Source organism: Lactuca virosa, chromosome 8 (assembly GCF_052849685.1).
Source record: "Lactuca virosa cultivar CGN04683 chromosome 8, Lactuca_virosa_CGN04683_v6, whole genome shotgun sequence".
NCBI lineage: Eukaryota > Viridiplantae > Streptophyta > Magnoliopsida > Asterales > Asteraceae > Lactuca > Lactuca virosa.
In genome coordinates this window covers 220330461-220402549 of record NC_136433.1, presented here as the reverse complement: position 1 = coordinate 220402549, position 72089 = coordinate 220330461, and the positions used below count along the sequence as shown (strand labels likewise).

General features: G+C 38.6%; 1 protein-coding gene, 1 long non-coding RNA gene and 1 other non-coding gene across 5 annotated transcripts in view; 2 read left to right on the top strand and 1 right to left on the bottom strand.

Annotated features, from left to right (window-relative positions):
* The first annotated feature begins 7477 nt into the window (after positions 1-7477).
* On the top strand, positions 7478-8441 carry LOC145131265 (uncharacterized). Its single transcript, XM_079065980.1, has 2 exons — positions 7478-7795; positions 7866-8441. Exons 1-2 carry the CDS (start codon positions 7478-7480, stop codon positions 8439-8441), a joined length of 894 nt encoding a protein of 297 aa, XP_078922106.1.
* Positions 8442-41090: 32649 nt separating this feature from the next.
* On the bottom strand, positions 41091-41197 carry LOC145135231 (small nucleolar RNA R71). The gene has a single exon (XR_013719693.1). It is a non-coding gene; the product is annotated as a small nucleolar RNA R71 (small nucleolar RNA).
* A 28345-nt stretch (positions 41198-69542) lies between these two features.
* LOC145133550 (uncharacterized) overlaps positions 69543-72089 on the top strand; it is a 3819-nt gene continuing 1272 nt past the window's right edge. The window contains exons 1-6 of one of the 3 annotated variants that reach the window (XR_013718615.1): positions 69543-69739; positions 70095-70210; positions 70299-70358; positions 70438-70524; positions 70731-70768; positions 71376-71471. This is a non-coding gene — a long non-coding RNA (uncharacterized LOC145133550). Of the gene's footprint in view, positions 69740-70094; positions 70211-70298; positions 70525-70730; positions 70769-71375; positions 71472-71786; positions 71992-72089 lie in introns of those variants that run through there. The other 2 variants (XR_013718614.1, XR_013718613.1) reach the window with 2 other exon arrangements.

Sequence of the window (72089 nt, the reverse complement as noted above, 5' to 3'; positions counted from 1 at the left end):
ACCCATATTGACCTTCGTTAACCAATTCTTTCTCTGTCGAATCAGTAGACCAATAATAAATTGCGAATCAGTTGAGTATCAACTTGCGAGACCCAATCATTAACTCACAGTCTTCGTTTCGATCTAACAGCTAAGAACAACTTTCAAACCTTCGAACTGATTTTGACTTTTCCAAATTTGCCTTTGACTATTGAACCTAATTACAGTCGAAGCACCATCGAACCTTCAATGTCCTTCAAACCCATTCAACATCGATTGCATTAGAAACCTTTTGATTTTGACTTTCTCAGTTGACCAGTGATTCATAGCTTCCTAGACCTTCGTCAAAACCATTATCAATCCCAGTTCACTTCGATCTCAGCCTTCAATACTATCTCCAACAATCGTTATCCTTGCTTCGACAATCAAACAAAATATTCGACATAGGTTTGACTTTCTATTGCTTCCACATAATTTCGATTGCGATTGCACTAATTCGAACATTCATCCTTCAATCAAACACTGTGTTCAATCATAATTTCCAAATCAACTATTCTCTAAACAATTTTAGATCTAGCCCACTGATTCATCGATAATCATCCTCTTCTTCATCATGTTCTTCAACAAAGACTTTTTCAGATCAAAATTCACAGTCAACAAAATTCATCAATTTTCATCGTGTTCTTGACTATGCTTCATCAATTCTTCCACAGTGACAGGAGTAAATTGCTTATGATCAACAATCAGAATTTGAAACTTGATTGAATGGATTTCGATGAGAGAAAAACATGAATGAGCAGATAATCTCAAATCAATCCATGAACCGGTCACAAAAATTCTTCAAATCTTTGTGAATGATGAAAATGTGTAAACGAAATCATTCATTTAAATTAAAAGCTCAATCGAATGGAATTAGGTTCAAAGCAGAGCTTAACCAAATCGATTTTGACAAGGAAATAAATCGATTGATATCAGTGACGAAATTCTTATTCATATTGTGAATAGGAGGAACCGATAAACTAATTGTGATTAAATCATGAATCAACAAAATATTTTCAAAATAGAGTGTGATTTGATTAGAAATACGACGCACCAAATTATCTGAACAAAAGTCGATCCTCAAACAATACAAACGGTGAACATTAATGAATAGAAAAGTTAGCTAAGGAATTTGATCGATTTGGGCTTCCATGTGAATCCGATGAACATAAATGAATAAAGAAATGGATCATGGAATACATGAATAGATTAGGCTGGATCAAAAGATAATTGGGCTCAAATATGAATATTTTGACTAGATCAATGAAAGAAAATAATTGGATCAATAAGATTTGGAATGAAAAGAAAAATGATCGAATGGAGAGACTCACCAAATATTTCGAATTCTTTTGTCGATTACGCAAAAATGTTGTCATCTAGGATCGTTGATCTTGAAATAGTTGATTAAAACTTCAAGATTAAGCTTTGAGTCCACATGTAAGACCCATGGAGATGACAATTAAGGAATTAAGAATCATGCATAATAAAAAATACCCGATCTAATGTTTAAGCACAAGATGTATAGATAATGGAGTAGTACAAAATATAGAAGCATGTGCGTGCTTGACTACAATGCTATCTCTATCTCTATACTAATTTACTCATCGATACAATAGGATCTCTCTTAACCTAAAAAGTATACTATACAAGTGTATATAGGCAAGCTTAACCCATAAGACCTTCACAGAGAAGCGTCGTCCACCTTCTCTAAGACCTACACAGAGAAGCGCCTTCCACCTTCTCTAAGACCTTCACAGAGAAGTGCCTTCTCTAAGACCTTCACAAAGAAGCCTTCCATACCGAATAGGGAAGGAGCCTTCTAAGTCACCATCCAATAAAGGGCATTGCATCCCAATACAAGTCATGCAATAAAATAAATTATAGTAAAAAAGAGTGGATTCCATTAAGGATCAAAGGGTTGGGGTTTAAGGATCAAATGGTTGGGGTCAGATTTAACTTATCTATAATTGTCTGTACAACTAATAGAGAAAAAAAATAGAATCTTTAAAGTTCTAAACAAATCAATAACGAATGTGTAAAGATGTACCGATCGTGGGAGAGTACCCAGACGTATTCCCAGCGGATTTGCTAGGGATACCTCTGCAGAGACAGGTTGAGTTCAGGATTAACCTAGTCCCTGGTGCGGCTCCGATAGCCAAGGCACCATATCGGTTGACTCCTCCCGAGATGCAGGAGTTGTCTACATAGCTGCAAGAGCTGCTAGACAATGGATTTATCAGACCGAGTAGTTCGCCCTGGGGAGCCCCGATCCTATTTGTGAAGAAGAAGGAAGGGTCACATCGGATGTGCATAGACTACCGGGAGCTGAATAAGGTAATGGTGAAGAACCGTTATCCCCTCCCGAGGATTGATGATTTGTTTGACCAGCTACAGGGTGCATCTTGGTTCTCCAAGATCGATTTGCGATCAGGTTATCACCAGATGCGAGTTAGAGATGACGATGTGCAGAAGACAACTTTTAGGACTCGCTATGGTCACTATGAGTTCATGGTGATGCCGTTTGGGCTCACCAATGCTCCGACTACGTTCATAGACCTCATGAACTGTGTGTGCAGACCGATGTTGGACCGGTCTGTAATAGTCTTCATCGATGACATCTTGTTTTACTCTAATACTCAGGAGCAGCACGAGGAGCACCCGAGGGAGGTGCTGGAGACACTGAGGAGGGATACACTTTTTGCAAAGTTCTCCAAGTGTGTGTTCTAGTTGCGCGAGGGGCAGTTTCTGGGGCACCTTGTCAACCAGAAGGGTATTCTGTTCGATCCGTCCAAGATAGAGGTCGTGATACTGTGGGAGGTTCTGAGGTCTCCAACTGAGATTCGAAGTTTTCTTGGTCTAGCGGGTTATTACCGGAGATTCATCCAGGATTTCTCCAAGATCACTGTTTTTTTGTTCCAACTGACCAAGAAGTCGGTGACATTCTGTTGGGTGCCTGAGCAGCAGGCAGCCATCGAGACTCTTAGATAGCGGTTATGTGAGGCACCGATTCTGACATTGCCGGAGGGCGTCGATGATTTCGTGGTCGACAGTGACGCCTCGATCACAGGTATGGGTGCAGTGTTGATGCAGCGGGGTCACGTGACAGCTTACGCTTCGAGGCAGCTGAAGCCTCACGAGGCTAATCCGACGCATGATTTAGAGCTGGGGGCTGTGGTTTTCGCCCTCAAGATTTGGCGGCATTACCTCTATGGGGTTCGTTGTACCATTTACACAGACTACAAGAGTTTGAGGTACCTCATGGATCAGCCAAATCTGAACATGAGGCAGCGTCGGTGGTTAGATGTGGTGAGGATTACAATTGTGAGATCCTTTATCACCCAAGAAAGGCCAACGTGGTAGCCGATGCTCTGAGCCGTAAGGCAGTGGCGGCCCCGATTCGAGATATATGTCTGAGGATGATAGTGATTACTCCATTGCTGGAGCGGATTGGAGAGGCGCATGTTGAGGGCCTAAAGGAAGAGCACCAGAAGTGCGAGCAGATCGTAGGCTGGGTGGCCTCATTTGATTATGACAGTCGTGGGTTGTTGACCCTGCATAGGAGGGTCTGGGTTCCGTACTGGGGAGGGGTACGACAGGTTTTGATGGATGAGGCCCACAATTCGAGGTTCTCCATCCATCCCGGGGCGACGAAGATGTATCGGGATCTTCGTCCTGATTATTGGTGGCCCTACAAGAAGCGGGACGTACCATGGTATGTAGAGCGGTGCTTGATATGTAGGAAGGTTGTAACGCCCGTGTTTCAGGGCTAGGCATTAATGTTGATGTAATAGTCTAGGTTAACCTTTGTAACTCATTTTGAAATAATAAGAATGTATTATTTGAGTATTATGTGATTTATGCCTAATTGTTGTGACTTAATTGAATTAAGGGTAATTTAAGCGTTAAAAACAAAATGTTAGATAAACCTGATATCGATACATGAAGTTGTAGTGGTCGTGGCAAGGTTTCCGAATATATAAAGAATGCTGAAATCCGAGTTATAACGAAGAAGTTATGACCTGTCGAAGTTTCGCGACAGAACCGACACAACACTAATTGACGTAAAATACGAATTTAAGATAGAGCAATATTTAGCCTTAGTAATCTAAACGAAAGTCGTAGAATACATTAAACCAAGAGCGTGCATAAAAAGAACGCCAAAATCTGACTTCGTATGAGGAAGTTATGATTTTTCTAAATTTCGACTTAGCGGTATGCAGCCCAAATCTCGAAATTGAGATCGAGTGATAATTGGCCGAAACAATCTAAACGAGAATCGAAGATCTCGTCGATAGTAGTCCAACGGTGAAAAGACAGACGAAAACAGACGTCAGATGAAGAAGTTATGATTTTATAACTGAGTTTTCCTGTCCCGGCCTACTAAAAATAATATAATAAAAATAAAGTCAAAATTAGCCGACAGAGTATAAATGAAAGTTGTAGATCTTAGTCTCACCTACGCGTGGATATAAAAAACGTCGAAAACGGAGCTCGTATGAGGAAGATATGATTTTCTGAAGTTTTTAAATAATTAAAATATATAAATTTAATTATTTATTCGGATAATATCGGAATCCGTGACTCACCTGACCTGATCCGAAGGGTACGCCCAGCGTACTAGGTGTACGCCTCACGTACATGTCGACACCGAAGTACGCCCTGCGTACGAGGAAGTTACGCGCAACGTACTGCTGCATTGTGTGGTCCGAAGAAGAGCCATGTTCCACCACCGAGACTTCGCCACCTGGCACCTTATCCGAAGTACGCCCAGCGTAGGGCCTTGGTACGCCCAGCGTAGTCCGAGGTCTCGCTGCTATAAATAGAAGGCCGAGGCTGCCGATCTTTTTTGCTCAAAATCCTTCTCTCTCTCCCACATTTTCTCGTTTTACGTGCAAGAAATACCCCCGAAGCCCCGGTATCATTCCCGAGACCCGAAGCAAGTCCCGAAGCCCCAAAGATCCCGAGAAGTAAAGTTTCCGAGCCGAAACTCTGCCCGCGAGAAGCCCGGTTTTCAAGAAAAGCGTCCCGGTTTTATCGGAAAAGATTATTTTAAGAGACGGGGTGCTGTCCGATCATTTTCTTATCAAGTGAGTGTATATTCGTTTTCTTCTAACACATAGATATGAAGTATTCTTTATAAAATACGTGCTATGTGTTTATATATTATTTGTTTATTTGAACTAGTTGTTGAATGGATGTTTCGTACAGGTTTTAAGCTGTATATAAATGTATATATTTGATCTACTAATATGTTGGGTAGAACATGGGTAGACAGTTGGTGTGTGATAAAATAAAATGATGAGAGGCCTCGATGTTGTTGTTGATCTAGTCATCTAGCGGAGTATGGATGACGACCACGGACTCTTTCTAGACAGTCCAGTGGAACGCTAGCAGGCTCATAACCTGTAAGTGTTGTGAACGATGTGTTCACCGGTGTACTCTATCCCCCTCATGGTTGCCTTTAGGACATCTATTGTCAAGGAAACCCCTTTGCAGTAATGTTCGTCCCGATGAAAATCCTAGATTAGGTCCTTTGTAATAGTTGTTGTCATAGGGACGTAAAGTGAGGATAACGGGAATGGGTAATCGGTTTATTGTTGGTTGGTGAAATTAAATATAATTATTTATTGTGGGTTGAAAACCCTATATGCTCACCAGGCTCTCAAGCCTGACCCACTTAGTTTTTCTTTGTATTACAGGTAGTGGCACGAGAGCATAAGTTGGATGACATTGTCAAGATATTTTTGGATTATAGACTAGTAGTTATATGTAACTGTTGTAAGGTCTATTTTGTATTGTTTATGCTTTTGGTCTGTATCGGAACATGACATCCCGAGTTTTTTGTTTTATAATGAAAATACATTTCTTTAATGAAATGCTTTGATAAATTCTTATCATATTTTGTTTTGGGAACAAATTCCGCAACTCTTTTAATCAAAGGATTACTCTGATTTTATTTAAAAGCATAAATTAAATCGGTCTTTTCTGGCCGTGATTTTGGGGATGTCACAGTTGGTATCAGAGCATTAGTTTAAGCGAACTAGGAATTTGTAGGATTTCTAGACTTAGGGGTCGTTTGATAAGGTATCTAACTGGGTCCAAAGAGGGACTGGGTCCATAAAAAACCAATTGGCATGTTTGATTTTGATTATAGGTGGAAGGACTCGGTCCAACATTAGGATCCGGTCCAAAAAAAAGAGAGGACTCGGTCCTTGTTTCCTAATCGACGGACCGTGAAAAAAATAACAAAAACATACGCTTGCCCTACATTCTACCCGATCGGATTAGCGAACATCTCTCCCACGTTAACCTTCCAGCGACTACCACATCGGCCAACAGCAAGAACTTCGATTGCATGAACAGAATTGGTGAATCGGAACAATCGCAGGTTTAAATTCCATCAACGAATTCCATCAGCAACATACGCAGGAGGTTTGTTTTACTTGTGTTGTTCTAATTTTTTTTTGCATTCATATTCAGGGGCAAAATTGTCCACAAGTGATAATTTTTTCTGCATTATAAACAACAGCAGCAACAGAAATTGTTATTTTTGTTCCTTTAGAATTCAATTTTCATGTTCTTGATTCCTAAAATTTCCATGGGAGCATACGTGTTATTTCATGATGCAGAAAAAATTATGATGCAGAAAATTGAATATGTATATGTATACATGTACTTGTGTTTTTGAATTTTAAAGGAACAAAATTAACAAGGAAAAATTATGATGCAGAAAATTGTGTATTGATTAATTACTGTATATGTGTATAGGAATTAACAAGCTAAACATATGTATAGTAATTAACGAGCTAAACATGTGTATTGATTAATTACTATATATCCTCCAAATATGTTTATGTGTATATGTATATGTATACATGTACTTGTGTATATGTGTAGAAATATGTGTGTATACTTGCATAACGAGCTAAACATGTGTCTATTAAAAGGATCACAAAACCGGGTGTTTTTAACAAAATACGGATTTCTGAAGCATTTTTTATATAGTAACATAACCATATAGTAACAAAACATGTGTCTATTAAAAGGATCAGCACGACCCCAGCCAGGGGCTCTGCCCCTTGGACCCCGCCAGGGGCTGCCGCCCCTTGGACCCCGCTCCCAGGGGCGCTGCCCCCGGACCCCCGTCAGTTCAGGGGCTTCACCTCTAAATAGCTGCAATATACTTTCAACAATGACAAAATCAAACAAATGTGCACTCCGCACCATACTAATTTGTTCGATAATTGTCAAAGTGACATTGATCAACAAATTAACCCCATTAAACTTAAATAATATTAGTGATATAAAATCACCAACATATATGTGTGCAAATTTATGAGTATATTGGTGTATTTATTTGTGTTACATCTTTTTGTATATGTATATGTATTTGTGTTTTTGTGTGGAAATATGTGTATATACTTGCATAACAAGCTATACATTTATTTATTCCTTAGACATGGCTGAAAAGAGAAATAGAGCTAGTTGGTCTTCGGATTTTGTGAACAAAACTTTTCTTGATGCATGTATCGAAGAACTAACAAATAACAGTCGGGAGGGTAGTGGTCTTAAAAGTACCTCATGGAATACAATAGCTGAAAAACTAAAAAAAGAACACTACTTTGTTGTTGACAAAAAACAAATGAAATATCGTTATGACTACTTGAAAAGCAAGTATGCAGTTTGGTTGAAATTAAAAAACAAAACTGGGAATCTCTATAATCCTGTCACAAACACGTTTCAAATGACGGATGAAGAGTGGAAAGCGGAAGCAAAGGTAATCTTTTAATTCAAAACACATTATTATTTATTAAAAAGTTTAATAATAAAATTATTTTTTCAAACAGTTGAACAAGATGGTTGAGAGATTAAGAAATGCACCCCTCCTTTACCCTGATCTATGCACCAAGTTGTTTGATGGTGCGACCTCGACCGGTGCTGCTAGTTGGGGACCATCTTCGACACTCCCTCATCCTGCAGAAGCCTTTACCACACAAGATTATGAGGATATCGAGATGGTAGATACTCCGCCTCAAATGGATATCCCAGCCTCAGCTTCAACAGTACCCCCACCTACAAGTGCATCACATGCAAGTGGAGATTCGTCTGCCCGATCTAAAAATAAAAGAGGAAAAAGAAATGCACCCACGGAAACACTAGATGATGACATAAGAGAGGTTGGCAAGGAAATTATGAAGGCAGCTCATGCGTTCGCGCAAACTAATAATCTTGACAAGGAGATGGATGAATGTATTGAAAAATTGAAAGGCTTGGAGTGGGGAAATTCTGATCCTAAATACATCACCGCTCTTATGTTGTTCGCTGAAAATGCTGGTAACAGGAAAATTTGGTTACGCCTCGAGTCTTCGACTTGTGAGTTGTGGGTGAAAAGTGCGGGAAAGAATTATGGATTACTTGGTTGACTTTAGTATGACTTTAGGATGTTTTTTTCTTTATGCTTTATGGATTTATATTATGGTACATGTTATGGATTTTTATGTGTAGGGTTGTTTCGTGTTATGTTTAGGATTTTTAAGTTTAGGTTGTTTATGTGTTATGTTTAGGATTGTTAATTGGTATTGACTTTTTTGTTATGGATTTTTATGTTATGGATTTTTATTTTATGGAGTTATAAGCCATCCATTTTAATGTTATTGATTAATTTTATGGTTTATGTTATAAAACTTATGTGATTTGTATTAACATGTAATAGGTTACATATGGATAAGGAAGGAGAGTTTTTAGGTTTCCTTATACTCTCATGCTATTGGTTGATGTTGGTTCGGAAAAGAAAAAAAAGAATAGAAAGAATAAAAGCTAACGAATCGGAAGAAAATGGGCATGCATATACACAAGATTTGATACACGGAGATCCTATACAATGTTTTGATATGATACGTCTCTCACAAGATGCATTTGTTTTATTATGCAATCATTTTACTCAAAGAAATTGGTTGCAACATAGTAGGACAATAAGCGTTGAAGAGAAGATGGCTATATTTTTACATGTTGTAGGACATAATGAACGTTTTCGAGCTGTTAAAGAAAGATTTCACCACTCCATACAAACGATTCATCAATGTTTTCATGAAGTGCTAAAAGCAATGATGTGTTTTGAAAGAGAAATTATTGTACCAACATCTTCTAATACAACAAGAAATACCTCGGAACGTTATAGACGGCTAAAAAACATATTTCCTGGAGCATTAGGTGCACTAGATGGAACACTTGTACATGCAGTTGTGCCCGTTGATGAACAAACTCGCTATAGGGGAAGAGGAAAAGGTGAATGTTATCAAAATGTAATCGGAATTTGTGATTTTGATATGATATTCACCTTTGTATGGGCTGGATGGGAGGGCATAGCACACGATTCTAAAGTTTTGAAAGAAGTTGCATTTAATCCGACTTCTGGATTTCCATTCCCTCCACCAGGTTTGTCATTTTTCTATAAGTTTTATTATCTATATTATTTATATGATTAATTTGTCACCCATCTACAGATAAATATTACCTTTATGATGCCGCATACACCAACACCCGTGGATTTATGGCTCCTTACCGCAATACTAGGTATTGGTTAGCTGATTTTCGAAGAAACAGAGCTTTAACTAAGGAAGAAAGGTTCAATCATGCTCATGCACAACTTAGAAATTACATTGAACGTGCTTATGGTGTATTGAAGGCGAGATTTCCAATTTTAAAACGTATGGCTCCTTATCCTTTTCCAGTGCAAAGAGACATAGTCATTGCCTGTGTCGCGATCCATAATTTTATAAAGAAGTACGATATTGAAGATGACCTATTTACGAACTTTGAACAAAACAATATGGTTACTCCTAATGTGGGAGGTGGAGGAAGTGAGGGCCAAAACATACAAGGCATAGAATGGGGTTCGGAAGCCGTTGAGTATATGACTAATTTGCGTGACCAGATTGCTAATCAGTTACTTTCAAATGGTTCACGTTAAATGATATACTTTTTTATTATATATGACAATGTGTATTTGGATTTTGTATTACACTTCGTATTTGGATTTTTAATTATGTATGTTTAATTTGGATTTAATGTGATAATTTTTATTTGTATAATTATTTTATCGAGCACAAAAGGACAACATAAGGATAATATGGTCATTTTAATCATTCAGCACAATCAGTCAGATAAATAATCAAACAACATAAATTCAGTCAGATGTGGACTCAGTCAGCATTTCTAACCCAGTCAGCTCCTAACTCAGTCAGCTCTAACCCAATCAGCAACTATCAAACGACCCCTTAAACTTAGAATGCTAAGCGATGATTGTGAGATGTGAGCACCAGCTTATTTAGGAAAGTATGCCTAATATGCTTTATGTGCTAAATGATTTATGCCTTATATGTTGTTATTTGTTCGGATCTATGGTCTGTTGCCGACCGGATCTGGAAACCTTATGTGTTTAGGATTCTAAACGTACGACTACGATATTAGAACTAACATGTAAACGTTTCGGAGTGATAAGGATGATTTGATTTTCTATCGAAATTGAGGACCTAAATTCACCTTATTCGGTGTATAGATCAAGAATGGCAAGAACAAGAAGCGGAGTTGGAAACGCAAAACGAAAACAGGAATCGACCACCTGTAATCGAGCAAATACCTGTTGTAGCTGCTGCACCTGAGCCAATAACAATGGCTGGTGTACAATTGATGATTCAGACGATGTTGGATCGTCAGATGGAAGAAACTAGACGTCTGCTTCAACAAAATCGTGAAGAACTTTCAATTCAAGTTGAAGAGCCCGAAGTGAATGGAGGGCCGTCGGAAGGAGGTAACTTCAGTAGGACTGTTGGTCAAGCCAACCCACCGATTGTTAGACAAAACAATCGTGATGGAGGAAATGATGGAAGAGGATGTAAATACAAGGATTTTATGGCATCTAAGCCACCGTGTCTATCCGGAAGCCCGACGCCGGTGCAAGTTATGGACTGGATCTCCGAAATGGAGACAATGTTTGAAAGTTACGAATGCAGCAACAGGCAAAAGACCGCTCTTGCGATCCCTTTGTTAAAATCTGGCGTGTTGAGTTGGTGGAAGCTGTTATCTGACTCGATGCCCAAGGGAGAAGCGAGCAAGATGTCTTGGGAAGACTTTGTGGAACAACTGAAACTGCAATACTGCTCAGAGCAGGACCTTCTGGAAATCAATAATGAGTTTCAGAATTTGAAGAAGGGAAAAATGAGCGTTACTGAATACGCTGCAAGTTTCACAGAAAAGATGAAGCTTATTCCATATTTAGTTCCAACAGAACTCTCAAAGGTCAACAAGTTTGCCCTCGGACTACCAGCGGACTATGGTCCAATGGTTAAGCAAGCAACCACATTGAAAGCCGCCATCTGGGCTGCTAAGAATGTTGAGACTCAGATCAGGGAGAAGGGTCTGGAGAGATTAGAGGGTGGTGAGAAGAGTAAGTTTGATGGGCCTTCAGGGTCCAACAAGAAAAAGAAATTCTCGAAGTCTAGTTCGAGAGGAGGAGGAGGCGAAGTGAAGTGGTGCGACAAATGCAAGAAGAAGCATCATGGGAAATATGACGGGGAAGTCACATGCTTCAAATGTGGAAAGTCAGGCACTATGCCAACGAATGCACCCTCACCAAGAAAGTTTGTTATGGGTGTGGGGAGGAGGGGCACATCTCGAGGGATTGTCCAAAAAAGAAGGAGGCAGCAAGACCCAACATTCCACCAAAGCCGAAGGCGAGAGCCTTCCAGATGACACTGGAAGTTGCTAAAGAAGAAGCCGATGTCGCTTCAGGTACCTTTCTCGTAAACGGATTGCCTGCCCAAATTTTATTTGATTCTGGAGCCAACTACTCCTTTATTTCGCATGAATTTGGTAGAAAACTAGCTTTGCCTGTTGATAGACTAGATAATGCTTTATTAGTCGAAGTTGCTAGTGGCAAGTTTGTACCTGTTAGTCATCGTATGAAAAACATCTTAATCGACCTGAATGGGAATAAGTTCCACGAGGAATTATTGCCTATCGAACTTAACGGTTTCGACATCGTGTTGGGAATGGATTGGCTTAGCGCCAATGACGCCGAGATATTGTGCAGAAAGAAGATAGTCAAAGTAAACCCGCCAGGGAAGGAGTCATTTATGGTGTATGGGGACAAACGCAGGGTAAATTCTGGAATCATTTCTCTAATGAAAGCCAGAAAGTGTTTGGCCAAAGGATGTACATCATATTTGGCATTCGTGATTGACGCAAAGAAGGAGAAAAAGGAGATGCAGAGCATTCCTGTCGTGTGTGAGTATCCGGAAGTATTTCCCGAAGATCTTCCTGGATTACCGCCTGATCGACAAGTAGAATTCCTTATTGACTTGTTACCAGGAACGACGCCAAGAGCAAAAGCACCTTACTGATTAGCACCAACAGAGATGAAGGAGATGATGATGCAACTTCAGGAGTTATTGGACAAAGGTTTCATAAGACCTAGTTCATCACCCTAGGGAGCTCCGGTGTTATTCGTAAAGAAGAAAGATGGGAGTATGAGAATGTGCATTGATTACAGAGAGCTGAATAAGGCAACGATAAAGAATAAATATATGTTACCGAGGATTGATGACATGTTCGATCAACTACAAGGTTCAAGTTATTTTTCAAAGATCGACCTAAGGTCAGGATATCATCAGCTGAAGGTGAGAGAGCAGGACATCGAGAAGACTGCATTCAGAACACGATATGGACACTACGAGTTTTTGGTTATGTCGTTTGGACTAACCAATGCTCCAACAACATTCATGGATTTAATGAACAGGGTTTGTAATCCGTTCCTTGATAAATCTGTGATAGTGTTCATAGATGACATTCTGATTTACTCAAAAAGCCAAGAGGAGCATGGCCGACACTTGCGAGAAGTGTTGGAAGTCTTGAAAAGGAGAAGTTGTACGCTAAGTTCTCCAAATGTGATTTTTGGATTCGAGAAGTCTAATTCTTGGGTCACGTGGTCAACCAAGAAGGGATAATGGTTGATCCAGCTAAGATTGAAGCTGTGATGAAGTGGGAACAACCGAAAAGTCCCACGGAGATTCGAAGCTTTTTGGGATTAGCCGTATATTACCGAAGGTTTATCCAAGGCTTTTCTTCGATCGCTAGTCCATTAACAGCTTTGACCCACAAAGGAGCTGCTTATGCTTGGAGTGATAAGCATAGAGAAGCATTCGAGTTGTTAAAGAAGAAGCTATGTGAGGCACCGATTTTATCTCTACCCGATGGAGTTGAAGACTTCGCTTTCTATAGCGATGCGTCTGGGGTTGCATTGGGTTGTGTTTTGACCCAAAGAGAAAATGTGATAGCATATGCGTCTCGCCAACTGAAAGAGCACGAAAAGAACTACCCGACTCATGATTTGGAGTTGGCAGCAGTAGTTTTCGCTCTGAAAATATGGAGGCATTACCTCTATGGCTCGAAGTGAAAACTTTTCACTGATCATAAGAGTCTCCAATATCTCTTTAATCAGAAGGAATTAAATATGAGGCAACGATGCTGGCTAGAATTACTTAAGGACTACGACTGTGAGATACTTTACCACCCCGGTAAAGCCAATGTTGTTGCTGATGCTCTCAGTCGGAAAGTCAATCTTGAAAGAAAAAGGCCAAGAGCGTTGAGAATAGAAGTTGTCTCGACAATTGTGGAGAGCATAAAGAAAGCTCAAGAAGAAGCTTCAAAAAAGAATGACCGAAAGGAGGAACGTTTGGGCAAAACGTTAGTGTTTGGTACAAACGGTCATGGACTGAAGGTATTCCAAGATCGTATTTGGGTACCTAAGTCCGGAGGAATAAGAGATCTTCTGATGGAAGAAGCTCACAAAACCATGTACTCAATTTATCCCGGTAACACTAAAATGTATAGGGACCTAAAACCCTATTACTGGTGGCCGACGATGAAGCTTGACATTGCGAAGTATGTGGTGGAGTGTGTGACCTGTGCGAGAGTCAAGGCACAACATCAGAAACCATACGGGAGTTTAGAACCTTTACCTGTGCCTATGGGTAAGTGGGAAGACATCACTATGGATTTTGTCACTAAACTGCCCAGAACAAAAGAATGGTCATGACATGATTTGGGTGGTCGTTGATCGCTTCACTAAGAGTGCGCAATTCATAGCAGCCAATGAGAAATGGTCTATGGATAAGCTTGCGAATTCTTACGTGAAGGAAATTGTGAGGCTTCACGGTGTTCCGTTAATGATTGTATCAGATCATGACAGTCGTTTCACCTCAAGATTTTGGAAAAGTATACAAAAGGAATTGGGTACCAAGTTGTGTTTAAGCACAACTTACCATCCACGGACTGATGGTCAGAGCGAACGAACGATACAAACACTTGAAGATATGCTGAGAGCATGTACCCTGGAATTCCAAGGTAACTGGGATGAACACTTACCTTTGGTAGAATTTTCCTACAATAATAGTTTCCACTCGAGCATAAAGATGGCACCTTATCAAGCTTTGTACGGTCAGAAGTGTCGTAGGCCGTCTTGTTGGCTTGAGGCTGGGGAAAAGCAGTTTATGGGACCGAAGATAGTCCATCAAACTGCTGAAAAGCTGAAAATAATCAGGGAAAGAATTTTAGTAGCTCAGGATCGTCAAAAAAGCTATGCTGACAAGAAAAGACGACCGATGACTTTTGAAGTTGGAGATTCGGTTTTCCTTAAAGTCTCGCCGTGGAAGGGACTTATAAGGTTTGGTAAAAGGGGAAAGTTAAGTCCAAGGTTTATTGGACCGTTTAAAGTTCTTCATAGGATTGGGAACCAAGCTTACAAGCTCGAATTACCCGAAGAACTGAATGGAATTCATAACACTTTTCATGTGTGTTATTTGAGGAAGTTCACGGGAGAAGTTCCCGATATAATTCCAATTTCTGAGTTAAGAATTGATGAGAACAAAAGGTTAATTGAAGAACCGGAGGCAATCGTTGACCGAAAGACTAAGAAATTACGACACAAGATGGTCGAATTGGTGCTTGTCCGATGGAAACATGCGAATGGGCCAAATCTCACCTGGGAAACGGAGAGTGACATGATGAGTTGCTATCCGCATTTGTTTATTGATGTGTGATTCTGGGGACGGAATCATTCTAAGGTGGAGAGAATTGTAACGCCCGTGTTTCTAGGCTAGGCATTAATGTTGATTTAATAGTCTAGGTTAACCTTTGTAACTCATTTTGAAATAATAAGAATGTATTATTTGAGTATTATGTGATTTATGCCTAATTGTTGTGACTTAATTGAATTAAGGATAATTTAAGCGTTAAAAACAAAATGTTAGATAAACTCGATATCGATACATGAAGTTGTAGTGGTCGTGGCAAGGTTTCCGAATATATAAAGAATGCCGAAATCCGAGTTATAACGAAGAAGTTATGACCTGTCGAAGTTTCGCGACAGAATCGGCACGACACTGTATGACGTAAAATACGAATTTAAGATAGAGCGATATTTATCCTTAGTAATCTAAACGAAAGTCGTAGAATACATTAAACCGAGAGCGTGCATAAAAAGAACGCCTAAATCTGACTTCGTATGAGGAAGTTATAATTTTTCTAAGTTTCGACTTAGCGGTATGCAGCCCAAATCTCGAAATTGAGATCGAGTGATAATTGGCCGAAACAATCTAAACGAGAATCGAAGATCTCGTCGATAGTAGTCCAACGGTGAAAAGACAGACGAAACCGGACGTCAGATGAATAAGTTATGATTTTATAACTGAGTTTTCCTGTCCCGGCCTACTAAAAATAATATAATAAAAATAAAGTCAAAATTAGCTGACGGAGTACAGATGAAAGTTGTATATCTTAGTCTCACCTACGCGCGGATATAAAGAACGTCGAAAGCGGAGCTCGTATGAGGAAGATATGATAATCTGAAGTTTTTAAATAATTAAAATATATAAATTTAATTATTTATTCGGATAATATCGGAATCCGTGACTCACCTGACCTGATCCGAAGGGTACGCCCATCGTACTAGGTGTACGCCCCACGTACATGTCGACACCGAAGTACGCCTTGCGTACGAGGAAGTTACGCGTAGCGTACTGCTGCATTGTGCAGTCCGAAGAAGAGCCACGTTCTACCACCGAGACTTCGCCACCTGGCACCTTATCCGAAGTACGCCCAACGTAGGGCCTCGGTAGGCCCAGCGTAGTCCGAGGTCTCGCTGCTATAAATAGAAGGCCGAGGCTGCCGATCTTTTTTGCTCAAAATCCTTCTCTCTCTCCCATATTTTCTCGTTTTACGTGCAAGAAATACCCCCGAAGCCCCGGTATCATTCCCGAGACCCGAAGCAAGTCCCGAAGCCCCAAAGATCCCGAGAAGTAAAGTTTCCGAGCCGAAACTCTGCCCGCGAGAAGCCCGGTTTTCAAGAAAAGCATCCCGGTTTTATCGGAAAAGATTATTTTAAGAGACGGGGTGCTATCCGATCATTTTCTTATCAAGTGACTATATATTCGTTTTCTTCTAACACATAGATATAAAGTATTCTTTATAAAATACGTGCTATGTGTTTATATATTATTTGTTTATTTGAACTAGTTGTTGAATGGATGTTTCGTACAGGTTTTAAGCTGTATATAAATGTATATATTTTATCTACTAATATGTTGGGTAGAACATGGGTAGACAGTTGGTGTGTGATAAAATAAAATGATGAGAGGCCTCGGTGTTGTTGTTGATCTAGTCATCTAGCATAGTATGGATGACGACCACGGACTCTTTCTAGACAGTCCAGTGGAACGCTAGCAGGCTCATAACCTGTAGGTGTTGTGAACGATGTGTTCACCGGTGTACTCTATCCCCTTCATGGTTGCCTTTAGGACATCTATTGTCAAGGAAACCCCTTTGCAGTAATGTCCGTCCCGATGAAAATCCTAGATTAGGTCCCTTGTAATAGTTGTTGTCATAGGGACATAAAGTGAGGATAATGGGAATAGGTAATCGGGTTATTGTTGGTTGGTGAAATTAAATATAATTATTTATTGTGGGTTGAAAACCCTATATGCTCACCAGGCTCCCAAGCCTGACTCACTCAGTTTTTCTTTGTATTACAGGTAGTGGCACGAGAGCATAAGTTGGATGACATTGTCAAGATATTTTTGGATTATAGACCAGTAGTTATATGTAACTGGTGTAAGGTCTATTTTGTATTGTTTATGCTTTTGGTCTGTATCGGAACATGACATCCCGAGGTTTTTGTGATATAATGAAAATATATTTCTTTAATGAAATGCTTTGATAAATTCTTATCATATTTTGTTTTGGGAACAAATTCCGCAACTCTTTTAATCAAAGGATTACTCTGATTTTATTTAAAAGCATAAATTAAATCGGTCTTTTCTGGCCATGATTTTGGGGATGTCACAAAGGTCAAGACCGAGCACCAGAGATCACACGGCAAGATGCAACCGCTAGACATTCCCATGTGGAAATGGAAATATATCACTATGGACTTCATCACGAAGCTTCCCAGGACCGCATGTGGAGTAGATTCGATATGGGTCATCATGGATCGATTGACCAAAAGTGCTCACTTTATCCCGATCCAGGAGAGTATATCGGTTGAGAAGCTGGCCGAGATCTACGTGCATGAGATAGTGGCACGACGTGGAGTGCCTGTCTCGGTGGTGTCAGACCGGGATGTTCGTTTCACTTCCCGATTTTGGAAGTGTTTTCACGACGAGATGGGTACTCGTCTTCTCTTCAGCACCGCTTTCCACCCTCAGATGGATGCACAGAGCGAGAGGACGATTCAGACTCTCGAGGACATGCTACGCGCATCTGTATTGGATTTCGGTGGCAGTTGTGATACGTATATTTCGTTAGCGGAATTTTCGTATAACAACAGATAGCACTCTAGCATAGATCGACCTCCCTTCGAGATGCTCTATGGGAGGAAGTGTAGGACCCTAATATGTTGGGGTGAGGTCGGTCAGAGGGTCATGACGAGTACAAAGGTAGTACTCAAGACCACTTAGAGGATCCAATAGGGCCGGAACAGGCTCCAGACTGCTCAGAGTCGGCAAAAAAGCTATGCCGACAAGCGCCGTTCAGACTTGGAGTATCAGGTGGGCGACATGGTTCTCCTGAAGTTGTCACCTTGGAAAGGTGTCATCCGGTTTAGGAAGCGGGGCTAGCTTGGTCCCAGGTACATCGGTCCTTTCAGGGTTATAGCCCGGGTGGGCTAGGTGGCTTATCGATTGGACCTTCCAGCAGAGCTCAGCAAGATCCACAACACTTTTCATGTTTCCCAGTTGCGGAAGTGCTTAGTGGATGACTCCGCAGTGGTGCCTCTAGAGGATATACAAGTTGATGACAGCCTGAACTACATCAAGAGACCAGTAGCTATTCTCGACAAGAAGATGAAGGAGCTGAGGAACAAGAGGGTTGAGCTGGTGATGGTGCAGTAGCAGCACCGCAAGGGCTCAGAGTGAACTTAGGAGCCTGATGGGGAGATGAGTGAGCACTACCTGGAGTTGTTTCCCGACGCAGCAGACTTCGAGGACGAAGTCTAAGACAAGTGGGCGAGAATTGTAACGCCTGGTTCCTGCTTGTGAAGAAGAGGAGAAGCTAGAGGATTCAAGGAGAAGATAGTAGATCCAGAGACTTCCTTTCATCCTCATCATTTTCTGGTAATCAAGTCTCTAACTTGCTTAGTAGTTTCTTAGATCTCCTAAGTTTCATTTTATTGGGTTTTTGGTCCAAGAAGCTTGATCTTTGGGATATGGACGTCCCAAGTGATTATACCTTCAGATCTGGGATTATAGAGGGCTTTCATGGCATAAAGGTGCAAACTTTATGACCATGGAATCCCCATGCGAGCCATAAGGTGTCTTTTTGGCCTTTTAAGCTCCAAAAGACCATGCATGTAGAGAAAGGTGAAAGCTTTACGTGTCCATGTAGTGTTTAGGGTCTAGATCTCTGTTTGTAGGCTTTAGTTTAAAGTATGGATGGCTTGTGGACCAAGATCTAGGTCCTAAGGAGTTAGGGTTTGAGCTAAACCCATTAAGGAAAGGTATTAATGGGTAAAGTTGGAAACTTTACCCTTAAAAGGACATTTCCAACGTATATGAGAGGTATGAAACTTAGATCTGAAGAGTTGGGGCTTAATCTATTGAGATGGCCCAAACAGACTGCGGAACTCGGCGAGTCCAGAAAGGGACTCGACGAGTTGAGTCGATTTGTCCCGATTCTGTACAAGGTAGAACTCGATAAGTCTGTGAAGTGACTCGACGAGTTGGCTCGTGTTATCATGACTATGAGTAGCAAGGGAACTCGGCGAGTCAGGGGGATGACTCGACGACTTGAGTCAACTTGGATTATTGACTTTGACTTTGACTGAACGTTGACTTTGACTTGGTCATTGACTTTGACCAAGGTTGAATGTGAAGGGGTCTTGATGTAAGGAATGGTATCTAAGGGGTTGTTTTGTATAAGGCGTGAGTAGAGCCGGTTGTAGGAGAAAAGATGTTCAGCTACTTCACTCGACATTTGAGGTGAGTTTCCTCCTAGGAATGGGTCTAAGGCACCAATGACGGCCCGTTTATGTATGTTAGCGATGTCGGGGTTAGCCCGATGTAGTTTATATGTTTCCGGACTTCGGTCTGATGTCGGGGCAAGCCCGACGAATGTTTGTATGCTTGATGTCTTCGTGATTCTTTCATGTGTTTGTTTATGTGTTCTGGACTTCGGTCCGATGCTAGGGCAAGCCTGGGGAATGTTTAGCTTATATATTATATTTATGTGTTTCGGGATTCGGTCCGATGTCGGGGAAAGCCCGAGGAATGTTTAGCTTATATGTTATGTTTATGTGTTCCGGGCTTCAGTCCGATACTGGCGCAAGCCCGAGGAATGTTTAGCTTATATGTTTTGTTTATGTGTTTCGGGCTTCGGTCCGATGTCGGGGCAAGCACTAGGAATGATTATATGTTTATCTTATGTGTTTATTTTATATGCTTGTTGATATGTTATATGTATAACGGACATCGGTCCGTTGCCGGGAGGGGCCCGATGCCGGACTTCGGTCCGATGTCGGGCAGGGCCCGATGCCGAATTCATCCGATGCCGGGCGGGGCCCAATGTAGCGGGCAAGGCCCAATGTCTATTATTATGTGATTATATGTATGGTATGTGGTAGTTTGGGGAGATTCACTAAGCTTCGTGCTTACAGTTTTCAGTTTTGGATTCAGGTACTTCCGCTAGTAAGGGGAATAGCTCAGGATGACTGCATCGCACACACCACAAATTTTAGCCTGTGATGATTTACTCTGATATTTGGATATATGATTTTGATACAGAGACTGATATGATGTTTTGAAATATTTTCACTTATGTTTTTATGAGATGATTTGGATTACTATGGTTTTATTTACAAATTTAAACAAAATTTTTGGACCGTATTTTTGGGATGTTTCAAGTGTTGGATTAGATGTCTAAGCCCATAACTATTATTGGTAAGTACTTGACCCGAGAGTAGCATGGTCCATTTGGGTTGCATATCAACAGGACAATTTGTTAGGATGGACTTTTGAGAGAAGGTTATTTATGGTTTATTAATATATTATAAGTTATAATATATTAATATGAAATCATATGTTTTAATTAGTATCGATCAAGAATTAATTTGGAATTAATTTAGTGATCAAAAGAGACTAATTAAATCTATGGGGACTAATTATGATAATTAGTTATATTTATATGTGTTGGGCTTATGATCCATGTTGGACCAAGTTTATGTATGGATACATAAAGAGTTGGGCCACATGAACCATGTATCATAAAACCCATGGGTATGGATTATGGGTTATACCCATGACCCTTGGAATCCTACATATAAATAGGTTACTCCATAGCCAAAATCACCACTTCTTTTCTTAGAGAAATATGGAGGTGTTTTGGTGCATGGAATTCTCTCTCAAGAGCCACCTTTGTCCTAGGTGTGTTGTGATTCCATTTGAGGCATTTCATACTATTGGTGCTAAGCTCTTAAGGCCAAATACATCAAGACTTCAAGCCACATAAAAGGTATGTTTCCCTAACTAGTATATTATATGGTTTATGTCAAATGCATGCTGGTTATAGGTTTAATGCCTTGGAAACCATTTGCATGTATAATAGAGAAAACATAGATCCAAGGTATTTAGGGTTGTATGTGCACCATAGGATGTTGTAGTATACTAAAACCCAACAGTGGTATCAGAGCCATGGGTTGTTTTCTATTATATTTGATGCAAATGTATTTTTTTTTTCAAGTTGAAGGAAAAAAAAAGAAAAAAAAACATGAAGTTTGTCAAATTTTATGATAATTACTTGATTTTATGAAAACTAATTATTTATAAAATTTGAGTCACTTTACTACAAGAGTTGAATTAGGTCAATTTATTAAAAGATAGAATGATATGATTATTTTATTTGTTTTAAAAGTTTGATCTAAATGGTTTTAAGGAGTTACAAATTTTGTCATAAAATTTTGGAACTCAAAAGTTTTTTTTAAAGTTATGATCTTAAGAGTTTTGAAACTTCCATAAGTTATGGATGTGAAATGTCTCATTTATTAACTCTTTAGGTTATGAATTCCAAGAGTCTTCAAAGGATAATTGTCAAAGTTTCAAGATTTGTATTAGTTTATATGATTATCTGATTTCTTGAAAATTGTTGATGTGAATTATCTTTACTTATGAGTTTAATCTAGATCATAGAAAAATTATTTGATTATTGTGTTAATTGGAATATTTGATCTTAATGGTTTTTATGAACTCCATAACTTGTCCTCAAGTTATGGAAAGTGAAGAGTTTTTCTTTTTAAAGTGTCATTAAGTCTCATAGGTTATGAAAATAGAAGAGTCACTATTTTTAATGTCATCATTAAATGATTTAATGTCTTCCATAACTTGTCCTCAAGTTATGGAACTTGAATTTTTTTTTCATTAAGCCTTAATTAAACTCATAAGTTATGAAAAATCCAAGAGTTTTGAAAGGTTTCAAAACTTGTCCCAAAGTTTTGGAATTTGTAAAGTTACCCCCCATGTATACTTTAATTCCAAACTAGACCTTAGAATTTTAAAAGTTTAAAATTCAACCCTTATACTATTATTATAATTTTAATTATATAGATATGTATAAGATAAAGTCGTCTTACCATTAGTAGGCCTCATTCACGAAGCCGATCTATAAGGGGGGTATAAGGTTACTGCCTATAAAATGGCAGTTTAATGGGTGTCCACTCTCACTCACCGCTTCCTTGACCGGTGGAGGGTCGTTAGCCGAACAGGTAGGACAAGGACTATAATTCTCCCTTCATTATAAGTATAATGATAAATACTAAGTAACTAAACACTTATAAATTCCCAATCTTAGTTACTTAGGAAAATGTGAATAAGGTGCTAATCCATGAAATTACACTTTGCACTTTGTTTAAGCTGTTAGTGGAGCGTGTGTGGTTAACCGGCACACTAACCTGGACTTAACAAGGTAGGCAAAGGGTAACTTAATGTTTATCATAGTATCGTTGGAGCGTGTGTGGTTAACCGACACATCGATTGAGGGGTAAATATTAAGGGTACCAAGTATATTTGCATGGTTACTTCACACCTTGTTTTGTGATCCTCGGCATCCCAGTCACAAAACCTGAAGGGCACACTCGAGATTGAAACATGCCATTGAAAAGTTCAATGAATCTCAAAAGAATCTAAGAGTTTCAAAACCAATTAAAACCTAATAATACATTTCGTTTATCTTGGTGGAAATTGGTGAATCGTCATTCACCTACCTTCAAATATTTTATAGCTTGGATTACGGCATCCCTCTTCCAAGTTATAAAATAGTTTGTTGGGTCCTAGCCTTAATATATCATATTGGGTGTTATATTAAGGACTTAAATCAACTTTACGTGAATTTCTCCCATTGTTGATGTCTGGTTTAGACAACAATGATCTTCCCAAACCAAGCTTTCCTAATGAATATGACTTCCCGAGTTTGGCTCATGGAAGTCATACTTCTCTTCCTCCACCTCCTCCAATTATTCTCCCTAACCCACAAGTTCAAGGTCACTCAAGCCCTAATGGCAAGCAAGGTCTATGTGTGATCACATCTTAGAGATGAAGTCACATATTGACAAGCCGGGAGAGTTAGGTGTCAAAGTCTTGAGAAAGTTGGATGTTCAATCACTTTCTAAGTCACATAGTGAGTTCCTTTGGGACTACTATGAAACAGACTATGACATGAACCTTAATGATCATATCTATTTGCTTGGTGCTGCTGAATCAGCAATGATTTGGAACGATAGTAAAGCAAATTTGATTAGAAGATCAACTTCCAAAAAACTTTATAGACAGTGACAATGGTGACACTGGAAATCCAGAAAAAGCATTCTCTTCCCAATGGAAAGGGATTGGACATAGTTAACCCGGTTGACCAAATGGTAAAGAGAAAGGCTAAGTCTGAGATAGTCCCATTACCAAAGGGTCCATATGTTTATTTTGCCAAAGGAAGGGGCGTTGATTGCAAAGCTGCCAAATTTACCTAAGGATGTTAAAGTCAATAAGTTTGACTATACATCAGGTAGAGCCCATTATCTAACTCTGTTAAGTTCTATTCTGAGATCCTCATTACATGATGTGACTGGGTCACATGTTGATGTTTTAATAATCAAAGAATAGAGAGAAATCTTAAAGGAAGTATATGCTGATTCTGATCGCGAAGGTGGATTTCGATCGCATCAGAATTTTGAGCAGTTGCTTAAGAAGTTATGATATATTGCTAAGGAATAGATAACAACAATTTTCCATGTGGATTGTAAGGATAAGTTTTTCCGCAAAGTTTTAAAATAAAAGAAAATTGTTTAATTTTATTTATTTGAAGTATCCTTACAATGGCATTTGTGGAAAATTGTTGCTTATATGATTCCACTGACAGCAATATTGGAAAATGGATTTGATTCTTTCATTTGCGGTAGTGTCTAAATTTACCAAATCAGGAAAGTTCCTCATCACCCAAGTTTCAAATGGACCGAAACTTGGAATCATGCAAGTTGAATAGTATGATGAATGAGAACTTTCAAGCATTGGAAAATCAAGACTAATTACTTGTTCACATGGATGTGTGAGTCAAGTGAAGGACTAGAGGGATCGAGTACACATTCTTGTGCACTGGTCATGTCCACCACAAAGCTCGTTAAGACTATTTGATTTACTAAAGTTTAGTAAATATGGTTATACTTACAAGTTTAAGTATAATTCTGAAACATTGGAAAAGTCTCAATGTATGGCAGAACGAATGGGAAGAATCAAATTAGGCAGAAAGATAAAAGTTTCTCAAATCTGAAAAGATGGGAGAGTACTTTAGTATCATGTTTGTGATCATCTTAATGATTTAGAAATCATATCACAATTAGTCCTCTAAAGGTCATCTTAGTGCATTCTTATGACTAAAAAGAGGAGTCATGAATTGTTGAAATGGTTAGATCAGGAAGATGAGTCATACTTCGTTCCAAAACAATTCTTAGAGTCATACTCCAAGATTGTAACTTGAGTGACATATCTTAAAGAAAGGTTTAAAACACTTGTCAAATGTAAGAGTAAAAGTGTCCTACTCTTATACATTTGAAATTGGTAAGTTGTGATGTTTTGGATAAAACAAAGACCAACTAAGGCCAATTGTGTGAAGTGTTTGTCTTGATAAAGAATCCGCACTATCTCTTGAATATTTGGCAAGATAGTCTTATATGTCAAGAGGATAGTGGGAGTCTTAAAGATCCTAAAAAGAATTTCAAGAACTAATCAAGAATAAAACCTGAGGTTCTTCACTAGCACACGACTTGAGGTTTATAACCTATCGTGTTGACATATTCTGTGCCCATTCTAGTTAAAGTTGGCTTTGCATAGGAGTTCTGAAAGTTCTCAATTGGTTGCATAACAACTTGGAAGCAATGGCAGGCCCTGTACTGCCAGGTGGCAAGAAGTTAAGATTGCATAAGTTCAGTCCATATGAGTTTGGATTTGTCATTATCCTTGTCTTGTGACTATGGTTTTGACGATTCACAAGGATAAGAACACATACACCATAAAATCTAAGGGTCATAAGGTTTCTCTCCGATTCATGAAAATGATGGTGAGGAAACACTTCCACCAAGTAGATATGAAGCAGATGGCAAAAGGTCTAAACAATTGAGACTATGATTACGGCATCCCTTTTCATAGTTCTGAAATTGTTTAGACACACATGCATGCTATCTAAGGAAAGGTGTATGATTTTGATAAAGTTTTATCAAAGCATCTCGTATCAGAAATCTGAACTTTGGTAAGAAAGTCAATAAAGTATTGATTTCTAGAAGTCCAGCTGATTTCTGAGTACATGTCAAAGCTAGTGGGAGCATAAGTGTTATGCTAATAATAATCATGTTAGTGGGAGCATGATAATTATTGTTAGTGTTGCAAGTTAGCAATGTTAATTATAGAAAACAAAAGATTCAATTCGTGAGGCTGCAGGGATTGAAAAAGTTGTTTTGCTATAATTAAGGGAGAGGATATACTTCATTTTAGTTCTAAAGGCTTAGATTGAGACCTTAATCATCTTTAGTCAAGAATATATATATGAATTTCATGTTGGATTGGTTCAACTTAAGGAAATTCTATATATTGCGTTCTCAAAATTCGATTATGATTACGGTATCCCTCTTCATAGTCAAATTTTGAAAACATGGCAAATAAAAAATATTGTAGCAAAAGACTGGTCTAGAATCATGTCTTTATGTGAGACATCATGAATCGTGTACCATTTGCTTTGGGTACAGGATCGATTGCATGTGCTATAATATTTGTCATTTCTAAATTTTTCCAAATGCCCAGAGGCATTAAGAAGGGAAAAGGTCTAGAATTGGATATGACTAAAATGCTTAAGCAATTGTCGAGGACAATATGAGGTTTACCAAAGATTGGTTGCTCAGGGACAGTTGGAAGTATAGTGCTAATTTTGGAATGACCATATTGACATATTCTGAAAAGAGGCATCTCTTATTCAGAAGTGATAGTCAAAATGAGAATATGGAGTTGTCTCCATAGGTGGAAGTTATCTGTGTAAGATTAGAAAACTTAATGCAAGAAGCATGTCCAAAGCAATGTACTTTGAATATGAGACTTAGTTTCCATGGAGTTGATCTCCATTGGAATACCTTATAATGACTGTTGACAAGTCTTTGTGACTTTGTACATATTCATTACAGGAGGGTCAGTGCATATAAGTTTAAAATCTAAACAGATTTCGATAAATGATAGGAATTTGAAATTCTCACATTTTTCGATAAGGATTTGGGAGTGTGAAATTAGAATCATTGAAATTATGTTCAATTGGTTTATTTCACAAAGTAAGGATTGTAGACAAACATAGAGTGCATACTTGGTGTATGGCAAAGCTATTGTTTAAGAAAAACATAGTGTACATGCTTGGAGCATGGGACAACTAGTGTTTTTAGTTCAAGTATAAAGTTGATAAAACCGAAACAATGAATAATGAGTAATCAGTATGGTGATAAATAAAAGTGTTTATTTATATTCATAGGGTTTGATACCATATTTGATTCATTTATTCTTGTGTTTCACTTTGCATGTTTTGACTTCCAGAATAACTAAGTCGCTCTTCCTGAATGATTAAGTTATTCAAACCATCCACAGTCGGTCATATGTTGGAAGTAGATATGAATCAAGACTGTCATGGGTTGGTTTGTAGAGGTCCAAGTTGGTGGACAAAGTGGTGCTACAACACTCATGAGTGCTCATAAGTTCTGAGTATTGGATTCAACCCGCGCTCATTTGAATCACTTCATGGATTTTATCACGAGTGATCATGAGACGATAATATCTTATATTCTTAAAACCTAGAGATATGAGTTGTTACTATGAGTTGGTTATACATTGATTGTACGAAAACGCATTGGTAACTCGATGTTATAAAACGTGCCTTTGTGTATGATTCAACAAGTAGTAGAACAAGCCATATGAGTCGAAGTTTATCCATTCCTTTTACCTTCGGGATAAAAGCGATATCTGTGGGCCCTCGATGATTTAGCGATGACACATGTGAGTGCTTGGCCAAGCCAGGACTGATTTGATTTGTTCAATCAGTCAGTCATCGTAAATCGAAAATCGGGAAACAACAAATGGACAGAGAGAATGATTATAATCCATGTCTCAGTCCATATGATATCTAGAATGGAGGAATATATGATCCCTTATCTAATGGACGCGTCATTGATTTGTTCAGAGTTCGACAGCGGCTTTAAGAGCTACGATTGCTAGTCGGGTGATGAAGTCGTACTTGCAATAATAGTTTTAGACTTATCCAAGTGGGAGACTGTTGGATTAGATGTCTAAGCCCATAACTATTATTGGTATGTACTTGACCCGAGAGTAGCATGGTCCATTTGCGTTGCATATCATCAGGACAATTTGTTAGGATGGACTTTTGAGAGAAGGTTATTTATGGTTTACTAATATATTATAAGTTATAATATATTAATATGAAATCATATGTTTTAATTAGTATCGATCAAGAATTAATTTGGAATTAATTTAGTGATCAAAAGAGACTAATTAAATCTATGGGGACTAATTATGATAATTAGTTATATTTATATGTGTTGGGCTTATGATCCATGTTGGACCAAGTTTATGTATGGATACATAAAGAGTTGGGCCACATGAACCATGGATCATAAAACCCATGGGTATGGATTATGGGTTATACCCATGACCCTTGGAATCCTACATATAAATAGGTTACTCCATAGCCAAAATCACCACTTCTTTTCTTAGAGAAATATGGAGGTGTTTTGGTGCATGGAATTCTCTCTCAAGAGCCACCTTTGTCCTAGGTGTGTTGTGATTCCATTTGAGGCATTTCATACTATTGGAGCTAAGCTCTTAAGGCCAAATACATCAAGACTTCAAGCCACATAAAAGGTATGTTTCCCTAACTAGTATATTATATGGTTTATGTCAAATGCATGCTAGTTATAGGTTTAATGCCTTGGAAACCATTTGCATGTATAATAGAGAAAACATAGATCCAAGGTATTTAGGGTTGTATGTGCACCATAGGATGTTGTAGTATACTAAAACCCAACATAAAGTTGGTATCAAAGCCTTGGTTTGAGGGATTCGGGCACACTCTCAGGTATGTATGAACTCAAACTAAGGACTTGATATAAAATTTTTTAAAAGAAAATCATTTTTATAAAAAGAATTTTGAAAAGAGAAAAAACTTTGAAAAGAGAAAAGGGTGTGGTGCATGCAATCAGCCGAGCTCAAGTAAGTACTCCTAAATTACCCATACAAGTTTATGTTATGATATGTTTATGAGAACTGCATGCTAGATTAGGGATAAGGATCTTGGAAGGATGCCTTATGTGCCTATTATATGTGTATGAGCTTTATGAACTGCATGATTGTACTGATTAATGAGTAATATGATGGTCTGATTAGGATATGCCTGATTATGTTTACTCGATGCTCGAATGCTACTTGCTTTGTGCTTTTAGGAGTTCTAGTTATCTTTAACTAAATAGTAAACGAATATGTTAAGTTACATATTAGGAGGACTAAATAATTTCAGAAGGTTAGGTTTAGCCTTATTTCACAGGTCTCGTTTGAGTCTAACCGTTGTAGGGTAGGACCTATCATTCGAATAATTATCTAGTCTTAGTGATATGTAATGGTATTCACGAGCTAGTTAGGGAGAGATAGCAGGGACTTCTTATGCAGCTGATGGCAGAGAGTATGTTGGTGATTACCCTAGGGAAAGCCTAGGATGAGATTAGCATGAGATCAGAAGTAGTAGTAGAAGGGACTTGGTGGAGTCGAGGCAGTTCTTGAGGAAAGTACGGATATATGTGGAAGGTAGTATGGGCCCGTACTACTGAAAGCAGAGGATTCATACTCGAATCAAGGAAGGCTGAGATGAATCCAGGGAACTTGTAGTGTGTGTGATCCTTCAAGATATGATGAGTGTTATGATGTTTGTTATGGTGTATTTTCAAAATGGTGACGCTACGCACTAGACCAGTCGGCACTTCGGGAGCCGGAGAGGGATCAGTCTCGTGCTCTGGAGCCGGGCAGCTTGACGAGCAGATGAGAGAGTTCATATCGTCTGAGGTCACGCGTAGTATTTTAGACCAGACTCCTATGATCTTCGGTACGATCAAGGAGGGTATCTTGGAGCTTTTGGATGAGAGACTGAGTGCATTCCACACTGAGGTGTCGGCCATGATGGGGTCGCACACACTGACTTTCTGTGAATTCCGAGCTTGCGGAGCTCCAGACTACCATGGGGCTCGGGACCCCATTGCTAGCAGCAGATGGTTGGCTGATGTCGCCAACGCTTTCCGTACGAGTCGATGTCCCGAGGGGGACAAGGTCCGACTTGCTTCCTGTCTTCTGAAGGACAGGGCACGTGACTGGTGGGAGGAGGTCGGACGAGCCATTGGAGATGATGCAGTTCTAGATGCGATGACCTGGAGTGATTTTTCGGCCAGATTCAGGGCCGAGTTCGCACCTGTGATTGATGTGCAGCAGCTTGCTAGGGAGTTCCAGGATCTTCAGCAGATGACTGAGACGGTGACTGAGATCACCGCTATGTTCAGGGAGAGGGTCCTTCTTGTTCTGCAGTATGTGGCGTACGAGGAGATGAAAAAGGCCCGATATCATGAGATGCTACGAAGTGATATCCGCCAGTGTGTGAGTCGATCCAGCTGCAAGACGCTGGAGGATATGATTGCTAGGGCGAGAGAGAGAGAGAGAGAGAAAGAGAGAGAGAGAGAGAGAGAGAGAGAGAGAGAGAGAGAGAGAGTTGGATTTGGAGATGGAGAAGAAGAGGAAACCAGAGGAGTGTCAGACAGGGAGTTCGGCCAAGAAGCCCAAGGTGTCAGATCATAGACATAGGAACCAGCAGGGCCGCAACCGTTGTGGCAAATGTGACAAGTTGCACGAGGGAACATGCAAGGCAGGGAGTGCAGTGTAACAAACCGTTATTTCAAACCTTTGTAATAATGTAGGTCAATTTGTAGTTCTTTTTAAAATAATAAAGAGAAATTTTAGCATACTGTGTATATTTACATAATTGACCCTCAAAAATAAAGTATTAAACAATCTCGATTCGGATGAACAAAGTGGTAGAGATTGTAACAAGGTTTCCAAAAATATAAAGAACACAAAAATCCGAGTTATAACGAAGAAGATATGACCAATCGAAGATCCGCGACAAAACCGACAAAACACTGTTCAGTGTAAAAAGTGAATTTTCAATAAAAATCTTTTTAGCCATAACAATCTAAATGAAAGTTGTAGATTATGCTAAACCGATAACTTTCATAACAAGAACGTCAAAATCTGACTTCGTATGAAGAAGTTATGATTTTTCTAAGTTTCAGTATACCAGTATACAGCTAAAACCTCGAAATAAAGATCGAGTGATTTTTAGCCAACACAACCTAAACGAGAATTGAAGGTCTCGTCAATAGTAGTACAACGGTAAAAAGATAGACAAAAACGAACGTCGGATGAAGGAGTTATGAATTTTTAACGGATTTCCTGTCCCGGTCTGTTAAAAATAATAATATTAAAAATAGATTCAAAATTAGCCGACGAAGTCTAAACGAAAGTTGTAGAGTATAATTTTTACGCGTGGATATAAAGAACGTCGAAAACAGAGCTCGTATGCGAAAGTTATGAATTTCGCAAGTTTTGGGTACGAAAATCAAAAAATGTTGAAAACCGGGAAAAATCGCATGGTGCATACTCGGACACGTCCCCTCGCATCCGAGACTGACACGTGTCGACTTGTGGCACCTTCTGATTGGACCGAAGCTGCGGTCCAGTTCACAACCGACACGCCCTTCGCACGCTGGAGCATCCGAACTCGCACCGTGCCCTATTCCGATTCGACCGAAGCCCGGTCCACTCCGGATTCGACGCGCCTCGCCAGCGGTCCGAAGCGAACCCTCCCCCTCGCCACCTGTCCGAACACACGTCTGCTTCTCCTTGCTTCGGATCCGAGGCTTCGGCCTATATAAGCCATGCGAGACCCTCCGGATTTTTCACATTTTTCACACCATTTTCCATTTCTTTTCACTTCTTTCACCATTTTAAAATTTCCTACAACCCCTAAAGCCCCGATATCAAGTCAAAAACCCTAAGCGAGCCTCGAAGCCCCGAGATTCCCGAGAAAAACAACTTTCTCCAGTCGAAACTCTACCCGATTAAAGCTGGTTTTTCGTCAAATAAACTCATTTCCAGAAAACGAAACGCTGTCCAAATCACCACTTATCAAGTGAGTTCATACTCCCGTATTTTCATAATTTCTACTGTTTTAAGGGGGGGGGGGGGGGGGTATTGTATAACACAAGAACTTTGTGTTATAAAATCATGATTTCAAATCATGATAAAACGACATTAAATCATCAAAATATTCTCAAAACATTAAACTCTTTTGTAAACTTATATTTTTCCCCAAAATTCATTTTTGTATATATATATATATATATATATATATATATATATTTATATAAATAAGATGTAAAAGGCTTAGGACTAATAACTCATTCTGGGTCCTTTTCCTTGTATGGATGTGGGCTTATAGTACCGGTTATTTGTCCGAATGTCATTTAAATTTTACTTATATATAATTGTATATGTATATAAATATAGAAGTTATTTCATTCAGTTTAAATACCCTTTGTAACATGTTGAGCAAAAAGGGGTTTCTATCAAAAACAGTTACATACCAATTTACAAAGTACATATAAATTATAATAGGTATAATTTATGATACATATAACAATAATACATGATTCAAGTATACTAGAATACACAGTTTTACAAGAAACAAAGGTTTGGTTCAAAACAAATTAAGGGATATACAATTTTCATATACATGTTAAGAATACTAATTCAAGAACATACTGTCAATCATTTATTTCAGAATGATTGGGTTTTCATAAATAATATACATGTAACGTTTATATGATTTTTATGAGTCATTCAATTCAGGTTGTTTAATTCATTTAGACAACAAAGTTAAAGTCCTGATATTATAACCAGAGTCTCCAGTCAGGGGATCGAAACAAGTTGTGTGTAGATCTATTTTGGGATTGACAACCGCGCACTCAGGCTGCTAGCTACAGTCAGGCATACACGCCAATGAGTGACAATTGTTATCAACAGTTTAAACGCCTACAAAGCGTTTGTTTCAGGTCATCCAGTCTCAGTATGGTTATAATAACTCATTAAAAAGTATATTAACAATACGTTAGTGTATAATCAACTAAACGTAAGTTCACCTTCAAAGTACCAGTTTACAGAATACAAACTACAATAGTACAATACAGTTTTCAATAATAGCTGGTGAAACCAGGCACACTCTCAGTTACAAGTTTTACATAAAGGAATACAAATACAAAACAATGATTTACAAATAGAACAGTTTTATGGGAATAAAACTACTTTTCATATACAACAGAAAATATAGGATTTTCTGGAACAATTTACATATGCAAGATACAGAGACATCCTTTCAAACATAAACATTTATGCACTCACTCAACTTTATGTTGATACTCTCTTTTCAAATTACTTGTATTCTCAGGGAAATAATAAACAGGTACTCCCCGAGCTTTTTGAGAAGATGGAGCTATTTTGAGTCATATCTTCTTCTTTTGTATAACTATTTTGGTTTCAATATACAATGATTGAACACATGTAAATACTTATACTTTTTAAATACAATGGTTGTTTGTACTTTGATTACTATGATACATGTGTTGTGATACTACAAATTAAGTCCTCTACCCCGGGACGTTTCCGCCGTCTGGTTTGGGGGTGTGACAGATTGGTATCAGAGCATTGTTTATAGTGAACTCAGTATATCAATCCATAAAAGATATACAAATTATAAATACATCGGGGCTAAAGAGCTTTGGCTACAAGTATACTTTTTAAAATTCTAAGTATTTTTACAAGAAGTATACTAACACTCATACCTACAAGTACAGTATCACAGTCATAAGAACTTAAAAGTATTTGAATGTTGAACATTATAGTCAAACCTGGGCAGTTATGTAATCATATCTAGGATTAATATAGCCTGATAAACTATATTGATTTGAGATATGACCAACATGTGTTTGGAAGTGATAGTAGTGTTGTGACATGTCTAAAACTTACCATACATATTCGGAAGAACTATAGAACAAAACACAAAGATTAAAATAATATGGAGAGTATTTTACTAACCTTACTTCTAATACAGACAATATGGCTGAACACAATTTACCTGGGGACCCCTACAATCAACAAGGTGCATGTTGGAATTCAGAATTAGATGAAGAACCCTTTGAAGACAACGAATCAAGTGGTACGGATACAGAGCCACAAGTCTGCAACCCTGGGGAACGTCCCCTGAGACAAGGCGAAGTAGAACCCATAGCCGAGTGGGGCCAATATATAAACCACTGGAGTCAGCAAGACGGCCAACGCCCTCCTTACGGAATGGAAAGAGGTTTCTATAACGTCTCTAGAGGAGGAACAGCCGATAGTGATCTTCCGGTTATAGTAAATCGAATAGCCCGTCAAACCGATCAATCAAGGATTTCGATCAATCGAATCCTACAAGTAAATATGGTTGCACAGGCTAACACTGTAGATATCCTTCGTCTTGATGAAATACAGGATGACACCCAACATCATACAGAAGCCCTTCAGAGGCAAGTCTATGTTGCTCAATCAGAGATAAGAGAATTGAGAGAGCATCAAGCTGCCCAAGAAAGGCGCTGGAAAGCACAAGACGAAGCGGGACCCAACAACCGTCGTAGCAACCGTTGCAAGTAGTGTTCGCACTACTTCTACTTTCTACTTTTTTATATCGAATGTATATACTACTTTTCACGATATGTACAAAACCGGGTATCAATAAAACAATAAGCACTTTACTTCAACAAGAGTTATTACAATTTTCATAAACGTCCTGTTTCAAAGTCTTGGTTATAGTACATACATGTTCTAGTGTTATTTTTCATGTTTTTCAATACGACCGCAGAAATTTTATTTTTGGTAGGTCGGTTTGATGTCGACACTTCCTCGGTATTGTGGTATGTTATAGACCTGCTTAAAGGTCAAGTCTTCCAGATTGCACATACTTAATATACCAATACAGTCGACATGTATTTTCATACTCTTTGAAAAATAACCACTCAAATTCATATTATCCTGTTGCAAGTTGTATTTGCAATAGATTTCTATTTCCAATCCTTTACAAGATTTATGTTGAATTAAGTGTTTTGTTCAGAGATATCAAATTCATATTCATTCTTGATATCTTACCATCTTTTATCTTTTAACTTTTATAGAAAAGATGCCTCCTCGTAGAAATCCAAGACGTGACAATGAAGCACCGACACCACCCCCGCCACCACCTCCTCAATTCGACGCTGCTATGTTTCAAGTAGCGGTCACGGCGGCTGTAGCGGCTGCCATGTCTCATATCAATACTCCTGGTGCTAGTGGGTCGGGAGCTGGTGCACATCATTCTAACCATGGCGAGGGTCATGAGCACTCGCGAGAGTGCACTTATAAAGACTTCTCGAACGCCAAACCCATGACCTTTAATGGAACTGGAGGAGTGATGGTTTTAAGGCAATGGATTGAGAAGACGAAAGCAATTTTTGAAATTTGCTCCTGTCCGGAAGGTAGCAAAGTTAAATTTGTTGCTTGTACTTTTTCAGATAGGGCCCTAACATGGTGGAACGGACATGTTAAGTCACTGACTTTGGTAGTGGCTAATACGATGAGCTGGGAGAACTTAAAAGCCATGCTAATGCGGGAATACTGTTCGCGCGGGGAATATCAAAAACTTGAGCAGGAGTTCTGGGGTCTTATCAAGGCTGGTGCAGACATAACAACTTACACGAATCGATTCTGTGACTTGGCGATTCTGTGTCCAGAAATGGTTGCTCTGGAGAGCAAAAAGATTAAAAGGTATATTTGGGGACTGTCGCCCCAGATACAAGCAAGTGTCATTGCCACTAGGCCTGTTACCTTTGACAGTGCCAAGGAGCTGGCACAATCACTTATTGACCACGAAAATCGTCAAAACTCCATGGTTGCTGCCCCAGAACAACCTAAGGAGAACAACAACAACAGCAAGAAGAAGGGTTGGAACAAAAGGAAGGGCAAATCTCCTCTGGAACCTTCAAAGAAGCAACAAGTAGTGGCAGTCCATGCCACTACTGTACCTGCTACCATACCTGCTACTGTACCTGGTGTTGCCCCTAATTAACCCAGCACCAACTAAGCCCTATGCTGGTAACCTCCCTAAATGCAACAAGTGCAATTTTCACCACAACGGAAATTGCCAAGAAATGCAGTGCCGTAACTGCAACAGGAAAGGGCATACTGCCCGATTATGTAGAACACCACCTCAACCACTTAACCAAGTACCTGCCGCTGGAGTAGGTCGAGCATGCTACCAATGCGGTGATGTGGGGCATTTCAAGAGACATTGTCCAAAAGCTGGAAATGCCAGTGGAGTTGGGAGGATTCTAGCACTGGGTCACGAAGAAGCGATGGGAAACCCTGTAGTGGTCACGGGTACGTTCCTTTTCAACAATAGTTATGCATGCATTCTATTTGATTGTGGTGCTGAGAGGAGCTTCGTGAGCCATAATTTTAAACATCTACTAACGGGAAATCCGAATCCACCAACGATATATACATAGGATGTACCCTTACCTTGAATGACTTGTCTTTCCCAATAGACCTTATGCCGGTCTCTATCAAAAGTTTTTACATCATAATAGGTATGGATTGGTTGTGCCCTAACCATGCCTACATCCTATGCTATGAAAGAGCTATTCGTTTGAACTTGCCAACTAATGAAACTCTTATTATCTACGACGATAAACCCGGAACGAACCTTCAGATCATTTCTTGCATCAAGGCACATAAATACCTTCGCAAGGAGTCCTGTGCATTCTTAGCTCACGTGGTAGACAAAAAGCAATAAGTGAAAGACATCGCAAATATTCCTAAGGTCTGCAACTTTCCCGATATATTTCTCGATGATCTTCCAGGAGTACCTCCCGAACGACAAGTCGAATTCCGAATCGACTTAATCCCTAGAGCTACCCCTGTAGCCAAATCCCCCTATCGTCTTGCACCTTCTGAGATGCAGGAATTATCTAGCCAGCTTAACGAACTCCTAAGCAAAGGTTTCATAAGACCAAGCTTCACACCTTGGGGAGCGCCGGTTTTGTTCGTAAAGAAGAAGGATGGATCATTCCGCATGTGCATAGACTACCGCGAGCTGAATAAACTTACCATCAAGAATCGGTATCTTCTGCCTCACATTGACGATCTGTTCGACAAACTTCAAGGTGTGAACTACTTCTCGAAGATAGACTTAAGATACGGGTATCACCAGTTACGGATTTTGGAGGAAGACATTCCCAAGACCGCGTTTAGAACTCGTTATGGTCATTACGAGTTTATAGTGATGCCATTCGGATTGACGAATACACCTGCTGTGTTCATGGACCTAATGAACAGAGTGTGTCGTCCATTCCTGGAAAAATTCGTCATAGTCTTCACTGACGACATCCTTATCTACTCAAGAAGCAAAGAAGAACATGGCCAACATCTTCGTCAAGTATCACAAACCCTTAGAACAGAAAAACTCTATGCGAAGTTTTCAAAGTGCGAGTTTTGGATTAGGAAGGTTGAATTCCTAGGTCACGTGGTCACTTCAGAAGGAATACACATGGACCCTTCCAAAATCAAGGCAATTGAAAACTGGCCAGCACCCAAAACACCTACAGAAATCCGATAATTCTTAGGTCTTGCTGGCTACTATCGCAGATTCATCCAAAATTTCTCCCGAATCGCTAAACCGCTTACCACCCTGACGCAAAAGGGTGTAACTTTTAGTTGGGAAAAGAAGCAAGAAACAACATTCCAAACGCTCAAACAAGCCTTGTGCAGTGCACCGATCCTGTCTCTACCTGAAGGGACAGAGGACTTTGTAATGTACTGTGATGCTTCAAATCAAGGGCTTGGGTGTGTTCTTATGCAAAGAGGGAAGGTTATATCCTACGCCTCAAGACAGCTTAAGACGCATGAAGTCAACTATACAACACATGACCTTGAGCTAGGAGCAGTGGTGTTTGCTCTGAAGATCTGGAGACATTACTTATATGGCACGAAATACATAATATTCACGGACCATAAAAGTCTCTAGCATATCTTCGATCAAAAAGAGCTGAACATGAGACAACGACGATGGGTGGAGCTACTGAACGATTACGAATGTGAAATTCTTTATCACCCTGGTAAAGCAAATGTAGTAGCTGACACCCTTAGCAGAAAAGAATACTCGGAACGCCGAGTAAAGTCATTGACCATGAAAATCCATTCACATCTGTCCACACAGATCAAAGAAGCTCAACTTGAAGCCTTGAAACCCGAAAACGTGGCAGGTGAAACTCTGAAAGGAATGGATAAGTACTTCGAAGTCGGGAATGATGGAGTCTATTATTTCATGAAGCGGATCTGGATGCCAAAGTTCGGTGGTTACAGAGACATGGTTATGAATGAAGCACACAAAACCCGATACTTCATTCATCCGGGTTCAGACAAGATGTATCTGGACCTCAAGAAGCTATACTGGTGGCCTAACATGAAGGCAGAAATCGCTACCTTTATGGGCAAGTGCCTTACTTGCGCTAAAGTGAAGGTAGAATACCAAAAACCTTCAAGTTTATTACAACAACCTGAAATCCCTGAATGGAAGTGGGAGCGGATTACAATGGATTTCATAACTAAGTTACCCAAGACAACGGGTGGTTATGATACTATTTGGGTAATCGTCGATAGATTAACCAAATCCGCACACTTCCTGCCAATAAAAGAAGCCGACAAGATGGAGAAGCTAACAAGAACTTACCTCAAGGATATTTTTAGACTGCATGGTGGGCCAATATCTATTATTTCGGACCGAGATAGTAGATGCACCTCTCGTTTCTGGCAGTCTTTACAAAACTCTCTGGGAATTAGGTTGGACATGAGTACAGCCTACCATCCACAAACCGACGGACAAAGTGAGAGGACGATTCAAACACTAGAAGACATGTTGCGAGCTTGCGTGATAGACTTTGGAAAGGCATGGGATATTCATTTACCCCTTGTTGAATCCTCTTATAACAACAGTTATCACACTAGCATAAAGGCTGCTCCATTCGAAGCCCTATATGGCCGCAAGTGCAGATCCCCTCTGTGCTGGGCTGAAGTGGGTGACACACAGCTAGCTAGAGGTCAAACTCCTGACAGTGCTCTCACTGGTCCGGAAATTATTCGAGAAACTACCGAGAAGATCGTACAAATTCGGGAGCAGCTTAAAGCTTCCAGAGATAGACAGAAAAGCAACGTTGACAAAAGGAGAAAACCCATGGAATTCCAGGTTGGTGACCGCGTCTTGTTAAAGGTCTCACCCTGGAAGGGCATGATACGCTTTGGAAAGCGTGACAAAGTAAATCCAAGGTACATAGGACCATTCGAAATTCTTGCCAGAATCGGTCCTGTAGCTTACAAACGTCGACTACCCCAAGGACTAAGTAACATTCATCCTACCTTCCACGTTTCGAACTTGAAAAAGGGTCTATCCGACGAGACTCTTGTGATCCCACTCGAGGAAATCGAGTTAAACGAGAGCCTCAACTTTGTGGAAGAACCCGTAGAGATTCTAGACAGGGAAGTTAAAAAACCAAACAAAGCCGTATCCCGATAGTGAAGGTTCGCTGGAATGCAAAACGGGGACCTGAATTCAATTAGGAGCGGGAGGATCAAATGTAACATAAATATCGACTTCTTTTTCCCTAGTCTATTTGTAATGTTAATTTCGGGACGAAATTCTCTCTAACAGGGGGATAATGTAACAAACTGTTATTTCAAACCTATGTAATAATGTAGGTCAATTTATAGTTCTTTTTAAAATAATAAAGAGAAATTTTAGCATACTGTGTATATTTACATAATTGACCCTCAAAAATAAAGTATTAAACAATATCGATTGGGATGAACAAAGTGGTAGAGATTGTAACAAGGTTTCCAAAAAATATAAAGATAACTAAAATCCGAGTAATAACGAAGAAGTTATGACCAATCGAAGATCCGCGACAAAACCGGCAAAACACTGTTCAGTGTAAAAAGTGAATTTTCAATAAAAGGCTTTTTAGCCATAACAATCTAAATGAAATTTGTAGAATATGTGATATTGCTATATTTATACGTATTTTTAGGCAATATTTAAGTACATTTTTATATATATTTTGGTTATTTGCATAGAATAATGGTACTACGGATTTGTTAAGTTGGTAGTTTGCTTGTGTTTGATTGTTTTTACCTAGCATGCTAATATTTGTTTCTTTAGTTGCTTAAATTCATGTTCTGTGTAGCTTAGTAACAATTAAATTACATGAACTTGAAACCTAGTGATTTAGTGAACATTGAATTGCTAGAGCTAGGATTGACCAATCTTAGATAGTAATTAAAGTAATTAAATTTAGTTGTGCTAGAGAACATAAATTATGACCATAATTGTGTTTGCATAATCTTACATAGCATATTCATAATCCAAAACTGCTTCTGTGTTTGATTGTGTGTGACCACACATAGTTTTACATGAATTAGTTTAATATTGGTAAGTTTAGACTTAAATTACTAATACAATAATAACCAACTTGATAATCCATAAGTGTTAGCTAACCATAAAGAAGAAGTGGATTCAAACTAAACAGGAGTGTTTTTAATTATTGATTGAATTTGAGTTAAGTTAGTATGATCTTGCAAAATCGGATAAAAACTGCTTTAATTATTGTTTGATTTTAGATTAATTTAGAGTAATTATTTTAGCTAATTAAATCCGTTCCTTGCGTTCGACCCCAACTTACTTAAACTACACTACAATCCGACTAGGTACACTGCCTAGGTGCAATTTAGTTAGTTAAAGTAGTTAGGTAATAAATATTAAAATTAGGTGTAGCTAATTGTACGCATCAAGTTTTTGGCGCCGTTGCCGGAGAACGGCTTAGTTAATTACTGATTTATTTTGCTTTAAATTAATCGATCTTTTTTGTGGGGTAAAACCTGCAAAAAGTTATTTTTCAGTTTCATTTTTCTTTCTTGTATTACAGAACTCACGACGTGAGCTTTATAGGCTCACGACGTGAATCCTGTGATTCCTAGTTTTCTTTGTTTTTAGTTTGCTTCTCTATTTTAGTTCAGTTTTACGTTTTTATTTTGTTTATTTTGTAGGAGTACATGACCATAGGGTCCAATACACCTTTGGTGCCACCTCTTGAAGATCCAGAGTCTGCCCTTCACAAAAAGAAAGATAAGAACGTGAAAGAAGATCAAACACCAAAGAAGACGCCCTTACAAGAACTCAAGTCAGTGTTCTCAAAGAAGTCGGGGAAGAAAACGGGAGAATCGAGCTCATCTACGAAGGACAAGAGCAAGATTGTAAGTTTAGATCAAATACCTATCCCAAACGAGTCTAAATACGAGTCCGAGAACAAGTTTGGACTATATACGAGCGAACCCAAAGGCGAGCCAAGCAACGAGATGGAGAACATTGAAGAAATGACAATGGGAGCTTACAAGAAGCGTATTCAAGAAGATGTTGGTCCGGGATTAGTACAACCCGCGATTCCTGCCACTGCCACATTCGAGTTGAAGGGCCACATCCTTAATGCATTAAAGGATATTCCGTTTTATGGAAAGGATCATGAGGATGCTTTCAAACATCTAGATGAGTTCAACGACATTGCTGACTATTTCAATGTCCCAAATATCAATAGAGATATTGTCTTGATAAGGATGCTACCAGTTACTTTCAAAGGAGCTGCAAAAGACTGGTTGAAGGCACTCCCACCTGGTACGATCACTACTTGGGCTCAAATGCGTGAGAAGTTTCTAGACCAATTTTGCCCACCATCCAAGATAACAAAACTCAAGAAGGCAATATCCAACTTTGAGCAACAGCCGGGGGAGTCACTATACGAGGCATGGGAGCGTTACAAAGGATTGTTAAGGAATTGTCCTCAACATGACCTTAATATTCAGCAAGATATGTCTATCTTCTATGATGGGGTCAATGTCATGACTAGATAACTCCTTGATTCGCAAGGCCCTCTCACGAAGAAGAATCCTAATCAGATCAAGGTGCTAATTGAAGAATTCTCAAAACACTCTCGTGAGTACCACAACCCAAGACAAGATGGAACCAAAGGCAGTAGGGGTGCACAATCTGAAGAAATGGCTGCTATGATGGAGATGTTGAATAATATGGACCGGAGATTGACCCAAATGGACCAATCAATTCATGCAATAAGAGTTGTATGTGAAAGGTGTAATGGTCCACACTTGACCAAGGATTGCAGCTTAGACGATAACGGGTACAAAAAGGCTCAAGTTTGCTACTCGAGTGGGGATAAGTATGATGAGGACTGGAGAAAACCAAAGAAAGAGTGGCTGCCATATGATGAATACAAGAGGCAAAAGGAAGAGAAATATAAGCAAACAGGCCGAGGCTTCTACCAAAAAGAGCAACCACCAGCCGAAAAGAAAGTAGACTTGGAAAACATTTTGACCAAATTTATGGAAGCCTCCGAGAAAAGGCATGATGACACCGATGCAGTGCTAAAGGAACACATGAAAATGATGAAAGAACAACAAACAATGATGATTGACCAGCAAGCTTCATTAAGAAATCATCAAGCATCGATCGATAATCTCGAAGTCCAAATTGGTCAACTAACTACTTTGGTGAGCAACAAATTATCCTCACAATTTCCTGAAAAGAATGCTCAATCCCATGTTATGATAATTGAGACTGAAGATGAGGCAATCTCTGAGTTCCTCGAAGCATTAGAAGTGGAGCAAAAGCAACCCGAACCAGATCTGGAGATGTTAAAGATCAAAAACCAAAATTCTACTGAATTAGCGAGCTCACGACGTAAGCCATCTATGCTCACATCGTGGGCTTGGTCTGAACAAAAAACTTCAAAATCTGTTACGGCTTATCGTCCGCCTTTACCGGTTCCTTCCCGAGCTGATCTTAGTCCACTAGAAAGAGAGCATTTGGAGTTTATTAAGCACGTGAAGGGTATCCCGATTAATACTCCTTTTGTCGACTTATTATCCAAAATTCCCGAATATGAAATTTTTTTAAAAGATTTGTTAGACACTCCTCAGCAACTAAAGAAGAATTCTAAGGTGATTCTAAGTGAGCAAAGCTCAAAAGCTGTATTGGGAGAGATACCTAAGAAGATGGGGGATCCTGGACGCCTCACTCTTCCATATGAGTTTGGGAATAATATGAATATTTATGCTTTAGCCGATTCTGGGGCTAGCATAAATTTGATGCCTTATTCATTTTATCAGAAGTTGAATATTCAGAAGTTGAAGCCTACAAAAATAACTATTCACATGGCAAATCGTTCAGTGACACAACCCCGGGGCATTGTGGAAGATATTCTCGTAAAAATTGGGAAATTCGTTTTTCCAATAGACTTTGTAGTTTTGGATATGAAAGAAGATCCCGATGTTCCGATTATTCTTGGTCGCCCGTTACTTAATACTGTTGGAGCCTTGGTTGATATACGTGAATCCAAGCTCACCTTGAGAGTTAGAGATGAGAAGGACATTTTTGGAATAGAAGATGGTTTCAAGGGGAGTGGTGTTCAAGAAGAGGTTTTCAATATAGATGAAGAAAGTGAACTTGAAGAATTAGAGAAGCTCATGGAAGAAGAAATCAAAACGATTCGACAAGTTAAACGAACAAAACCAAGAGCATCCGTCCCGTTTTTAGTTGAAGTCATTGCCTACACGAATCCAACTTCTTGGGTAAGTAAGGAGAGTGATGAAATATTGAGTGATGATGACAAAGACGAGGTAACTTCCAAGGAGACAAGTCCAATGGTGAAGGAAGAAAAGATTCCTATGGAGTTGAAGAATAAAGAGAACTTGGAGAATAAAGGGACCAAAAGAAAGCTTGATGTGGATGACGTGAAAGTTAAAAAGGAAAACTCGAATAAGGCGTAAATTAGACGAGTTCAAGCTTACAAGAGGCGATGGAAAGAACATAAGATTCAGTTGGTGATGGACTCTTCAGACGATTCAACATAAGGAGGCACAGAGTCCGGCTCATGACTCCAAGAAAAAGAAGCGCTTCTCGGGAGGCAACCCGAGCTCGGTTTGAATTTTCTTTTCCTTTATGTCTTTAGTTTAGTTTTTGCATATTTAGTTTTTTTTAGATATTCAATCATCTAATCATCCAAATTAAGTGGTAAAAGTTAAGTGTGGGGTTCCTAAATTAAGTGGTAAATAAGAAGAAATTTTAATTAGGTTTATATTTTTCGATCAGACATAACTCACGAGGTGAGTTCGATAATATTCACCTCATGAGCTCATAATACATACGGGGTGGGACATTTTAATCAAATGAAACTATTAGCCCATTATTGTGTAATTAAATGGCCAGCCACGTTAGCCCAAAAAAACTCACGAGGTGAGTTCGAAAGGATTCACGAGGTGAATCCAGAAATAACACGGGACCACAGCTTAAACAATTCAGAATCCTTTTGACCAAAACACTTTCTTGACCTCACGAAGTGAAGATTGTTCTTTGCCCCCCCCACCCGATTTCGGCCTAGATTGACTTAATTTAATCCTTTTGCTTACGTAATCTTCACACAAAGGTAAACATCTCGTATTTCTTTTGGTTAATTTTCACTAATTTGTTGATTTAGGGGTTAGGGTTTGCATTTCATTTGAATATCAAAATCAATACCCTTAATGTGTGAAGATTTTGCTGCATGCGCCTGGAATGAGTTTGAAATTGTTCTAGCATAAAACCCTAAACATTAGATTCCCACGATTTGCACACAGAATGGACCGATTCTGACTATTGATCACGAACTCACGACGTGAATCCTTAGGGATTCACGAGGTGAATCCTGGCACCATCAAAACAGTTTTTTGTTTATAATAATTTCTTGGATTTTTGTTTTGTGGTTGTTTGTTGTTTTGTTTTGCAGAAATGGGTCCAAGAAGAGAGGTTCCAAATGGGGTGGCTAGTTTGCACCCATTTTACGTCTTCCCAACAACTTTGCCTCAGGATATTTTGACACGGTGCAACAACCGGTTGGGATGGTTACACAACAGAGAGTTTGCTATTGCCCCAACAGTTAATTGGCAAAGGCTTCGGGAGGTTGGACTCGTTGAAAGACTAAACTCGTTTCTTACCAAAACTTTTATGGGAAACGGGTATTCGTTTACATGCAAAGGATGGAGTAACTTGTTCGCCATCCAAGAAAGAGTTTACAAGGAATTGTGTGTTGAATTCTTTTCTACCGTGGTGTTCCATGAAAATGTCCAAGACCCTAACTACTAACAAGCATTGGTCTTTCGTTTGGGTGGTGAATATAGGGAGTGCAACTTGGTAGAATTTTCATGGAGGATGGGTTTATACGAGGCCCGCGAGACCGTGACCCCCGAGTTTTCTATGTTCTTACGGGAGGCTACCCGTACTTATTTCGGGGGAATGTCGGGATATGAATTTTGGAGCCATATCGCTTTTGGTGTTTTTAACTCCAGTGTGTCACCAGAAAGCAGCATCAAATCACCCATTCACCGTTTGATTCACATGCTGATCACATTCTCCACCCACCATAAAAAATTTGGAGATAAGGCCACCAAGATTAATTTATTTTTCTTGTGGTCTATTTTACAACCGGGGTTTTGTTGCAATCTTCCCTACTTCTTGGCTCGTTACTTGGCAGAATATGCAGTGAGTTCCCGACCCGGGAGCCCAATCTGTGGTGGCCATTTTGTCACCCGCTTAGCCAAGTCTTATGGCGTGCTCGTTCCTGCGATTACATGGACACTTACGTGTAAAGAAGGGAACGAATTTTCTATGGGATACCTTGAGACCATACGGGTTGTGGTCAATTATGGGACGCATTGGGGGATACCGCACAACGATAACGAGGGTGAGGACCAACCGACCGAAGAGCCCGAGCAACAACCAGGCCTCGAAGAAGGAACGTGAGGGCCCGGGGGGAGATGGGTAGATCCCAACCATACGAGGGTGGCATACCCACTGATCCGTTCCAAAGCCGGGTGGGTTCTTATTTGGATAATTTACGCGGTGGGGTGACTTATAACACCCAAATTCTTGAAACCGTGTTCTCTCATATGAATGTGGTAAGACCACCCACCGTGCCACCTCAATGCCCTTATATTCCTACGTGGGAAGAGTTATGGATTCCAAGAGGAGACGGAGCCGGGACTAGCGGAGCGAACGAGCATGATGAGGATGATTGATCATTTATTTTTAGTTTTATTTCATTTATTTTAGTCTTGTTTGGTTTGGTTTTATGTTGTTTTTAAATTTTTTTGGATTGTAAGACTATTAAGATATTATGTTACTTTTTGCTTCCTTTGGTTATTAACTTCCAGATTTACTAGGAGCCGCATGAAAAGGATGTCGAGATATGAGTGCGTATATGTTTAGCCGAGAGTGTTTAAAGTCGAGAGTCGAGACCCACAATTTAAAATAAGTGTGGGGTGAGTCAAGAGCGAAGGTAGAGTTAGAGAGAAGAGTCCAAGATAATAGGGTTAGAAGAGTCTTAATCCATTAATACATGGGGTTGAATACAAGAATTGAAAGAAGAGTTAGGGGTGAATTATTTCTGGGATTCCAGTTTTCACCTCGTGAATATTCAAATATTCACCTCGTGAGTCAGTATATGATGACTTCCCAGAACCCCCTTCCAACCGATTTCACCTCGTGAATTCAGTAGCCCCACGGCGTGAATTTATAAAAATGAATATTATTGTTCCATATTCATTATGTGGTTCACCACCATTCCTTTTTGGATTATCATGAGGATTAGAATGGCTCATTTTCTTTACCATGCAATGTGGCGTATGCTTTCCCACATTGTTCTTTCCATTTTGGAGTTTTACACCACATTTGTTGAAGATTGAAGTTTCGATTCCATACTTTGCCGGTACATTACATATCTCGCGTGTTCAAGATCTAAGTTTCTATTTCACGAAGTCCGTATTCAAGATGCACACTTTATCCACACTTTTGGAGTTCGATCTCGCCACTTCTATCCCAGGGGAGTCTGTTCCTTTTTCTCCCTCTTTTTATTTATATGTTTTGCATAGCATACAATGAGGGCATTGTATGTAATAAGTGTGGGGTAGGAGGTCGAAAAAGTAATTGCTTAGGTTGAAAAAAGTAAATTGCTAGAATGTAGTAAATTTAAAAATTTTTAGAAATAGATTTGAAATAATAATCTAAATAAAAATTTCTAGTAATAATGATAATTTAAACTTAAGTTGCTAGCGTTGTGAGGGATGATCCGATGAGAGCTCAAATGTTTAGTTGAGCCAATACACGTTATAGTGTATTTGTGGCCCCCTTTATTCTAGTGAAATCAAGGGACAAAAACACAACCTCGCTTAGTTTGAGGAATGCAATATGTTTAGCAGCCTGTACTTGAAATGTATCTAGGAAAATTAATATCCTTAACCAATAAAGGTTGAAGTTAAGCGCCCCTGCTTAAGCATGTAGGGTTTTGAGTGGAAAAAGTGAGATATTTATAAAAAAAGAGAGAGAAATTACCAAAAAGTGAAAAATTGAAGAATTTTTGGAGCTATAGAAGTATCAAAGTTTGAAGATCAAAGATCAAAAATTCTGAAGAAAAATCAAAAGTTGAAGATACCAAAAATCACACAAAAAGGTGATGAATTCAAAGTACAAATTAAAGATCAAATGTCAAAGAAAGAAGAATTCAAGAGCTCCATTATGGTATCTTAAAGTTGTAATTCTCTAGATTATGTATGCTTGGGTGGCTTTACAAAAATACCTTAAGGTTAAAAAGATTTCTGCGGATAGATTCGGAGGGATGCATAAAATGAGTGTTGTTCAAAAGAAGTGGGCGCGTGGTTATGAGGATTGTGAGTATTTAGAGTATGGGGGTCCCTTAGGAAACATTTTAGACACAAATGCACGCGTTGAGGTCTTGGCATAATGGTTGAGCTGGAATTGGATTGTTCTATGTGATGCTAGTGATGAAGGTTTAAGTTAAAATAAGTAGATTTGCTTGAGGGCAAGCAAAGCATAAGTGTGGGGTATTTTGATATTGCTATATTTATACGTATTTTTAGGCAATATTTAAGTACATTTTTATATATATTTTGTTATTTGCATAGAATAATGGTACTTATAAGGTTAAATTATATTTTGCAGCCAAAAAGAAGACATTTTGAAGAAAAGGGACTAAAAGTGTTAAAGAATGGAACTTTGGAGGTTAAAGGCTTGAAGGACAAGAAAATCAGAAAAATGCGTACTCACGAGGTGAGAGTTAGAAGATTCACGAGGTGAGTATGGCCTTCTAGAAGATAAACATCGCGGATCAGGAATCCGTGTTGAATACGGATATTTACGGATTCACGAGGTGAACCTTGAAAATTCAAGAGGTGAATCGGGAAAAATTAAAAACTATATATATCCTTGATCCCTACGACTTTAAGGGGGTTGGCTGCCTTGCAGGGTTCCTGGAGCCGAAATTCAGAAGGGAAGAAATGTTGGAATAGGGTTTTTACCACCAAGGAAGAGAATAGTACATCAATAGTTTATATGTTTGGTACATTCATCATGACTTACACTATGATTTGTTTTAGTTTGTTTGTTGCTATAAGCAGCTGAATCTAGCTACTCTTGTTTAGCTAGATGAAGCTTCTGACTTATGGTGTAGTTTAATTTACTACGGATTTGTTAAGTTGGTAGTTTGCTTATGTGTGATTGTTTTTACCTAGCATGCTAATATTTGTTTCTTTAGTTGCTTAAATTCATGTTCTGTGTAGCTTAGTGACAATTAAATTACATGAACTTGAAACCTAGTGATTTAGTGAACATTGAATTGCTAGAGCTAGGATTGACCAATCTTAGATAGTAATTAAAGTAATTAAATTTAGTTGTGCTAGAGAACATAAATTATGACCATAATTGTGTTTGCATAATCTTACATAGCATATTCATAATCCAAAACTGGTTCTGTGTTTGATTGTGTGTGACCATACATAGTTTTACATGAATTAGTTTAATATTGGTAAGTTTATACTTAAGTTACTAATACAATAATAACCAACTTGATAATCCATAAGTGTTAGCTAACCATAAAGAAGAAGTGGATTCAAACTAAACAGGAGTGTTTTTAATTATTGATTGAATTTGAGTTAAGTTAGTCTGATCTTGCAAAATCGGATAAAAACCGTTTTAATTATTGTTTGATTTTAGATTAATTTAGAGTAATTATTTTAGCTAATTAAATCTATTCCTTGCGTTTGACCCCAACTTACTTAAACTACACTACAATCTGACTAGGTACACTGCCTAGGTGTAATTTAGTTAGTTAAAGTAGTTAGGTAATAAATATTAAAATTAGGTGTAGCTAATTGTACACATCATTATGCTAAACCGAGAACTTTCATAACAAGAACGTCAAAATCTGACTTCGTATGAAGAAATTATGATTTTCCAAAGTTTCAGTATAGCAGTATACAGCTAAAAACTCGAAATAAAGATCGAGTGATTTTTAGCCAACACAACCTAAACAAGAATTGAAGGTCTCGTCAATAGTAGTACAACGGTAAAAAGACAGACAAAAACGGACGTCGGATGAAGGAGTTATGAATTTTTAACGGATTTCCTGTCCCGGTCTGTTAAAAATAATAATATTAAAAATAAATTCAAAACTAGCCGACGAAGTCTAAACAAAAGTCGTAGAGTATAAGTTTACCTACGCGTGCATATAAAGAACGTCAGAAACGGAGCTCGTATGCGAAAGTTATGAATTTGGCAAGTTTTGGGCACGAAAATCGAAAAATGTTGAAAACCGGGAAAAATCGCATGGTGCATACTCGGACACATCCCCTCGCATGCGAGACTGACACGTGTCGCCTCGTGGCACCTTCTGATTGGACCGAAGCTGCGTTCCAGTGCGCAATCGACACGCCCTTCGCACGCTGGAGCATCCGAACTCGCACCGTGCTCTCTTCCGATTCGACCGAAGTCTGGTCCACTCCGGATCCGACGCGTCTCGCCAGCGGTCCGAAGCGAACCCTCCCCCTCGCCACCTGTCCGAACACGCGTCTGCTTCTCCTTGCTTCGGATCCGAGGCTTCGGCCTATATAAGCCATGCGAGACCCTCCAGATTTTTCACATTTTTCACACCATTTTCCATTTCTTTTCACTTCTTTCACCATTTTAAAATTTCCTACAACCCCTAAAGCCCTGATATCAAGTCTAAAAGCCTAAGCAAGCCTCGAAGCCCCGAGATTCCCAAGAAAAACAACTTTCTCCAGTCGAAACTCTGCCCGATTAAAGCCGGTTTTTCGTCAAATAAACTCCTTTCCAGAAAACGAAACGCTGTCCAAATCACCACCTATCAAGTGAGTTCATACCCCCCGTATTTTCATAATTTCTACTGTTTTAAGAGGGGGGGGGGGGTATTGTATAACACAAGAACTTTGTGTTATAAAATCATGATTTCAAATCATGATAAAACGACATTAAATCGTCAAAATATTCTCAAAACATTAAACTCTTTTGTAAACTTATATTTTTCCCCAGAATTCATTTTTGTATATATATATATTTATATAAATAAGATTTAAAAGGCTTAGGACTAATAACTCATTCTGGGTTCTTTTCCTTGTATGGATGTGGGCTTATAGTACCGGTTATTTGTCCGAATGTCGTTTAAATTTTACTTATATATAATTGTATATGTATATAAATATAGAAGTTATTTCATTCAGTTTAAATACCCTTTGTAACATGTTGAGCAAAAAGGGGTTTCTTTCAAAAACAGTTAAATACCAATTTAGAAAGTACATATAAATTATAATAGGTATAATTTATGATACATATAACAATAATACATGATTCAAGTATACTAGAATACACAGTTTTCCAGAAAACGAAACGCTGTCCAAATCACCACCTATCAAGTGAGTTCATACCCCCCGTATTTTCATAATTTCTACTGTTTTAAGAGGGGGGGGGGGTATTGTATAACACAAGAACTTTGTGTTATAAAATCATGATTTCAAATCATGATAAAACGACATTAAATCGTCAAAATATTCTCAAAACATTAAACTCTTTTGTAAACTTATATTTTTCCCCAGAATTCATTTTTGTATATATATATATTTATATAAATAAGATTTAAAAGGCTTAGGACTAATAACTCATTCTGGGTTCTTTTCCTTGTATGGATGTGGGCTTATAGTACCGGTTATTTGTCCGAATGTCGTTTAAATTTTACTTATATATAATTGTATATGTATATAAATATAGAAGTTATTTCATTCAGTTTAAATACCCTTTGTAACATGTTGAGCAAAAAGGGGTTTCTTTCAAAAACAGTTAAATACCAATTTAGAAAGTACATATAAATTATAATAGGTATAATTTATGATACATATAACAATAATACATGATTCAAGTATACTAGAATACACAGTTTTACAAGAAACAAAGGTTTGGTTCAAAACAAATCAAGGGATATACAATTTTCATATACATGTTAAGAATACTAATTCAAGAACATACTGTCAATCATTTATTTCAGAATGATTGGGTTTTCATAACTAATATACATGTAACGTTTATATGCTTTTTATGAGTCATTCAATTCATGTTGTTTAATTCATTTAGACAACAAAGTTAAAGTCCTGATATTATAACCAGAGTCTCCAGTCAGGGGATCGAAACAAGTTGTGTGTAGATCTATTTTGGGATTGACAATTCCGCACTCAAACTGCTAGCTACAGTCAGGCATACACGCCAATGAGTGACAATTGTTATCAACAGTTTAAACGCCTACAAAGCGTTTGTTTCAGGCCATCCAATCTCAGTATGGTTATAATAACTCATTAAAAAGATATTAACAATACGTTAGTGTATAATCAACTAAACGTAAGTACACCTTCAAAGTACCAGTTTACAGAATACAAACTACAATAGTACAATACAGTTTTCAATAACAGCTGGTGAAACCAGGCACACTCTCAGTTACAAGTTTTACATAAAGGAATACAAATACAAAACATTGATTTACAAATAGAACGGTTTTATGGGAATAAAACTACTTTTCATATACAACAGAAAATATAGGGTTTTCTGGAATAGTTTACATATGCAAGATACAAAGACATCCTTTCAAACATAAACACTTATGCACTCACTCAACTTTATGTTGATACTCTCTTTTCAAATTACTTATATTCTCAGGGAAATAATAAACAGGTACTCCCCGAGCTTTTTGAGAAAATGGAGCTATTTTGAGTCATATCTTCTTCTTTTGTATAACTATTTTGGTTTTAATATACAATGATTGAACACATGTAAATACTTAAACTTTTTAAATACAATGGTTATTTGTACTTTGATTACTATGATGCATGTATTGTGATACTACAAATGAAGTCCTCCACCCCCGGACGTTTCCGCCGTCTGGTTTGGGGGTGTGACATGCAGGCTGCTTCAAGTGCGGCTGGACGGGTCATGTGAGCAGAGATTGTACAGCTACTACCACTACCACGACAGTATCAGATCGAATTTACTTCCAGTGCAATCAGAGGGGACACAAGCGGTCCCAGTGCCCAAGTTTACCAGTAGCAAGACGGTTGGCGGCACCCGCTCCTGCTACGTTGAGGATTACACACGGCCGTTAGGGCCGGACAGAGGTGCCTGTGGCGAAGAGCAGGGCCTTTTAGTTGCCAGCAGAGGAGGCACGTGTAGCTCCCGAAGTGGTGACAGGTATGTATCTTCTCCTTATTTCTTTACTTATATTGATTATTGCTTATGTATATGTGAGCAGAGATTGTACAGTTACCACCACCACCACCACAGTATCAGATCGGATTTGCTTCCAGTGCAATTAGAGGGAACACAAGCGGTCCCAGTGCCCGAGTTTACCAGTAGCAGGACGGGTGGCGGCACCCGCTCCTGCTACGTTGAGGATTACACACGATCGTTAGGGCCGGACAGAGGCGCCTGTGGCGAAGAGCAGGGCCTTTCAGTTGCCAGCAGAGGAGGCACGTGCAGCTCCCGACGTGGTGACGGGTATGTATCTTCTCCTTATTTCTTTACTTATATTGATTATTGCTTATGTATATGTGTTTTATTATAGGATCGTTCCTTGTGAACAATATATCTGCTCTGATATTGTTTGATTCGGGAGCTACCCGATCTTTTGTGTCACTTGCACTCAGCAAGCAATTCGTAGGAGCTCCAGGGGAGCTGGATTGTCCACTAGATGTAGAGATAGCAGATGATAGGACCGTTCAGGTTGCGAGGGTTCATCGAGGATGTACACTGCAATTGTTTGATAAGTAATTTTCTGTGGACTTAATCCCTATTCCGCTACGAGGGAATAAGGTTATTGTTGGTATGGACTGGTTGAGTCCCAATGGAGCAGTGATCGACTGCGAGCAGCAGCTAGTGAGAGTTCGGACTCCTAGTGGGGGAGGGTTAGTGATTTAGGGTGAGAGGTCGTATGGCGGACCGACTCTATGTTCAGCAGCGATAGTGAGGCGCTACCTTCAGCAGGGTTGCGCAGGTTATGTCGCCTATGTCATGGATACTCAGGATAAGGGTAACACGACAGTCGATGATGTACCGATTGTGCGAGAGTACCTGGACGTATTCCTAGAGGATTTGCCTGGGATACCCCCGGAGAGACAGGTTGAGTTCAGGATTGACCTAGTCCCTGGTGCGGCTCCGATAGCCAAGGCACCATATCGGTTGACTCCTCCCGAGATGCAGGAGTTGTCTACACAGCTGCAAGAGCTACTAGACAAGGGATTTATCAGGCCGAGTAGTTCGCCCTGGGAGCCCCGGTCCTGTTTGTGAAGAAGAATGACGGGTCACATCAAATGTGCATAGACTATCGGGAGCTTAATAAGGTAACGGTGAAGAACCGTTATCCCCTCCCGAGGATTGATGATTTGTTTGACAAGCTACATGGTGCATCTTGGTTCTCCAAGATCGATCTGCGATCAGGTTATCACCAGATGCGAGTCAGAGACGAGGATGTGCAGAAGACAGCTTTTAGGACTCGCTATGGTCACTATGTGAAACATCCCAATAATACCACCCAAAAATTTCGTTTTTAAAACATTGTTAAAACCATCATTTCATTACCAAAGTATAAAAATCATAAACTATGTGTTCAAAATCTCATAATATCTATCACATGTCAAATCTCATGTCAAATGTCATATCAAAATATCAGAGTAAAACTCCCATGCTGAACACTGTGGTGTGTGCCATGCGATCATCCCGAGCCCTTCCTTTTGCTAGTGGAAGTACCTGAAACCAAAACTGAAAACTGTAAGCACAAAGCTTAGTGAGCTCCCCCAAACTACCACATACCATACAATAACACAGAAAGCAACTACTAGGCCTTGCCCACTGCATCGGACAGCAGCCCGGACTAACTTGGGCCTTGCCCACTGCATCGGACCGCAGCCCAGAATAACTAACTTAGGCCTTGCCCACTGCATCGGACCGCAACCCGGAATAACTAACTTGGGCCTTGCCGACTACATCGGACCGCAGCCCAGAATAACTAACTTGGGCCTTGCCCACTGCATCGGACCGCAGCCCGGAACTGACTGAACATAGCATAACATAATCATAACATATAACAATAACACATATACTGCATACTGCATCGGACCGCAATCCGGAACACATAACACATAGACATGCCTGAATCACAGAGACATCAAGCATACTGAACTACTTCTCGGGACCACCCCGGCATCGGACCGCAGTCCGAAACTACTGATATCTATACGGGTCGGCATTGTGGCCGTAGACCCGTTCCTACTGGAAGGAAACTCACCTCATAAAGCTGACTGCTGGAGTGCTGGGTGGGAAATGTCTGGCTGCTGCTCCGGTAAATCTCCGGCTACAATTCCCATAAAGACACTTAGTCAAACACTGATTACTAATCTTAGGGTAAGGTGACTATTTACTCCTGGTCAAAGTCAACTTCAGTTGACCTAACTCGCCGAGTTGGGCCGCCAACTCGCCGAGTCCCTATCTTCTTCTTCTGCTCCCTACTCGATTCTACTCGCCGAGTTTAGCAAAGACTCGACGAGTTCCCCTTCTTTAATAACATCGAGTCAATCTTCATCCGACTCGCCGACTTGTATGAACAACTCGCCGAGTCCACCTCCATCATATGAACATGTCCAGACTACGACTCGCCGAGTTGTATGAACAACTCGTCGAGTCTGTTCTTGCGGGTAAGGAGATTGCCTTCGACTCGCCGAGTGTGTTCTTGCACTCGTCGAGTCCCATGATTCCTAGATTATGGCTATATCTTAATACATCGGAGCACTCCTCAGGACTTTTCCGACCTTGTTAACACTCGACTGGGGTTCCTTTGAACAACAACAGAAAGGGGCTCAATACACTGGACTCGCCGAGTCCCAAGAACGACTCGTCGAGTCGATAATGTCCATGCCTTATATTTCGATTTCTGATGTACAACACTTATCCAAAAGGTAGATCTGGGCTTGTAAGATCGATCTAGCACGTAAAGTTACGAACTTTACGTGCATGCATGGGAGTATATGCTTAAAGGACCCAAAAATGAAGTCTAAAGGGGTGCATGGGCTATCATGGCCATAAAGCTTGCATTCTCATGCCATGTTCTCGATTCCAGAACCTAGATCTGAAGGTGAATCGACTTGGGACGACCGGGTCTTAAGGATTAAGCTTGTTGGACCCAAAACTCCATAACAGTGACAAAAAGGAGATCTATAAAACTATAAGTCAAGTGTTAAGCTTGATTACCAGGAAGTTTAGCAAAAGAGGGCTAGCTTCTGGATCTACTTCTTCTCCTTTAAACCTTGTCTCCTTCCTTCTTCTCTACCACTTCAAGAAAGCACAAAAATCACTCAAAATAGGATGGAATCACTCAAAATCACCAATGGAGGGTTAGGGTTTCAAGGGGGAACGTTCTAGAGGTGTTGGGGGCTGGGATGGGGGCTATAAGGACATTTAAATAGGGTACAAACCCTTAGAATTAGGGTTTCATCCAGACTGGCGGACTCGCCGAGTCGGGAATAAGAGAATCGTCGAGTCGCCATGCTCAAACCACGTGCAGACCCGCTGCTACTCGACGAGTTAGGGCTACTGACTCGCCGAGTAGCTTCTAAAACAAGAAGAAGAATAATTAAAAATGCGTACCAGGAACGGGGCGTTACAGTTCTCCCCCACTTATGTTAGACTTTGTCCTCGAAGTCTGCTGCCTCTGAAAACATCTCTGGATAGTGCTCCCTCATCTCCGCCTCAGGCTCCCATGTCCACTCTGAACCTTTCCGATGCTGCCACTGCACCTTCACTAGCTGGACCACCTTGTTACTCAAGGTCTTCGTCTTCCGATCCGAGACCGCAATGGGTCTCTCGATGTAATTCAGGCTATCATCAACCTGAATATCTCCAAAGGCACAACTGCTGACTCATCCGCCAAGCACTTCCGCAACTGAGAAACATGGAAAGTGTTGTGGATCTGGCTGAGCTCTGCTGGAAGATCTAGTCGATAAGCAACCCGACCCACCCGAGCCAAAACCCTAAACGGACCAATGAACCTGGGGCCCAGCTTGCCCCGCTTCCGAAATCTGATAACACCCTTCCAGGGTGACACCTTCAGGAGGATCATATCGCCCACCTCAAACTCCAATTCCGAACGCCGCTTGTCGGCGTAACTCTTCTGCCGACTCTGAGCAGTCTGGAGCCTGCTCCGGACTTGCTGAATCCGCTCTATAGTCTTGAGTACCACCTCTGTACTCCCCATGACTCGCTGACCGACCTCACCCCAACAGATTGGGGTCCTACACTTCCTCCCGTAGAGCATCTTGAAGGGAGGTCGGTCTATACTGGAGTGGTAGCTGTTGTTATACGAAAACTCCGCTAACGGAAGATACGTATCCCAACTGCCACCGAAGTCTAGCACACATGCCCGAAGCATGTCCTCGAGAGTCTGAATCGTCCTCTCGCTCTGCCCGTCCGTCTGAGGGTGGAAAGCGGTGTTGAAATGGAGACAGTACCCATCTCGTCGTGAAACCGCTTCCAAAATCTGGAAGTAAACCGGACATCTCGGTCTGACACCACCGAGACAGGCACTCCATGACATGCCACTACCTCTCGCACGTAAATCTCGCCCAATTTCTCGGCCGAGATACTCTCCTGGATCGGTATAAAGTGAGCGCTCTTGGTCAATCGATCCACGATGACCCATATCGAATCAACCCTGCGTGTGGTCCTGGGAAGCTTTGTAATAAAATCCATAGTGATATCCTCCCATTTCATGTTTCCCAGTTACGGAAGTGCTTAGTGGATGACTTCGTAGTGGTGCCTTTAGAGGATATACAGGTTAATGACAGCCTGAACTACATCGAGAGACCAGTAGCTATTCTCGACAAGAAGACAAAGGAGCTGAGGAACAAGAGGGTTGTGTTGGTGAAGGTGCAGTGGCAGCACCGCAAGGGCTCAAGGTGGACTTGGGATCCCGAGGAAGAGATGAAGGAGCACTACCCGAAGTTGTTTCCCGACGCAGCAGACTTCGAGGACGAAGTCTAAGACAAGTGGGGGAGAATTGTAACGCCTGGTTCCTGCTTGTAAAGAAGAGGAGAAGCTAGAGGATTCAAGGAGAAGATAGTAGATCTAGAGACTTCCTTTCATCCTCATCATTTTCTGGTAATCAAGTCTCTAACTTGCTTAGTAGTTTCTTAGATCTCCTTAGTTTCATTTTATTGGGTTTTTGGTCCAAGAAGCTTGATCTTTGGGATATGGACGTCCCAAGTGATTATTCCTTCAGATCTGGGATTATAGAGGGCTTTCATGGCATAAAGGTGCAAACTTTATGACCATGGAATCCCCATGCGAGCCATAAGGTGTCTTTTTGGCCTTTTAAGCTCCAAAAGGCCATGCATGTAGAGAAAGGTGAAAGCTTTACGTGTCCATGTAGTGTTTAGGGTCTAGATCTCTGTTTGTAGGCTTTAGTTTGGAGTATGGATGGCTTGTGGACCAAGATCTAGGTCCTAAGGAGTTAAGTTTTGAGCTAAACCCATTAAGGAAAGGTATTAATGGGTAAATTTGGAAACTTTACCCTTAAAAGGACATTTCTAGTGTATATGAGAGGTATGAAGCTTAGATCTGAAGATTTGGGGCTTAATCTATTGAGATGCCCAAACAGACTGAGGAACTTGGGGAGTCCAGTAAGGGACTCGACGAGTTGAGTCGATTTATCCCAATTATGTACAAGGTAGAACTCGATAAGTCTGTGAAGGGACTCGATGAGTTGGCTCATGTTATCACGACTATGAGTAGCAAGGGAACTCGGCGAGTTAGGGGGATGACTCGACGAGTTGAGTTAACTTGGATTGTTGACTTTGACTTTGACTGAGTGTTGACTTTGACTTGGACATTGACTTTGACCAAGGTTGACCATGAAGGGGTCTTGATGTAAGGAATGGTATCTAAGGGGTTGTTTTGTATAGGGCGTGAGTAGAGCCGGTTGTAGGAGTAGAGACGTTCAGCTACTTCACTCGACATTTGAGGTGAGTTTCCTCTTAGGAACGGGTCTAAGGCACCAATACCGGCCTGTTTATGTATGTTAGCATTTCCAGGGTTAGCCTGATGTAGTTTATATGTTTCCGGACTTCGGTCTGATGCCAGGGCAAGCCCGAGGAATGTTTGTATGTTTGATGTCTTTGTGATTCTTTCATGTGTTTGTTTATGTGTTTCGGACTTCGGTCCGATGCCGGGGCAAGCCCGAGGAATGTTTAGCTTTTATTTTATGTTTATGTTTTCCGGGCTTCGGTCCGATGTCGGGGCAAGCCCGAGGAATTTTTAGCTTATATGTTATGTTTATGTTTTCCGGGCTTCGATCCGATGTCGGGGCAAGCCCGAGGAATGTTTAGCTTATATGTTATGTTTATGTGTTCCGGGATTTGGTCCGATGTCGGGGCAAGCCCGATGAATGTTTAGCTTATATGTTATGTTTATGTGTTCCGGGCTTCGATCCGATGTCGGGGCAAGCCCGAGGAATGTTATATGTTTATGTTATGTGTTTATGTTATATGTTTGTTGATATGTTATATGTATACCGGACTTCGGTCTGATGTCGGGCGGGGCCCAATGTCGGACTTCAGTCTGATGCCGGGCGGGGCCCGATGTAGCGGGCAAGGCCCAATATCTGTTATTATGTGATTATGTGTATGGTATGTGGTAGTTTGGGGAGACTCACTAAGCTTTGTGCTTACAGTTTTCAGTTTTGGTTTCAGGTACTTCCACTAGTAAGGGGAAAAGCTCGGGATGACTGTATCGCACACACCACAACTTTTAGCCTGAGATGATTTACTCTGATATTTGGATATATGATGTTGATACAGAGATTGATATGATGTTGATACAGAGATTGATATGATGTTTTGAAATATTTTCACTTATGTTTTTTTGAGGTGATTTGGATTACTATGGTTTTATTTATAAATTTAAACGAAATTTTTGGACCGTATTTTTGGGATGTTTCAAAGACATTCGTTCGAAAAAAATACGAATTTCCTTATATGCATATTTGAATATTTATATGCATATGCACATGCATAGAAAAAATATACAAAAAACACTTTTTGGGGGATTTTGGTTTTTAGGGGGTCTCTTAGGCGACATAAATGTGTTTGTGTGGTGTTTTTTTAAAAGTATTTTTTATCTTTTTTTTAAATGTTTTTAGTAATATTTTTTAGGTTACTTGATGCTTAACAATGTAAGATGAGCGTAGAAGAGATTAACATGTTGTTGACATAAGTCAGTAAATCTTGACGGATCTAGGAGTTTCACAGATGCTGAAAATAACGAACATTTTTCCTACCTAAATAGCTTCTTGGTGTAATTACAACATCCCTCTTAGGTCATGGAGTGAATTATAGATCATAGACTTATTTAAATAATTTTAATTGAGTTGGGTAATTATTTTTCTAAGGAGTATATAAAACAAACTATAATGGAACTCTCTTTGAATGATGTCTATTTATCCGCTAAATTTTTACTGCTATAATAACCTCTCAAAGGATAAGCTAATCGCTAAATTTTTACTGCTATAATAACCTCTCAAAGGATAAGGTAATTAGGGCCACTCGATCTTAATTGAATTCATGAGTAGAGAAAAGTTCTTTTGTACAAAAAGATTAAATAAACCTTACATGAAGATCTTCTTGTGGTTCCTCCAACTATTGTAATTTTAGTTGTAGGAAGGAGCTTGTGTTAAGTGTACATTGTACATTGACAAACTGAAGCAACATGGAATTCCATAAAGTTAGGATTTACTATGGGTAACATAACCAACTAGCTAATATGTAGATATAATGTTCATTCTGATTTGATATGAACAACTTGGAAGGATCCATCATGGAGTTGTTTGGCATGTTGAGAACCTCAAATCCTAACATGGCCTTGCATAGAAAATTCCAACTTCAAATGCTACCAACCAATTGAAGCATCATTTGTGCATATGAAAACTGCACATAATGAGATTTTCTCATAGTGATTTTGTTTCTTTAATTTAAAGAGTATGATTATACTTATTCACAACAACTAACAATACATTGAAGTTAACAAAGACATTACTACTTTGTTAATATATATTTTTATAATATATATTTATAACTAAAGTCTATCCACCTTACAGTTTAAAATTACCAACACTTGTCACCAATCTCATCATCATGAATAGTTTGAATTTCATAAACATTTGACACACACATACACAAAAATATATAGATACATAAATTTCAGAGAGAGAAAATAGAAAAATCTTCCCCTACTATGGCAAAAAAACGGGAAATTGCAAAACACAACTAAATGAAATACTTGTTACCGTTGCTATAAAATATACAATTGATTGAGAAAGAACATGAAGAATGGTGTGATTATCACCATCAATGATCGAAACTTCTAATATCTAGCGATATCTCATAGTCTTCTGTAAGTACACGTTGGTATGCCCTCAATCTTTCTTTGTTTACAACCTTCATAAATACGCTCAATAAACATATGCGAGATCCAAAGATTAAGTAGATCACTAGAATTCATCAACAACTGCTAAAAGCAACATCATGCTTAGATACACAACCATTAACTGACACAACTTCTTAACACGAATGATAAATTGATAATCATAAAAAATGCAGAAAATACCTTTTATACATAACTAATTACTGATACAACTTTTTAACATAACATCTTTATCTTTGTATTCACTCCTACTCCTCAAAATTAGGAATTGGAATGCTTTTGCCAAGAAGAATAGGTGTGCGTTTTTAACTGCTCCAATTACTGCCTTCAATTTCTTCCGTTTTCAGTCATACACGTGCCCTTATTAGGTGGGAATAGGATTGGCACTCGGTTGGACTTCTGATTTTAGGCCCAAATGATACCTGTAATACATGGACAAAGATTGATGCCTCCTGCCTCATTGCTGCTCTAGGCGATGGCCAGGTTGACTTGTCCTTGACTTGTCCTTGGAGCGACCCTAAACAATAGGACACAACAACCTGACCTCATGAGTTAATTTTGATGTATCCACTAGATTAAAGGAATTCAAGAAATCTACTACAAGCATTTTAAGAGACATAACATAACAGTCCCTTTACACCCTATTAGTGCAATGTCATACAATCTCAATGCCACCTAACATACCGACCGGAAGTGAAAATGATTAAGGTACTTTTTCATTTCTTTACCAACACCTTTCATGGTAACATTGGAACCAAACACCTCCATATAGTGTCCACTCTAATAGGTCAGATTCCATTTTCGGATTTTAGAAGCGACATAAGAGGAGCAGACGCAATAAACTCTATCAAACTCCATAGACATCTTCATCCAAACACAAATTAACTACCGCGGTGACTGAACATAAAAGATTTGTAATTATAATAGACCCCTCTCCACATAGAGCATCCAATATGTGTTGTGTTTTTGAGCCGTATCTTCCACACAAAGTTCATCTTAGAAACTATTTTATGCAACTCGTGACACTATCAATCTCCATTACAAGGGGAGACTCACAAAATATGCTCGGCATGGATGGGGTCGTCTTGTACAATTATTTAGCCTCTTATACCTTCAAAGGGTAGTTAAAATTAGGGTTTAGGTCATATTTGTTCACTTAACTTTTGGTTTTGTGCTCATTTGGTCACTTAATTCGTTTTAAGTTTTAAAAGGTCACTTAACTTTTAAATTTTTACCAAAATGGTCACTATGATAGGAAATAATATGATTCCATATTTTTTTTTGGCTATCTAGGCTCACCAAACTTCCTTTTTTGGTTATTTTTTGTCATTGAACTTTTTTGGGCTATAATTAGTCAATAAACTTTTGAAATTGTACTCATTCGGTTTTATACTTTCTTTTCAACAATTCGTTTTTATAACTTCATTTTTGTTTTGTTTTTACATGTTTTTCACGATTCATTTTTATAACTTTATTTTTTTACTTTCATTTTTATATGTTTTTTTTTTCATAATTTGTTTTTATAACTTCATTTTTACTATGTTTTTCATGGTTTTTTTTCTTAATCTATTTTTACAACTTAACATTTTTACTTCGTTTTCATGTTTTTCTTTCAAAATCCATTTTACAATTTATTTTTTCTTTGTTTTTAAATGTTTTTCGACAATATATTTTTAGAACTTCATATATTTGTTTCGCCAATTAAATGTAAATTAGAATTATTAACTCAAGTGATAATCGTAGAACTATTAGTTTTTCACGCATCCGGTAACAATACATAATTAGCAGTTTTCTCATATGATGGTTTACATCTTACACGAGTAACAATATCTCACATGTGTTTCTCACAAAAAAATCATCATTACATGACTAAAAATATGCATAGTTCTTGTTATCAAGTTGGATACTAATTTACCGAAGATAATGGTATTTTGGATCCATAATGCCAATATCCAAACAAAACGGATAACTTAGTACTAGAGAAAAAAGCAACAACAAAAACGAGAAAATAATGATGATCTTTTTGTTTGAGAAAAATATGTGGGGTGTTGTTACTGTTGTAATATGTAAACTTTCATATAAGAAAGTTGTTAATTATGCAATTTTACTGAATGTGTGAGAAACAAATAATTCTAGGATTATTACTTTGGTTAATAATTATGTAATTTAATATTGACACCTAATTGGCGAAACAAATATATGAAGCTCTAAAAACATATCATGAAAAAATATATAAAAAAATAAAATGAAGTTGTAAAATTGAATTTTGAAAAAAACATGAAAGTAGAGAAGAAAGTTAAGTTGTAAAAAAAATGGAAAAACATAATAAAATTGAAGTTATAAAAACAAATTATAAAAAATAACATGTAAAACCAAAAGTAAAAAAATAAAGTTATAAAAATGAATTATGGAAAAAATACATATAACCGGATGATCACAGTTTCAAAAGTTTAGTGACTAATTATAACAAAAAAAGTCCATTTCCCTAAAATAGCAAAAAAAAAAGTTTGATGACCTTAGACATCATAAACAAAAAAAAAAGATGTGGAACCTCTTATTGTTGGGCATAGTGACCATTTTAGACAAAATTTAAAAGTTAAGTGACCTTTTAAAACATAAACGAAGTAGATGACCAAATGAGTATAAATCCAAAAGTTAAGTGACCAAATATAACCTAAACCCTTAAAACTAAAATGATTTCAACAATATGTTAATATATGTACTTCAATAACTAAGAGAAACCAAAAAGTTAAAGTAAGGGCGGGTTAGCCAAGACTGCATACCACTGCTGTTCATAAGGGTAGAGGGAGTGGTAACACTCTTAACACTTTGCTATATCATTTTTTGCTTGCCATGTCATCTTTTTGTTTTTGCACCTAAATCTTAGCATTTCATAGGGAGTGATAACACTCCTAACATACGAAATACAACAATATATTTTTGAATTGGTTCAAAGCCTAACGCACTTCTTGAGTCCAGGCCCAGACACTGAACTCACACCTTTTACAATATGCATAAACAAATCTTTATGCATCCGGAACCGTCAGCGAAAATAATATCCTTGAAAGAGAGCATGTTCGTTAAAATAATCATGCATGAGACGTTGGTGGGCTGCCTGACGGTGTCTTTGGATATATCTTATCCGTTTACGTTGCACATTGCTCGATTCAATGTTGTTAAGATGTTGTTCTAGCCTATTACGTATTGAGACGACAAACTGTATCACACTATCAAAAACATCTTCCAATGAAGATGACGACGATGATGACAACATTGTTTTATATAAGAAATATCCAATTTGTGAGAGAAAAAATGATAGGTTGTGGATGTGAAATGTTGAGAATGTAGTTTAATTTTTAATGGTTTAATTGTTAAAATTTTAGGTAAATTTTTTATTATTATTTAAATTAAGGTGGAGGATTTTCTAGATCAAATGAGATCACAATCCGGTCAAAGCATTGAGAACCAATCACAACAAGTCTTTTCCATCTCTCTCCTCTCGTTATGCCGGTAGCAACTCATAATAAATAAGTTTATTAATTTCATCAACCAACAATAACCCGATTACCCGTTCCCGTTATCCTCACGTTACGTCCCTAAAACACCTATCTTAAGTAGGGGTGTGCGCGGTGCGGTTTGGTGCGGTTTAGAGTCAAAACCGCAAACCGCACCGCATATGCGGTTTGAATATTTTAGAAACCGCAAACCGCACCACAGATGTTCAAAACCGCGTTATGCGGTGCGGTTTGTTGCGGGCGGTTTATGCGGTTTGGTTGCGGTTTGTGCGGTTTAATGAGTTGTTCAACATTAAATCTATCAAAAAACCAAAAAACTGACCCGGTTAAAAAAATTGATTGCTTTCATTTTATAAAAACAAATACAATTTTCAAGTTAAATCGTTTTTAATAAATTGTGATTCATGCTAGTATAGTTTTGTAAGTGTCATTGTTATTGCTCTATATTGCCGTTATAGTTGCTATATTCTTGTAAACTGTGGGATCTTCATCTAATAGTGATTTAATGTTACGTTATAGATATTTGGTTATTGTAAGAAATATATTTAAATACATCGTTTCTAAATCGTGATTTGAAATTATAATAAAGTAAAGAAAAAAAGTATATATATAACATGCGGTGCGGTGCGGTTTGAACCGCGGTTTTATAAATACAAACCGCAAACCACACTGCATAGTGCGGTTTGATAAAATGATGAACCGCAAACCGCACCACGAAATTCTAAACCGCATTATGCGGTGCGGTTTGGTGCGGTGCGGGCGGTTTGTGCGGTTTTTTGGACACCCCTAATCTTAAGGGACATAGTCTAAGGATTATCATCGGGATGGACACCACTACTAAGGGGGTTCTTCAACAATGAGTGTCCTCAAGGAAACCATGAGGGGGATGGAGTACACCAGTGAACACATCGTTCACAAACACCTACAGGTTGCGAGCCTGCTAGCGTTCCACTGGACTGTCTAGAAAAGTCTATGGTCGTCATCCATACTCCGCTAGATGACTGGATCAACGTCAACATCGAGGCCTCTCATCATTTTATTTCATCACACACCAACTATTACATCTACCCATGTTTTACCCAACACATTTTGTAGATATAAAATACATATACAGTTTAAATCATTTAAAACATGTACAAAATTGTTTATCCAACATAGACAGCAAGTATTCAGATAATATGTACACACAGCACATAATTTATATAAAATACTTCATATCTATGTGTAATATGAAATTCACTATGCACTAACTTGTTAAGGTGGTGATTCTGAACTCAAACAGCGCTTCGCTTCTTAAAAAATTTTCCTTTGACGAAACCTAGTATTATTACCACTAGAGTTTAGTCTAATATTCATCGAGACTAATTATTAGTCTTGTTATTATTATTATTATATAAGCGTTAAACAATACTTTTCAACTACTATGTACAGATAGGGGCCATACATGAAACACTGGAGGGTAGGACCATTTTGGCATAATAGCACTTCTGAAATCCAACAACCCAAGCGACCCTTCAAACCGGATTCCCCGTATCGCGAGTAATTAAAAAGGCATTATAACGACACTTATATAAGTCATAATAATTTCTCAAATATTTATTATAAGTTCCTAATAACATTACTATAACTAAATATAAGATATATTTAAAATAGGGTAGGCGTATCTCACTTACAGCGGGTTTTGTAAAAAACCGGGCTCCGCTGGAGCAGAGCTTCTGAGCCGAAAAGCTCTTTTTCTCATAGCCGTCGGGCGCTCCGGGGCTTCCTTCTAGTGCTAGGGAGGTTCCCTAGCCATGGGGGGGGGGGGTGTTTGGGGGGGGGGGGGGGGGGGGGTTTAGAGAGAGAGACAGTAGAGAGAGAAAGAGATGATGAAAAGTGTGAGTTTGAAGGCTGCCATCACACATCTATTTATAGGTGCGAGACCTCTCATTACGCGGGGCGTTCTTCGGATCTACGCGGGGCGTAAGGGCAGGTGTCGGACAATGGCTGGGGCTTCGTGGCTCATTTCGGACAGCAGAAGAAAGAGACCGCACAACGTACCATCTTCGTACGTAGGGTGTCCGAAGGTATGTCGGGCGTACCCCTCGCATCAGCTCACATTTTCTCATCTCGACTTCTAAAATTCATAACTTTCGCATACAAGCTCCGTTTTCGATGTTCTTTATATCCACGCATAGGTGGGACCGTACTCTACCACTTTCGTTTAGACTTCGTTGGCTAATTTCAAATTTGTTTTTAAAGTTATATTTTTAACAGGCGGGACAGGAAAGTCCGTTAAAAATTCATAACTTCTTCATTCGACGTCCGTTTTCGTCTGTATTTTCACTGTTAGGCTACTATTAATGAGACCTTCGATTTTCGTATAGGTTGTGTCGGCTATAAATTGGTCGATCTACTATTCGAACTCTGGGCTGCACACTGCTACGCTGAAACTTAGAAAATAATAACTTCTGCATACGAAGTCAGATTTGGGCGTTCTTTTTACGCATGCTCTCGGTTTAACGTTTGCTACGACTTTCATTTAGATCGCTAATGCTAAAAAGCACTTTATCGTAAACTCACTTTTTATGTCACGCAGTGTCGTGCCGGTTCTGTCGCGAAAGTTCAACAGATCATAACTTCTTCGTTATAACTCGGATTTCGGCGTTCTTTATATCTCCGGAATCCTTGTCACGACCACTACAATGTCATTTATAGATATCGGGTTTATCTAACATTTTATTTTTTACGCTTATTTTTATTATGTCTTTACAAACAAGTATATAAGCACATAAAATCAAATAAGTCACATAGTATTCAAGTAATTCATCTTTATTACTTCAAAATAGGTTACAATGGTTGACCTTGACTATTACATTATCTACATTATGTGTTCTTTAGAATATGACATGTAGAGAGAGAAAGAGATGATGAAAAGTGTGAGTTTGAAGGCTGCCATCACACATCTATTTATAGGTGCGAGACCTCTCATTACGCGGGGCGTTCTTCGGATCTACGCGGGGCGTAAGGGCAGGTGTCGGACAATGGCTGGGGCTTCGTGGCTCATTTCGGACAGCAGAAGAAAGAGACCGCACAGCGTACCATCTTCGTACGTAGGGTGTCCGAAGGTATGTCGGGCGTACCCCTCGCATCAGCTCACATTTTCTCATCTCGACTTCTAAAATTCATAACTTTCGCATACAAGCTCCGTTTTCGATGTTCTTTATATCCACGCATAGGTGGGACCGTACTCTACCACTTTCGTTTAGACTTCGTTGGCTAATTTCAAATTTGTTTTTAAAGTTATATTTTTAACAGGCGGGACAGGAAAGTCCGTTAAAAATTCATAACTTCTTCATTCGACGTCCGTTTTCGTCTGTATTTTCACTGTTAGGCTACTATTAATGAGACCTTCGATTTTCGTATAGGTTGTGTCGGCTATAAATTGGTCGATCTACTATTCGAACTCCGGGCTGCACACTGCTACGCTGAAACTTAGAAAATAATAACTTCTGCATACGAAGTCAGATTTGGGCGTTCTTTTTACGCATGCTCTTGGTTTAACGTTTGCTACGACTTTCATTTAGATCGCTAATGCTAAAAAGCACTTTATCGTAAACTCACTTTTTATGTCACGCAGTGTCGTGCCGGTTCTGTCGCGAAAGTTCGACAGATCATAACTTCTTCGTTATAACTCGGATTTCGGCGTTCTTTATATCTCCGGAATCCTTGTCACGACCACTACAATGTTATTTATAGATATCGGGTTTATCTAACATTTTATTTTTTACGCTTATTTTTATTATGTCTTTACAAACAAGTATATAAGCACATAAAATCAAATAAGTCACATAGTATTCAAGTAATTCATCTTTATTACTTCAAAATAGGTTACAATGGTTGACCTTGACTATTACATTATCTACATTATGTGTTCTTTAGAATATGACATGTTTTCGAAAGAAAATTATTTTCCTAAAGGAAACTAATCTTCAAAATGAAACTATTTTCTGTGTCTGCCGCATTACATGCACCTTCCACTTTGATTGGATACCTCATCTCTATAATAATACTATTAGTCGAAAAGAGTTATTTGCGGCCTCTGCTTTGCGCGAATAAACCACTAGTGTATGTGTGTGTGTGTGTGTGTGTGTGTGTGTGTGTGTATATATATATATGTGTGTGTGTGTGTGTTTTCACTATGGTTAAAAGTTTTAAACCATAGTTAGTATTGTTACAAATTTGGAGCCATTCGACACACATCACATTGGCCATTAGGCAGGATGGAGTCACAGCGGGTTGGAGGAGAGAGAGAAAAAGAGGGGTTTAGCGGTTTGAGGAACCTGCTCGGGAGACAACTCAAAGACGAAAAGTTGAAGAAGATGGGGTCGGTGGTTTTGGGGTTGGACGGGTTCGATAACCTCCGCCTAGGGTTTAGTGGTTTCGGCGGGAGGAGGGAAACGACTCCTTCCTCCCTTACACACACACACACACACACACTCTCTCTCTCTCTCTCTCACACACACACACACACACTCTCTCTCTCTCTCTCACACACACATAATCTCTCTCTCTCTTTCACATAAATAACGTTTCAACGAAAATAAAAATCTTTGTTTAAGGTTTTATTTTAATTGAGTCATGGTTTTATATAATAATTTGACCATCATTTAATAATACCATCTGATGCTTCGTTCGAAGTTAAAGTGTTTTTTGTTGGAGATCTTCACTGAGATGAAGATAAATGGTTTAAGAAGATTTCACACATCTAATCACCATAGCACAACTGTTGACGACATTAACCACTACAAAACCATAACATATTATGACACTATAAAAATACATTTATCGTTTATCCAGTTTCACGTCGGTCATTCTTTTTTATCTCCATTTTCTGCCTTCACATCATAATCATATATAATCGATCGTAACAATGTTGTAAAATATAGTTTTTAGAAGTTTATGGTTTAAATTCGTTAATATAGTCGAACTTATATAGCAGAATTTCGTTAACTTATTCCAGTTTAAGCATCTTGTTCTCGCTTCTCATCAAAATGGGTGTTTCTTGGATGATAATCTTGACGGGGATTGTGTTTGGTTTTAAAATAAGGTCCTTACACCTATATAAACCGATTCTGTTCACAAATTTCATTGAACACTCTTACCTTTTTCAATAAACTTTTGTGTCTTTTTCTTAAAATTTAGAAAACACCTTAGATATGTGGGCCAAACATCCAAACGTTGATAATGCATTACTTATTGTATCATCATTTAAATGCAATGTGATTACGCCTAGACTGATACTAACTCATTTAAATGCAATTTGATTACGCCTAGACGGATACTAATTGAGGTTTTGTGTAACACCTGCACATCGGGATAAGGAGTTTTAAAATTTATGAATTTAAAAAACTGTCACAAATATTTAGTTTTATGTAGTAAATGATCAAAATGTAATACCATAATATTTAAGGAATTAAATCACTTAAAAAGGGATTAATTAGATTTAATTAATTAAAAGGATTTAATTGTGATTTTAAATTTAATTTAACATATTTAAATAATTTTGAAATGTTCTAAGATAATAAAATTTATCAAAATTAAAGTAAGGGAATATAAAACGCCAGGGGGCTAAGTTGTAATTCTGAGAAGTATCATATTTTTAAAATAAAATGGGTTTGGGGGTGTAATGCTACATAATGACAAAACGTGAGGGACAACAAACCATGATATCACTATCACGTGATCTGTGTGGTCTCTTAATTTCTGAAGCTATAGGACGTCGTTTTTCTTGATTTAGGTCTGCGACTTGTGATTTAATAGAAAGAGAATTGATCCTAGCCTCAACACATCACAACCTCTATCTTAAAAGCATCCGATCTGGAAGAAAACGAGGGAGAAAAAGAAGGTTCCCGGTTAGGGTTTTAGGGGAAAAAGAAGGCTGCTAGGCTCCTTTCTTCAGCTGTCCAATCCATTACAAGGTATGTGCAAGCTTCCTCTCTCTCACCTCTAGCATAGTGGCGGAGCCAGAGTCAAAGTAAACAGTATCTTAAAAAAATTGCATAATATAAAATAAAAAAATAAATAAAAACCACAATTTTATTAGACATAATAATAATAATAATAATATTGATAGTAACTAGGAGAAACCCATGCTCCGCATGCCGTTAATTGAGTTTTGAATTATAAAAATGAAACAACTTTGCTTCGCTAATATAACTCGGAAAAGTGTACAAGGGCTTAAACTCAATTATCTTCATATTTAGGCCTTTTGGCGGATTAAGCCAAGTATGGGACAAATGGTGACAATTTACAGTTTTTGTGGTTTTATCACAGGTGAATACATATAGACTTCTCCGAGCAAAGAGAAAGAGCTTGTATGGGAGCCTTAAATTAGTCAATATGGTGCAGATGAAGGTCTTCCTGAGCTTCGAGAGGCATTAACTAAAAAGGTCTTCTTAAACACCATATAATTAAATCATTACATATTTTATATTTACATTCATATGAATATATTCTAATAACTTCATTTATTTACAGTTGCGTGAAGAAAATAAGTTAACAAAATCCTCAGTGATGGTAACTACAGGGGCAAATCGGGTAGTTTGGGCTGATTCTTTTTTGTTATTTTTATGAATAGATTGTAAATTGTAATTGTTTCTATCTTTGTATCTTACAGATGTTTGGCATGAATATCATTATAACTACATCCATTGCAATGTTTGTTTCACGAAACAGGAATGAAAAACTGATCACTAGACCCACAGTAAGTCTGTATGTGTAACATTTTAATTAAAACATCCAACTATAAGAAGCTCTGCAAAATGCTGATATATCATCAATATGATCATCTTTCTTTGCTTCTAGTTTTTTTCTTTTTTGCATTTTCCATTTCTTGATTGTAGAAAAATGCCTATTTTATAGTATACATTTTACAAAACCTTATCAAACTTTTATTGTCTTTTTTTTTAGGTATTTACAGTTATTGACTGAAGGTGTTCATATGGCAGGTGAGTTCATTTTTTTCTACCACTTTGTTAATTTATATTTCAATCACATTTGCTATAGTGATTTGCAAACAAATGAACAAAACTTCTTGATATTTAACAGTTGAGGGCAACAAAAGGATTATAAAATGTGCCATTTTAATGATACAAATTTGGTTATGAGTATTACTTTCCACCACTATTAGGACCAGCAAATGATACTTTTGAAAAAGGGTGACGTTTCAAAATTATAACCTAAAATTTAGATTTTTTTTTTTTTTTTTTTTTTTTTTTTTTACATTTTGAACGCATAACTTATTATTTATTGAATTTCTATTGCTTTTTGTGTTTTTACATTAAAGATTACCAAATAACCCAATTAATTTACTGTTAATAACCCATTTGTAGAAAGTTTTTGTTGAGGGTAAAGCAGATGATGGTCTTCTAGAAGTTTTTGGCTTTAAACATGGATGGCATGCATCATTTGTTATGACCGATCTAATCTTAGCCAAACACATTGCACATATACTTGCTTCTCCTTTAAATCGAGTTTCTTTAATGTATTTAGTTTTGCAAATGGGCAAAAAAGTAAATTTGCAATGTATATCATAGTCCTTTTTACGTTTCTCAGGCTTCATAAATTCGGTTTGAGTTGAGAGGTGGAGCTTGGAAAGAAGCTTTTATGCAGATACCAATAGTCAGAAGTTTTAAATATTGTTACAATAAGGTCATCTTACAAACTCAAATTTTTGCAATTTGTTTTTATTTTTTTACTAAAATCCAAAGTACATTGCTATTTGTTTCGTTTTCTCATATTTAGGTAGTAAATGCAGTAAATAGCAATGTAGTTTGAATTTACACATTTTTTTTTCTGTTTTTCTTCAATTTTTTTTTATTTTTTTACCAAAAACCGAAGTACATTGCCATTAGATTCATTTTTCATATTTAGGTGGTAAATACAGTAAATAGCAATGTATTTTGAAGGGAAAAAAAGGCGGTTTCAATACACATTCACTTCTTTTTAAAATCTTTTATGTCACAGGAAGAGAGAAATGCCATATTGGCAAAAACTGAAGTTTCAGAGGCATCATTTAAAACTATTCTGAGCCTCTATTACTTCAATTAACTTAAATACTCTTACTTTTCTTTCTTTTAGAGTAGGCAAACATTGAAGATTGTATTTTGATTTTAGTCCTTGAAAAAAAAATAGCGCTTACTTAGATCATTGTTCCCTCCTCTGTTTAATCACCACCCACCTATAATTTTGATTATAGGTGCTCTTTATATGTTTATTTTTATATGTTTATTTCTAAAGTATTGTGGCTTCTTTTTATTTTAATAACAA

Coding starts and splice junctions, on each gene's coding strand:
- LOC145131265 (XM_079065980.1), top strand. CDS start 7,478: ATGGCTGAAAAGAGAAATAGAGCTAGTTGGTCTTCGGATTTTGTGAAC. Junction 7,796..7,865: donor AGTGGAAAGCGGAAGCAAAG/GTAATCTTTTAA, acceptor TTTTTCAAACAG/TTGAACAAGATGGTTGAGAG.